Source organism: Vigna unguiculata, chromosome 9 (assembly GCF_004118075.2).
Source record: "Vigna unguiculata cultivar IT97K-499-35 chromosome 9, ASM411807v1, whole genome shotgun sequence".
In the NCBI taxonomy this organism is placed as follows: Eukaryota; Viridiplantae; Streptophyta; class Magnoliopsida; order Fabales; family Fabaceae; genus Vigna; species Vigna unguiculata.
In genome coordinates, this window is record NC_040287.1 from 30,369,485 (window position 1) to 30,439,978 (window position 70,494).

The window sequence follows — 70,494 nt, forward strand, 5'->3', positions numbered from 1 at the left end:
AAGTTGTTGTTCCAACATGATTCAAATGTGCCAAACAAGGTCATATAAAGCTTGACTGTCTAGTTTTCAAGTTGAAGCAAGAGCTGAATAAAAGAGTGAAGCCAACAAATATAAAAAGAAGAAAAAGGCTTATATACCCTGGGACAACAATGTCTTTAGCACCTCTAGTGATTCAAGTGAGAGCTTGGAAGAGGAGACAAATTTTAATGGATTAAAGCAACACACTATTATTTTTTGGAATTCAAGTATGAACTATTTTAATCGATTAGACAACTCATGTAATTGATTAAAATACTTAGAAAATATTTTTCTTTAAAAGTTATATTCTTTCTCATTTCAAAAGGTGAGTTTTTCAAATTAAAATCATAAGAGAGAGATATTAGAGAGTTTTCAAAGGGAACTTAATTGGGATTCACGTGTTCATCAAGATTTAAGTGTTTCAAAGGCTTCTTGCTTAACATAGGTCTGAACTGTAAAATCTTCACATTATGTGATATCTTTTCCATCTTTTTCTTTGATTTTCATTCATTATGTGTCATAATTCACCTGTTAAGGTGTATTGTGTGGTGATTGTGTATAACATCACCTAGATTTGTGGTTCTTGAAGTGTTTCTTTAAGATTTTGCTTAGATATTGGTCTTAGGATTATGTAGGTGCATTTGTAATTATGAAACTATTGATCTTAGTGAAACTTCTAACTAAGGTTGTTAGAGGAAAACTGGGTGTAGATTCATTTGAATCAAACCAGTATAAAAATCTTATGCCTTATTCTTTTTCTTGCTTTAAATTTCTTCTTTTTTCTTCTTTGTAATTCATTAGACGTTGACAATACATCTTATACTAATTTTGTTAATGGATTAAAAGAAGATCGATGTAAATTGTTTTGAAAAGTTAAAAGGGATCAAAATTTTGATACAATCATTTCAACACCCCCTCTTGGTTGAAAGGTAATAGCTATAACAATTTTAACACACACATGGATCACACTTATGTGTTACTAAATTATTTTTTAATTATAAATTCAACCATTTACGAAATTATTGAAATTCACCCTCCGTCATAAACAGAGAAAGTCATCCTTTTGTTTATAATATTCACCTTCAAATGGAGCACATATATTGAGAATTATTTCAATTTGTATCTTAATTATTTTTACAAATGAGAAAATTACACAAAATGAGGAAGGTGCCCACTTTCAATGCTCTTTTACTAAATTTTCTATGATCCCGTACAACAACACCTTCACTAATTTGAAAGAAAGAGTATGCATTGTTTTGGATCTTCTTGATACCTAATTAAGTTTGATAGTGTCGAGATATTAATTGATGTTTATGTAGCAAATGATATTTTATAAGTCTCAATTTCATTTAGATACTATGATTGAACTATATGCTACATTTTATATATTTATGAAAATTGTGATGCTTCTAAACTCACATAATGTAAGGTCTTCTAGCAGTCTTAACCTATCACTTTCATTTGAGCAGTATTTTACTTTAGAAGACTTATTCAACAACTTACCATAATGAAAATTATAAATTATTATAACCTTGCATACAAATGTTTTAACACCAAACACAATTAATTTTTCGATAAGCTATTTCATAAGATCACCAAAGACTTCAAAAACTATACACAAATCACAAAAATCAACTACCAATGTCCAATTAAAAATAATAGAATAACATTGTTCAAACCAAAGATTTGGATAAACCTACCCTTATGAATTTGTTTGTACCCTTATGAATTTGTTTGTGATTAACAATACAATAATACCTACATAAAACATTTGAGTAAATGTGCATTTATTTCATTTGAACTATTGTTTTATTCTTTCAATTTGATTTACTTTTCTTTTCATTTCATGTAGCTTTAACTTTCAAATAAGTAAATTTTCGATTACTTTTATATACACTAACGTACATATGTGTACGCATTTTTTAAATATATATGATATTATATTAATAGGTGATGATAATATAATATTATTAAGTTAATATATAATAAAATTATGTTTATTAAAAATAAAGTGAAATATATAATAAAAGATGAGAGAATAATTGTTGATAAATAAATAAAAAGTTTGTAAAAATAACAGTTAATTTTTAAAAATTTAATAAATAATTATATTTTAAAGGGTAAAATTGATATTTTAAAATGTGAACACAAAAGAGAGAATCTCTTTATATATTGTTATAAATGTTATAAATATTCAAATCTCTCCATATTTAAATTTAAATGTTTCATCATTAAATATTATTTAAATTTATGTGTTAGATAACTTTTTTACATCAATTAAATGCTTATTAATTATAAATATATTTTATTTTTTAAATTTAAATTCTTACATATTTAAAAATAATTTTTCTAAGTGTACTGTTTATTCCACGTCTCTAATAATAATTTCCAAATTTCATCAACGAAATTTATAAAGTAACTTATTTATTAATTACTTAAATTATTTAAAAATTTAAATATCTAATTTATTAAATTATATCAATCAATATAATAATAAAAATAATTATTCTAAATTAAATTTTACAACACCAGTTAATATTTATTTATTTTAAATAGATTATTTTATTATTTAAATATTTTTATTTAATTCATTATTAATTAAAAAAATCATATTACAAATTTTCTATCATTTATTTTAAGCTTTATTCCAACCAGTTTTCCCACAAGGAAAACACTGTTTAAGGTCGTAACTTGGTCCTTCGAAACTAAATATTAACAGTGGTTCTGTTTGAATAAATAAAAATTGGAGGTTGTTTTTGCAATATTTTAAAAGAAGTTTTGTAACAGAAGTTTCATTTTTCTTTAAGGTTTCACTGTCTCGTTAATTTTGTTGAAAAGGGTGATTTTGTGAAAAGTATCCTCTGATGTAAAAAAGAAAAAAAAAGTCTAAAAATAGAAAAATCTTGCTGTTTTTATCAATATTCAAATCAAGAACATCGTTGATCATGCAGTGAGTTTATGTAGCATGTGTTTTTATAGCATAACAATCATTAATGTTGAAACATTTATAAATTCGATGTAATTCGTAGACGGCTACGAAACTTTATTTTAGAACACTTTGTAACACTATATATGTACATGCCAATCACATTCAACAATTACTACTACTTCAATCAGTCATGCCTTCAACCACCCATTTCAATAATTTGTCTTATATGCACTTTTGGTTTTTGTTTTATTTTATTTTTAATTTTTGCATCTTTTTTATACTCTTGCCCTTCAATTTCTCAAAATTTTCTTTGATCGCGTTGTTTCTTCCCTTTTCTTCTAAGTTCCCTAAATTCCCAAGTTGTTTATTTATTTATTTTAACTCTATTTTATAATTACTTTATTTACGAGTTCTACAAGCATCTCTATCTATTACTTTTTAAAATTTTATAATTACTTAATTTTATAATTTTTTTTATCAGTCACACGCTTTGTTGTATTTTACTCTGTTGGTTCAATCGATTTCTTTTTTCAATTTCATTCGACTTGTTTGTATATAAAAATATTTTTTGTATGTAAAAATATTGGTCAAAATAAATAGTTAAAACTATTCTTATACACATAGTCGACTGAAAGTTATACGTAGCTTAAGAAAACAAAAATAATATTTTATTTTCATTGTTACATTATCCTATGTAAACTCCCATGTGAACTAAAATTGGAATTTATTCTTAAACTACCATTCATTGTCAACGCATGTATGGCATAATTTATTTGTGAGATGAGATTTCGTTTTTTGCGTGACCATAGATTAAAAAATAGAGATTCATCATTAGGAGAGTTGAAAATTAAATTTGAGATATATCCGTAAAATTTATTTTCCAATTAATCAATGGAAGACAGAGCAAAGACTCCTATTTTTTTTTTTAAATATTTAAAAGTTGAATTATTATCTTACAACCAATTTATATAGAATTAATCATATTAAAAATAACATAATAAGAGATTTAAAGTTGATGCAAATGATGTATATTCAAATATGACATAAAGCTCCTTTATAGCATATTTATGCCTACTTTCTACATGCACAAATAAGAGTGTTAAAGTTCATTTATATCATATTTAATTTTAAATATTTATATCAAATTTTGATCCTTAATTTTATATGATGTTAAGATGGTTCAAATCAAAAATCAATTCAGATTAACATCTATCATTAACAATTAATGAAAGAAAAAATGAATATGCGTGAAAAAAATATAAAGTTTAATAAAATTAAAGATTAAGATTCGAGGTAAGTAAACCGATTCTAACCCTATATATACAAATACCATTCTACTCACACAATATTTAAAAGTGTTAATATATTTGTTTTTCATTTTTTTCTCTTAATCCAATGTTTAAATATTATTCATTGATTCACCAAATTGATAAAAGAAATAAAAATAAGAAATAACATAAAGTTTGTTTGAATAATTTTTTTTCTAAACTCTTTTATGCAAAAAAAAGAAATAAATTTTGTCAATGCTATAATTAACTTAATTTGTAAAAAGTGTCTTATATATAATTTATTTATAAGTTAATTTTATTTTATGTTTATACATTTTTATTCTAAAATCCTTATAAATAAGTTATCAAGCTGGCTTGAAATATATATTTTTTCTATCTATATATTCATTTAATTTTTCATATATTTTTATTTTTCTACCCATAATCAAAACATAAGATTGGCTCATTTACAAAGTTTAAATTTCATTGTTGACACATAAACCTTCTACCTCTCATTTGTTGGTAAAATGTGCATCTTTAATATTGATGACTGAGATATTTTATTTCATTTTATGCGTGCAGTTTTTTAGTCAACCTTTCTTTTAGACATTGAAAGATGTGAAAATAAAGTTGTGTAGCTTACACTCACGAAGCATGCAAGAATCCTGAAAAATGAATTGATGCAAAAGTTACTTGTTACAGCGAGGAGTAGTTTTTAGACGTATATAACTATCAAAATTGATTTAGAAATAAAACTAGTTTACAAAATGAGTTTCTTTTCAATTACTAAAATAAAATGGTCATTATATTTTCACTAAAAATATAAAACCAAATACAATACATTGCATATCGATACATTATAAAAAAATAACAATTTATTTAGAGAAAAAATAATAGTAATTATATTAACTCAGTTAAACGTCATTTTTATACCTACATAAAAGGATTTTCTTTTCACATATTTTTTTTTAATTTTTTTTAAATAAAACTTTTTTAAATTAAAATAACTATTTTATCAATTTTATTTTCTTTAAATTTAATCATTTTTTACCCATTTTTTAATTATTGTCATCCAAATCAAGATTTTAGTTAACTTTATTTTTAGTTTTTCAAGCTTTATTTTTGTCTTTTGTAAATTTAATTTTTTTAATAATTTTAAGTATTAATTTCATGTTTATATTCATTTTTTATAATAAACATATATAGTAATATATATTCAATTATATTAAATATTAATGAAAGTTAAAAAAATTAAGACAATTAAAATTATTATATTAAAAATATTTTTTTTTGTATTATAAATAAAATGTCTCACTTTGTATTGAAGAAAATACTGTGTTTCTCCATTTATTTAAATTATATAACATGAATACCAATTATAGTCATCATGAATGATTCAAGATGTCATCATTTGCCAATATTTTGTTTTTCAAGTTTTTCTTAAAATTAAAATAACTATATCGTGTAATTTTTTAAAATATTCCTCAATCAAATATTTTGAAGTATAACATTGTATCTACTTGCTTTTAATAAGCTAGAAACTAATTTATACACTTATTAAAAACTAATTTTGTTGTTTATTAATAAAAGTATAGACTTTTTTTTTAAAAAAATTTGCTCAAAAACTAATTTTAATTTATAAAAAGAACTAATTTCAATATTTTTCTTATTTCTCTTACTTGTAACTAATTCAACGAACAAACTCACCTAAAATATCCTAAAACTATATAAATATTTATAAAAAAAATCTTTTCACAATAAGCAGATTATAAGTTTTTTACTTTTGTTGTTTAACAAAACTTTCATTTTGATTTTCTTAAGTGTTGATATCACTATCATTATATCGAGAAAACGTCAAAATCAAACTTAGAAAACCAATACCCTTTGCATTAAAAAGAATAAAAAGATTATTCTATCTTTTACATTAATATTACATTAGTAGCCACGGCTCTTCTTATTAATCCCTCTAATTATGTTTAATGGCATTAACATCATCTGGCATGAAAGATAAGTGTCTCATTAATTGATGTTTTGAATATCAAATCCGTGGCTTTGGTTTATGAGTATCCTGGCGGATGCATCAGACGCGTGGCGACATGTGTGACTGAATGGGCAGTTGTGGAAAATTAATGAAAAAAAAAAAACAAACAAAAAAATTGAGTCACGCTGTTCAATTTTTTCTTTGATGCATTCATCATCACCATCAAGACATCAAGTTGGGACGTTCTTCTCTGCTGCAAGGGTCTAAAAAGTCAGTGCAGTGAAAACGGACGATCCGAAGAATATTACCCTCTCACATCTCTCTATAACATTAATCGTCAGTAAGATAAACCTCTATCACCAATTTCTCTCTGTTTCTTTTCTGGGGTTTTAAGGTTGTTTTTTTGGTTGTGGTTGTTGTTGTGTCTCAATCTCCATGATCAGTTTGATCTTATGTCAATGAAGAATTTTTAGACAAAAACCCAGGTTTGTTTTCGTTCTGAATAAGGTTTTCTCGTTCTGGGTCTTTTCCTTTTTGTAAGGTTTTACTGGTTGATACAGATTCACGAAAAAACCTTAAAGCGGAGAAAAAGACAGCGACTTTTCATCTCTACGCAAGTGATTATGGCGGTTGCTGAGAATGTTGGGGCCAAAATCGGTTCTTCGAGTCAGAGTTTGGACAGCGGTGTAGTGTCTGCGGATTCGAGTGAGGTCGAGAAATCGAAAACTCGAAGCGATCAGAATCTGACCAACGGTGTGTTTACCCATCAACAGCATCCAGAGAGAGTTCCCAGCTCTATGACAGTTCCTAATGGAAATTACAGCTACAATACTCAGATGCACGGAAATGGGGTGAACAACGATGGGTATGGGATGAATGGGGTTATGAGTGGGGAGAATGGGGGTGACAGTTTCAAGCGTGACATGAGGGATTTGGAAGAGCTTTTATCAAAGCTGAACCCCATGGCCGAGGAATTTGTGCCCCCATCACTAACCAATACTCATGGCTTTTTAGCTGGACCTAATACTGGGTTTGGTTACACTAACAATTTTATGCTGCCTAATAACTTTGGCAGTGCTAATGGACAAATTAACAATAGAAGGGTATGAGTAAATTGTTTTTGATTTCAATTAGATTATGTTCTCTCCCTAGCATGAATGTTTTACCTTTTTTCTTAATACTATAACATGTGTTACAGAGGAAGAATGGCTATAATCCTGGGAAGCGAAGAGTGAATCATAAAATGGATATGGAGAAAAGAGAAGAGATGATTCGGAGGACCGTTTATGTGTCTGACATTGATCAACTGGTATAAATTTTATCTCTATTGTTGATTGTCTTGTTTCAGTTAGCTTACAATGTTTGCCACGTTTGTTAGTGCCAATCATTATTGTTTAGGGTTTTTTGTGTATTCTTTTGTTTCAGCTAGTTTGTAACGAGTATTCATGTTAGTGCCAATCACTATTGTTTGGCTGTTTTGTGGATTCTCCTATTTCAGCTAGCTTACAATGTTTGCAACATGTATTCATTTGAGCCGGTGTTGTGGATTGCTTGCAATGTTTGCCACGTGCATTCATGCTAATGATTGTTGTCTAGCTGCCTTGTGGATTCTCTTGTTTCAACTAGCTTGCGATGTTTGCTGCCTGTATTCGTGCAATTGATTATTTTCTCTGTTGGAATACACACAAATGATTGTGTTTCTGTTGGTGTCTAGGTTACTGAAGAGCAGCTGGCTGCTCTCTTTCTCAACTGTGGCCAGGTAGCATGGTTACAATTTATTTAGGACACGCCTTTTTCTTCCTAATTATGGGAGATCGTATTACTAAATTGATACCTTGTTGCTGGTTATAGGTTGTTGATTGCCGCGTATGTGGAGATCCTAATTCTATTCTTCGATTTGCCTTTATTGAGTTTACAGATGAAGGTAACATTTTTTCCAAATGTATGTTGCTTGTAAGCTGTGATTGTTATTGATATTTCACTGTATAACGTTGTTGTGTGCAAAGATGGAGCAAGGGCTGCCTTGAGCCTGTCTGGTACCATGCTTGGATATTACCCGCTGAGAGTGCTGCCTTCAAAAACTGCCATTGCACCTGTGAATCCAACATTTTTGCCTAGGGTAATATTTTTCTGTTCATGATGCCTATTACACATATTTGAAGATGTTTGGCCATAGTGAATTAGCATTGCTATTAACCTTCCTGATGGTGCTGTATTTCTCAGTCTGAAGATGAAAGGGAAATGTGCTCAAGAACAATTTATTGCACAAATATCGACAAGAAGGTACTTTTAGGATTTGACACATTTGTAGAATCTTGCTTGAAGGAACTACTTCGTCTTCTCTCATGTCTTATGCTGCATTTGAATCTCACTATTCTTAAAAAAAATTATTGTTTCTGCAGCTTACTCAAGCAGATGTCAAACACTTCTTTGAATCTATTTGTGGAGAGGTTTGTAGCTTTTAACGGAACTAGGATTATAGTATTTTTTGATGGCTAACTTTAAGTGCCATATGAGAAATTTTCCATTATTTTGGTGTATTCGTTTAGATTGAATACCGTTTGTTGTTGGTTAATGAGTATCTTGTAAAATATTTTCATTTATTCATGTAGGTTCAACGCTTGAGGCTTCTTGGGGATTACCATCATTCAACTCGAATTGCATTTGTTGAGTTTGCACTGGTAATTACTTTCTAACTTTTCAAATGTATTGTTTTCTTTTGAGTGAACTCTGGTTTACGGCTATTTTATGTATTGTCTATTGGAGTGCTACTCTTCTATTCCCACCCCCTCCCCAAAAAGGGAATCCATTATTACTGCCTGTGGGTAAATTTCTGTCAATAATTGTGATTCATATTTTCATAGTTATAGTAGCTGCACACTGCCTGCTGAAATAGCTCCAAAACAGTCTTTTTGAAGAAAAGAATCAACAGAAATGTGTGTAAAAGGAGTCGTGATGATCCTTCTAATTTTTTTTAGTAGTGTCAGTAAGCTAGATCTTTAGAATCACCCAAACATTTTTTTTAATGCTGGATAATATAGTAAAACATTACTATTTATAGTGTAAAATGAGAAACTAAAAATAAGATCGTAGAAGCGCTGAAATTGCCAATCTTATTGAGTGCTTGATTTGCATCTGCTACCTATATGTGCACATAAATGATGCAGATCTCAGAAGCTATATAAAACTGCTTCTACGTTAAATTAGATAATGATATATTTTGGTTTTTCATTGACATAAAATCACACACATTTAATGTTGTAGTGAGCTGCCATTTTGGTGGTGGGCCAAAACCAATTTGGAGAGAAGAGAAAACTATATCCATCTGAACACAATTCCTTGTTTGATGTCATCTCTCAGTATGTGTTCTATGATTGGTCTGTGGTTGATTTGTTCTTGTTGATGATGGCTGATGGAATGTGGTGGTTGGAATTTGTTTGTATCACAGTTGCAGTTTACCAATTATCTCCTTTGAAGTCAAAATTGGTTGTGGACTGCTGGGTGTGGTCCATACTAGTTTTTTTTTCTACATTTTTCCAAATGATATCTCCCCTTTTAACTAGTTTCTGATTGCTTGCTGACTGTGCCAAACAACATTATACTGGCTGTGGCTAATAGTTAACTGTAGGAGTTGTAGAAAACATGTCCCTTTCTCTTGAATCGTAAACTTTTGTTACTTTGTAATGTTTGACTAATGATAAATAAAAATTTCATTTATATTGGAGCTATAATTTTAACTTCACTTGTAGGTTTCAACTGACTTATGTATTTTTTATTGAAATTTAATTAAATCTTAGTAACGAACTAATGATTTTTAAGATTATTTTTCTTATCTGTTATCTTATATTTATATATATTTTTTATTATAAATGTGCATAATAGGTAGGACCTTATGATCTATATTGTAATCACATTTTAGGTGTTGTTCTCTCCCTTCTGATTCTAGTTAGGATCTTAATGTTGACAATTTTGGTTTGAATTCAAGCTACACTGTGATACCACAGAAAAGGAGGGAGAAAAGTCAGAAGACAAATTGAATTTATTTTTTTAAGACAAACTAAATATTAAATTACAACAATAATCATAGATGCAATTCATATAACACCTAAATCAATTGGCTTTTGTATAAAGAAAACATGTTGCATGCCTTTTTAGCATAACACTCTTTTATTTTCCTTTTTTATAATTTTTGAAAGGAAGAAAACTGAATTAGGAATCCATGAAATCGTTTTTGAAACATGTAGTGTGGTGAAAAAAAGGTTGCAATAGTGATTTTTTTTTTCATATAACTAGAGATGGTTGGTTGAATCTCATACTAGTAGGCCTTGTTTTGGCTCCCATTATATTATTAGAGGAAGGCTGCGCTGCTTTCTTTCATCCGTGAATAAGAGAATGATATTCACCTCTATCCATACATGAGTGTTAGGATTACTATAATATGGAGACCCCTGACAAAGTTCATTAGTTTCTAGCCAGTGTTAGGATTACTATAATATGGAGACCTGACAAAGTTCATTAGTATTAGTTTCTAGCCTATTGAGCTAGGCAATGTTACCTGGGCTTGTTGATTTTCATAGATCACATTCTGGTGGCTCAGTCATGCTATTGAGTTTGTCTTGTTTAAATTAAATAATCTAAAATTGATACATTTTAGATATGATGATAAATTCAATTAAACCTTGTCTTCAATTTTGATGTGCCCATCCTCAAACTTTCTGCTGTTTAACTTTGTTAATAGCATAGACTTTGTTAATAGCATAGACGTGTTTGCTTAATCTTTTTTGGATATGTTGTTTTTGATGTATTTATCTTTTTATCCATTTTCCATCCTTATTTCAACATCTATTGCAAGTTAAATGTTGTTTTGTTCTTTTTGCTGATTATTTTGTTAATGCAGAAGAGCTCTCAGACGACGATAAGATGCTACACTCGGTTGCCTTTGTAGTGTTTGGAATTTTGTTTCATCTTTGTCAGTTTCAATTTGTCTCTTTTTGTAACATGATGGTGTGGTCCCAGTAAAATTCTTGTATCTGTGATAAAATGTTCTACTCCCAATATTTATATGTTGTTGTAGAGGAAAGTATCTTGTCTCCAAATGTTTTGGCTAATATTTGCTTTTATTTGCCTCATTCTTGCAGGCTGAGAGTGCAATTGCTGCACTGAGCTGTAGTGGTGTTATTTTGGGTTCACTGCCTATAAGGTTAGACTAACATATCTTCCTTTCATTTCAACTGACCTATCCTTAAACCTACTACAACCTTCGTTAATGTTGCTTGAAACATGGTATGTTGAGCAGGGTAAGTCCGTCAAAGACACCTGTCCGTCCTCGCGCTCCCCGATCCTCCATCCACTGAATCGTCCTTTTGCATGTTTCTGGGGTTGCTGGTGCTCGGAGATATATTTACATATATACATACATAGAAACAGATATATTCTAAGGTACCTGTGGCGTTTTGTTGATACTTTTGTCCTTGATGAGACTTGCAGTATGGTATCTTTGTTTTCTGTTGGGATCGTGGATTATGTGTTTAGATGTAGAGTTGGGTGGCGTTTTGAGGATCTCTAAGGCTTAATTTATGATGGGTTGATCTTGCAAGGAGAAAATTTTATAGTTGGATTTTTCTAACATCTGGAATTTACTTCAAGAAACATCTTACAAAGCCTTTGTTTTAGTTAGGTTCTGTTTTTTGTTTTTGTTTGTTTGTTATCTTGCATGCACCAACCACCACTTCTACCTCAAAATTTTTTAGCCAATAATGAAAGATGTGTGAGAAGTGTGTTAGAGTATATTGCGAACACTAGTTTTGGCTGCTAGTGTTATGTGGTTGGTGGAAGCCACCTACTCAGTCTCCAAGTCATTTGGTTTCATAATATTGCCCAAACATGTTCCGATTTTTGCGCTACTTTTTGTTTCTACATTTTTCTGTTTTGGAGTGGAGTTCTCCTTTGCAACAACACACTGTCTTCTTATGCATTAAGGGAATTCATTTGTTCACTTCGTTTTGGTACAAACATTTGGCATGCCTGGTTAGAGTGAGTTATAAGTTTAAGACTCTTATTTTGCAAGATCCCTCCATTAGAGAACTTACATAGATTTTGTAAGATTCCTCTAAAATTATAGATTTAAGTAGGACTTTTTGTTATAAAATTTTAATAAATTATTTTTTTAATCTCAGAAGAAAGCGTATTGTTAAAATAAATGTATGTATTCATAATTATCCTTCTGTATTTGAAATTTATATAATTTAAATTTTACATTTACACAATTATAAATTATTATTTTAAAATTTCTTAAACTACAAAGTTAATTCTAATTCTTTAAATTTAATAAAATACTATTAAAGTTTATAAACTCTAAAATTAAACTAAGAGTTTTAAAAAAATGTTTTTTTTATCTTTTAATTTAATGCTTGGAGTTAAAAGCTATATTTTTTTTAATTTTTGAGAATATTATATTATCTTTTGTTTTCGACTTTAATAGTCTAAAATGAAAATTATCTCAACTTTTAGGGATCGGTTCTTCGACAATTAGTTTATTTATTTTAGGTAGATAATTATAAAACTAAATCTAAAGTACTTATTTCAAGTTTATCTTAAAAATAGATTTTAAGTTTTACCAGATTTATACTGTATACGGGCCTTAAAGTTTTGTGCGAGATGCTAACTATTTTAAGTAATACTAAAATATGCTTGATGCCGTATTGTACCTAGAAGAATATTTTAAAACACGTTTTATTACAAATTATATTTTGTTTCTGTTCCGTATATAGATAAATAATTTGTTATGGCAAATAAAAAATAAATGTAGGTAGATAGAGATTAATAGATTTTTGTATCCAATAACTACGATAGAGATTTAGAAGGGAATTCTTTTTTCTATTAATTTTAAGAATGTCTTCATATTTTTATTTATATATTAAATCTAGAATTGTTAATTTAAATAATTTATTTGATTAACTTAAAAATATTTTATATTTTGTACCATTATCTTGAGTTTTCAAAATAATGTAAGGTGTCCCTATACTTATTGTTTGAATGGTTTATTAACCATTAACAAGATTAAATTATTTTTTGTGAAAAAATAAAATTAATTGTCACTTGAGCATGAAATTTGAATTGTAATTTCCGACATTTATAAGAAAATTATTCACTAAAATATAATAAAAACTAATCTTATTTGTTCTAAAAAAAGTCATATAGGTTCCTTGTTTATGAAGGGTTGACTAAACAGTTCATCATTATAATGCATAAATATAAAGTTCACTCCGTGCAACCAATAAAATCATTATTAGTCAGATTAGTTAATTATCCCATCGTAAGTAATATGTCATGTCAAGCAGCTACGTGTTCCATACTAAAAACATTGGGTTTACTTTTGATTATATAAAGAATGTAGTAGATATATACTACCACTGAAATAAGTTATACTATAAATTTATTGATTTTTTATATGATTATTAAAATAATTGTTATAAAGTCAATATATTGATCTATTTGTTTTATGTCACAAATTATGAGATGTCATGTCTGAAAATTTGAGACTCAATCAAAACTAATGTAAAACAAAATATGGACGGAGTACTTGGTGTAAGATACTCTCAAGGATTAATGTAAAAAAATTTAAATTGAAGGGAATAGACAAAATTTTAGATGAAAAATTATATTTTATTCTAATATAAAAATTTACATTACTAGTAAATGTATTATTTATTCATGTGTAAAAATATATTTTAAATTAGTCCTTGAGTTACTGGTACATATATTATTTATTCAAATATGCATGTCTTTTGTGTATACAAGAGACTCTTTTTTTTTTTTTTTTCAATTTCAACTTATACATTAATGGACATGATTGAAATCAACATATATTTGTAATCACAAATTTCTGTACTTGATATTTAATCCCTACAATCATAAATTTAGTCAACATATTATCTTATGTATATGATTTCAACTTAATTCATATCATCTTTAAATATAAATTCTTCATCACTTTCTTGAGATTAAACAATAATATAAAACACATATTCATAAATAGTAGTCATGGTTTAAATAATCCAAATGAATTAAATATATAACAAGTTAAAATAAAGCGTTTTTGTTAAACAAAATTCAATCTATTGAGTGGATTAAATTAAGAGTTTATCTTAATTGTTTCTTTGAATAAATTAATTGAGCATATTCCAATGTGTTTATTCCTTGAGCAACTAATCTGATAGTGAAACTGACTATTAAGACAAAATCCGCTGAACGCCTCAAAATCTGTTGAGTGGATCAAGTTTTTTTGAAAATCAATTCATTTATAATCCTACACGTGAACAAATTAAGCATAATTAACAATTTTGCATAACCTTTCAAAATCAACCTTATATCTTAAACTAACCAATTTACTTATTCTAACAACTATAAAAAAAAATGTAATACATAGAAAGTCTGGTATTCATGGTAAAACCAATATATTTAATTTGTCCATGCTAAACCCCTATTCCAATGTAAACCTAATAATAACTTGAAATTCAATAAAAACAAATCAATTACGTCAACAACGATTGTTCTTATATTTAAACAAACAAATTAATTATAGTGTAAGGTAATTTCTCTGTGTGAGAGTCACTTATGACCTAAATATTTGTCATAAGAAGCTACAAAATTCCTAAGAATCTAACTAAACAATAAAAAATTGTAATCGCATATTAAATAACATAAGAGAAATATTTTTGTCAATTAACAAAACCATTAAATATGTCCGGTATTAGCATAAAAATTAATTAATTAATTAATTAAAGCTATATTTACTTCAAGTTACAAATTATTTGCATAGTGTGATCTTGAACTTACCTACCATTGAAGTCGGAATTTGACTTCAAAAGAGAATTGGAGTTAAATTTTGAAAGAGGAAGAAAAATGATGGAGAAGGAAAACTTTGCAAAAGAAGAAAAGAAAGAAAAAGTGAAGAAAGAAAAGAAACTAACAAAGGAAAAGAAAAAAAGTCAAAGACCCGTTAGGCCTTAAACAACATGATATTATTAGGTTGTACATTATTAAATTAGGACCAATGAAAAAGAAGAGAACATGGTAAAAATATTATTCAAAGAATTTACAATAATTATATTAATCTTACTTGAAACATGACAAGAAATATAATTAAAATATCCGCAAAATGCATTCGTGTTCAAACTCAATTTTTGTTGTCTTTTAACTACACTTTTTTTTATCCATTTTGTTTTTTATGATTACACGACACGGTTGACCATTGATCGAAGAGATTTGTGTTATGATTTTGTTTCTGTGAGCGGAAAAAAAATGGAAGCACACCTTGATTGAACAAGTGATTCATAATTGAAGGTTCTTGAATTCAAGATTACCACCTCCTAAGGTTTAGGTCTTTGACTCTCTCATGGTTGAACGTGGAAAAACTAAACTTTCCTTTTATTCCGTTTCAAACTCGACCAAACACGCCACATTGTAAGTTACAACAACAAAAGCTTAATAATGATATAAGTTAATAAGAATAAAAGAGAGAGAGGGGTAACAGAGGAAAAAGAAAGACATTGGAGTGTTTCTGCGAATCCCATTCCTGTGTGACAGTGATTGCGAAGATGTGTGAGGCAATGATAATTTGGAAGAATCGTAGGTAACAACGTTTTCTCTTACCAACAAAATGCTGCTGTCGCACTCACCTTCCTCGCATCTCAATGCATATCTGCGTCTCAACAAAATTAAATTTTGCATTGTGATGGAGATCTCACATCAAATATTTAAGAACTTCGAGTATATCAAAACTACAAAATTGCACAAGACAACTAAAGAATCCCGAAATAAAATAAAAATATTTTATTGTTACATAAATAAAATATTATAGAATTCTTAAATATAAAAATGAAAATAAATTATTTATGTAGTTATCATTATTTTGTAATCATAATATTTTTTTAGTTGTTGATGAAGCATCTAATTTTTTAACTTATAAAAAAAGTTAAAATTCTATTTGTTCTATTCAAACATAATATCAAAATTACAATCTTATTTTTATAAGACCTTGAATTAAAGGTCATATGATATGATAGGTTCAAAATTTTCTTATCTAATTTGAAAATATAATTAATTGTCAATAACAATTTATACTTTTGATATTAATTAGTTGATGAAGTAATGTGAACAAATGAGTATACATTATCTTACCTTTTTTTGTTGTATGTTGTTTCAACTGTAATGATAGTAGATTACATAGAAGTAGATTACTCACGATAAACATATCCATAAATAATATATATATATATATATATATATATAACATTTGAAATGTTTAATGATATAATAAATATAATGTAACTTAATAGAACCTATATGAGTCAACTAAAAACATGGAAAATTATATCTCCAATATGATATAAATGGATTAAAATTTAAGTAATGTAAAATAATCATTTATATTAATATTAATGAGAATACACATGTGCGTTATTTTTTTATGATAATAAAAATAATTATTTTTATTTTAATATAAATATAAATAATTTTTACAATTTAATGATAAATAGTTTTTATTTATTTTGTAAGTAATTTTAAAATTAAAAATTTATTTAAATAAAAACAAATATGAACATAGATAGACTGATTCAAAGTTATTTCCCCAAACACAGTGGAGGTTCTTTAATTAAGCACAGCCAAAATTCATGTTTCTTTTTGTTCACTGTGTTAATATTTAATGATTTATATATAAGCTTGATTACTTACTTCTAACATTATCTTTTCTTTCTGTTTTCTTCAATCTACCAAACTTTAAAAGACTATCATAGTCACAACGTCAATCGCGTGTTTCTTTATCCATATAAATTTAAATTAGTATTCTTAAAAATAATCCATTAGTTAAAGTTCAAACAAAAGAGTAACTGGGATACTGGAAAAAAAAATATTGTTTAAGATAATCCCTGAGTTAAGCAAAATTAGTGCTAATCGTTTCATTAAAACATCTATTATTCCACAGGTTGTTTTTATTTCATTATTATCATTAAAATTCTTTATTTATCCGATAATATGATCCGAGGCATTAATTATACACACCAGAGTTTCAAAATATATTATTTAATTAGATGGTTTAATCTTCTATTCTCTTAAAAAACTACAATATGATGAAATATTACTTTTTCCCATCTTATTAAATATTTTTCTCTTTCCAAATCAAAAAACATGTGATTTGATTTATGTTTTTTTTTCATCATAAAATATTATATTCGTTGGTTTTATTTTACATTTCTGATCGCTTCGTAAACATAACATACAAATAAACAAAAAGAACGTTTTTATGCTATCATTTTGTCTGATGCTAATCACTAACTTTAATAAGGATGTGGATGTCTACGCAGTTTAGTCACCGGTGAATGATTTTTATGATGATTAGACTAATTTCACCTCCGTAATTAATAATTAATTAATTATTATATAACTCGCGAGTCATGACATTAACATCATAGTACTTTTATACCATTCTCTCCTTTTCTCAAATTCAATTCCAAACGTGTAGAATTGGAAGAAAACAAAACTAAATGATATTTTAACCAAAAGAACATATTTGCTTTTGTGCTTATTATAAATTTTAAAATTAAATTAGAACCTTCTCTTAATTAAAAAGTAGGCCTTGTACTGTTGAAAGTAGAAAGTAAAGAAAGACTTGTAGAGTTTTAAATCATTAACTAAGGACTAATATTAAAAATATTATTTTTGTTTTCTCAATTCCAAAAATTGAGTTCAATTCACTTTTAATCTTCTAAATTTTTAAAAATATATTGTACCGTTTAAATATGATTTAAACATTTCTTACATTTTAACTGATATGATTTTATTTTCTGAAACTAAAATCGGTTTTACAAAACATGCATTTTATTTAGATTTTTTAATGAATAAAGACGTTTTTTATTTTATAAATTTTAAACTACAATAATTTTCATTCAAATGATTAAAACCGTCTTTTTTTTTGTTACTTTCAAATTATCAAATAAAAAAATAACTAAATTTATCTCTAAAAACATACTACCACAAATAAACAAATAAAAAATATCGTTTTTTAGTAGCTTATGCTAAAATCTGACACTGTGATTAACTGATTTATATCATTATGGATTTGTCGTCTAAGATTTAAATCGATACATGTTTAGTGTTTTGTAAGGATTAATCTCGTGTTAAAATAAACAAAAAATATTGAAGAACTAATAATTGTTCATATTGATGATAATCCTGAAGAAAATATTTATTCTATTTAATTTTGCAGATTAAATATGTTGACATAATATGATTTTAAAATGATGGATGGGTGTTTAGTTTTTATAAAAAATAAAAAAGAAATGTTAGAAAGTAAGTAATTCATCATATTTAAAAAATTTATGAAGGATGATAAAAAAATGGACTCTATTAATTTTACTATTTCGAAAAGCTCCCTAGTAAAACAGTTCATTGCACAAAACAACACACATGCTTGTATATATCTAACGCAAACTGTTTCAATAGAAATAGATGACTAAGCTTGATTATTACATTTTTATTACTATATTTTGGAAAATTTATTTTCTATTTAATATTTCTATAAAATATTATCATAAAAATTATTTAAATAAAATATAGCAAAAAAGGTCATGTTTATACTGTTAATCTCATTAATTATCAACTCCTCTTATGTAAGAAATAACTGACAGAAGAAGCACCTTAACTTTTAGTGAAGAGATGAAGATAAGAAAAAAGAAAACTATAAATATGATAAATGATTTATCAAAGAAAAATGATACTCATAAATTGATAATGTTATATGTTGAATATCATACCAAATAGTAAATTAAAATTAAAATTTATAAGAAAAAGTGTTTACTAAACCATATATTGAAAAAACAATTAATATTAATGTGGTCCAGAAATAATTTACTGGAGAATTGGATCCGACTTTCGAGTAGTATTTATAATGTTATGACATATATATCAGTATTGTATTGTGATAATGTGATATGTATCGATAATCAAAATGCAATAAATTTGACAGTTCCACGTGTATTTGTTTGGTCCACTTACTTTGATATAACAAATGTATTTGCTAGGATGACATCACTTCAAGTTAATCCTTTAATACTTAAATTTTTTATTTTACTAAATAAAAAGGATTTTTTTTAATTTTATTATTCTTAATTTTCGGCATTTGTTCTTATTTTTTTATTAATTACATTTTTTCGATTTTTACTACTGAATTTGAATGCACACTTAAAATGTATCAAAATGTTCAGAATTTAATAACTTTTCCATTACTTCTTTTCCTTTTCAATGCCATTATCTAATAATTTTTATAATTTTTTGTTATTATAAAAAAAAAGAAGTAAACATACATACACTACTACATCCATATGTTTCTACTAGTTTTTAATAGTTTGGTTTCTTCTTTCTTTGAACATATTTTATCTCTTCTTGTTAAAGTCAATAATACTATAAATTTGTCCATGAATAATCCACACTTTCATTACAAAGTTATAAATAAAATGTAATGTCACACTAAATATTGATTAATAGAATTTAATAGTTAAAATATTATTTGTATCCTTAGTGTTTTAAAATTATCAATTTAGTCCGTTTATGTTTGTAACATTACCCAATTAAATCTTTTCCACAGATTATGGTGGATGCTACAATACTTTAATTGTCCATTAGAATCTCAAGTTAACATAATGATAATGATAATATACACATATACAACTAATGTGAATTTTATCTGATATGTTTTTTTGTTATTTTTTTATTTAAAAGTGTTAGGATTTTATCATTTGGACTTTGTTTATGTAAATGAAAAATAAAATTGTTTCGAAATTAAGAACTAGAATTTCTCTATTAAAATGTCAAAAGCCAAAATATAAGATTGTATAGGAACATCTCCTTACGAACAACTAATTTAAAAATATTATCCACTAGTAAGGCACTCTTAAAGATTTTTGTTTGTTAATGTGGAATAAATATCGTTTTATACACTGTAGTAAAAATGGACAATAATTTCTAAAAAATGTTTTAAGGATATTGATATTTTCTTATATGATTTGAAGTTATTTACAAATGTCTACATGTCAAATACAAGATTGAAGCTCAAAACGGTATTATTTCATTAAATGTCAAATAGTCAAACCTCTTATAAGACACACTCATCACATTTTTAGGTTATCATTTTTTAAGGTTGTGGAAAGATAATTAAATTAGGTAATACTATAAACATAAAAAAACTATATTGCATAAAAAACTATGTTATGGACCGTAAAGGTAGCTCTTTTTGCACAATTTTTGGCTTGGAGGTTAATCATGAATAAGATCTTAGGAGAAGAGTAGTACAATTAATTGATGTTTCTTGTGTATTCCGTGGGCTAGAAGAAGAGACTAAAACACACTTATTTCTCACTTGCAATATAACAAAAAAAGATTTAGAACACATGTAACAGGTGGGTGGAAGTGAGAATCGTGGATCATAATCAACTTAAAACTTATTTCCAACAATTGATTTAATGACCCTTAATAGTAAATAAAATAGGTTATGGAAGGGTGTATTTGTTTCTAGTGACAAATCTTGACCAATAACTTTAGGTGGCCAAAATAATATACTCAAAATTAATAATTTTAAAATTGTATTTGATATGGGTTCCATTTTAAATACGTTATACTAATTTGATCCTTTTCATTCATGGGAGATTCTCATATTTGGGAATGTTTTTTTATCATGCTTGAAATAATTAACATCAAACTCCTCACCTCTAACTTAACTTTTCTAATTAAATTTTTAGTATCATGCTTGATGGAAGAAAGTTGAATCTACTTATTTTCATCTTCATCTCCCTTTTTATTACTTTTAAAGACATAAATTTATTCTTTTATTCTACATCAATATACATGATTTTTAAAAAATTAAAATTTAAAAAAAAATTATCATAATCTAATTGAAAATTTGGAGAAATAATTAGTTAAAAACTTTAATAATCAAATCATAATTTAAAACTACTTATGAAAAAACACAAGAAATATATTATTTTTTCTTCTATATTCATAAAAAATGAATATACAAGGATTCATAAAATAAGAAAAAAAGTGCTAACTATTAAACTAATATTTCACTATTAAGTGAGACAAAGAGAAATATTTTTTTTTTCAAAAATAGAAGAAAACATATGAGAAATGAAAGCAAAAATAGTGAGTTTATGTCTAATTTTTTTTTAAAAAAGTGAAAGTGGTTAATGAGTACAATAAATGAAAAACTCAAAAAACAAGAAAAATAAAATAAAAAATACATATTAATAAATATTTTATTCTTTATTATATTTAATTTTATGTTTTATTATTTATTAACATTAGATTTTATGTTTTATAAAAGAAATAAAAATATACTTAATTTAATTTTCATCAATGGTGTATATGATTTAAAATTTTTAACAAACTTTAAAAAATTTTAAGATGTAAAATCTAATATTTAAAAAAAAAAAAAAGTGAGGGGCTATAACCTCCTTCTGTCACACTAAAAATGTGGGTTGGGGGGAGGGGTTGTGAGGAGGGACATGCCTATCAAGAAGCAAGAATTGTTAAGACAATCTAACTATGTAAGACTTTTAGTCTGACACTTGTTCTGTTTGTGTAATGGGGAGAGGGGCATGCCTATCAGGAAGCAAGAATTGTTAAGACAATCTAACTATGTAAGATTTTTAGTCTGGCACTTGTTCTGTTTGTGTAATGGGGGAGGGACATGCCTATCAGGAAGTAAGAATTGTGAGTCAGATGTTTTGTCCCTTGACAATCTAACTATGTCATACTTTTAGTCTGACACTTGTTCTGTCTGTGTAGAAAATCAAGGAGGAATTTCAGATGCAGAACAAAGATGTAGCAGTGAATGGATATGGAGAACTAAACAACATATTACAAATTTGTTACAGTTGATGCTTGATTACAAACCCAAACTTTGTAGTCACTTTATATATGATTACTAAAGAGAGAGTTAACTTAATTTTGTTAAGTTTAACTATATAATGTTTACAATAGATAAATGCTTTTGTAATAAAATAACACAACCCAAAAAATTATGTAATTATATATATATATATTATTCTTTATTGATGAAAAAACAAAAACATAAAACTATCTTTCTTTAAATTTTTTCAAATGTGTGAGTAAAAAAACGAATATTTGATTTTAAAACATATTTAATAAAAAAATAAAAATCAACAAAAAATACTACAAAATAATTATTTAATAACATATTTATTTATGATATTGAAACTATATTTGTCTTTGTCATTAAAGAATTCTTTTGTTTTGGTTTTATTTTTAACATTTTTGTTTTCTATGGTTGTCTTTGAATTCAATCCCGTGACAATTAAAATTAGGAAATATCATCTAAAAAATATGTTCAATTCAAAATACACCAATATAGAAAAATAATTGTACACATATATACATCTAAATTATATTATAATAACATGTGAAAATAAACGTTTCCAATAAGTGGATGTGTATCCATTTTTATTTTATAATTATAAAAAAAAACTAATTATTCTTATTACTTTTAAATTAAAATGCTATTAAATATATAAAAAATTTATATTTAAAAAAATAACTATAAAGAAAAGTAAATATAACATTTAAAAGATAAAATAATTAATAAATTAATTTACATTAAAAAAGATAAAATAAAAAATGAGATGTATATACCAAAAATCTGTTACGGAGTAGTTACGAAAAATAATCATCACTATAATTAGGTGTATATATAACTGCTGAAAACACATACTTATATGTTCACTAACAAAAAATAATAAAATTATAATTATAAAAATAAACATAAATAATTTTAGAAAATAATTAAACAAAAAAGTTAAATTTAAAAAAAGCTACTTAAAAGATAAATTGAAAAATTAATAACACCAAAATTAAGGTGTAAATGTAGAAATTGTTTTATTGTATCATTTCAATTTTAACTTAATTTGTGGCTTTTTAAATAAACTGAATATATAAATAATAAGATAATTATATTTTTATTTGACCAAACTATAGATTATAACTGAAAAAAATAATTATTTTTTCTTATATTATAGCTACCCAACAAATTGTTAATGTAACTATTCACATTTAAGTTATGAAAATTAAAATAATTCATAATTAAAATTGAAATATATTCCTCTAACAAATCTAATAGTTATTTTATTTTTATACTTAAAAAACTCCCCTACCTATTATTTCAATGTGTAAAAAAAGAAAAGAAAAAGAAGAAGCAAGATGGTATAGGCATAGATTATGACTTGAAATTTTGTACCTTTTCTAAATTTCATCATCTTAATTTTTTCTTAAACAAAAGTGAGTGATTAATTAGATGGTGTTTAAATTGTCAAATCCACTTTATGCCTAGTTTTTGTTGGATTTATCATGTATCCTTGGGGAGGCATTGCATGATGTTCTACTAATATTTATTACGATATATGATATGATATATATCATGTATGACATGTATGAATGGGCAGTTATGGAAATTAACGAAAATTTGGGTCCATTTTTCTTATTTGTTTGATACGTTCATCATCATCAACATCATCATCAAATTGGGACGTTCTTCCCAGGAAGGTCCAAAAAGTCAGTGCAGCGAAAACGGACGATCCGAAGAATACCCTTTTCACCTCTCCTCACAATAATCACCATCTTCCTCTTCTTCACTGAAACAGTAAGATAAACCTCTTTTTCTTTCACTAATTTCTAGCTTTTTTGTTACATGTATCACAACATAAATTCATAATTGTTCTCTTGTGGGGTTTTGGAGTAGTTGTACCTGACGATCTTCTCACTTTGATCTTATATCCATGGAATTTTTTTAGAGAGAACTCGGTATGCTTTCTTAATCAAACATGTATTTTGTTGGGTCAATTGTTCTTGTTTTCTTATACTAATCTATTTTCACAGATTCCCAGAATAATCTGATTGCATAAGAACAAAAAAGACAGCACCTTTATACCTCTACACAAGTGATTATGGCCGTTCCTGAGAATGTCGGGGCCAAAATCGGTTCTTCCAGTCAAAATTTGGACAACAGTGTAGTGTCATCGGACTCGGGCGAGGTTGAACAATCGAAACCCCGAAGCGGGTCCATCAACGGCGATCAGAAGCTGAACAACGGCGTGTTCAACCACCAAGATAGAGTTCCTAGCACTATGTCAGTGCCCAATGGCAATTATAACTACAAGACTCAAATGGGTCAGATGCATGCAAATGGGGTGAGCAATGATGGATATGGGATGGATGAGGAGAATGGGGGTGAGAGTTTCAAGCGGGACATGAGGGATTTGGAAGAGCTTTTGTCAAAGTTGAATCCCATGGCTGAGGAATTTGTGCCCCATTCACTAACCAATACTCTTGGCTACCTGCCTGGACCTGGTGCCGGTACCGGTACCGGGTTTGGTTACCCTAATAATTTTATTCTGCTCAATGGTTATGGTAATGCTAACGGGCAAACTAACAGAAGGGTATGAATGAATTGCCTTGATTTTCATGGTTATTCTATTGCTGATTTTCATCACAATGTTTTCACTCTTCTTATTATGATGCTTATGTGTTTCAGAGGAAGAATGGTTATAATAATGGAAAGCGGAGAGTGAATCATAAAATGGATATGGAGAAAAGAGAGGAGATGATTAAGAGGACTGTTTATGTGTCTGACATTGATCAGCTGGTACTCAATTTAGCCTTTATGTGGATTCTTTGGTTTAGTTCAATGCAATGGTTGCCACGTGGCTTCACTAGAGGACTTAATTGTGTTTTGTTGTAATGTAGGTCACTGAAGAGCAATTGGCAGCACTGTTTCTTAACTGTGGCCAGGTAGAAACGGTTACAGCTTGTTTTCAATTGGTGTTTTTCTTCTAGATAATCCTTGACCATGTTATTGATTGAATGAACTCGACTCCTGGCTATAGGTTGTTGATTGCCGTGTTTGCGGAGATCCTAATTCTATTCTTCGGTTTGCCTTCATCGAGTTTACAGATGAAGGTAACATGAGCGTCAAATGTTGGCAGTTCATAAGCTGTGACTATTATTGACATTTCATTATATTAATAGTGTTGTGCCTGCAGAAGGTGCAAGAGCTGCTTTGAGCCTATCGGGAACCATGCTCGGGTATTACCCTTTGCGAGTTCTGCCTTCAAAAACTGCTATTGCACCTGTTAACCCGACATTTTTGCCCAGGGTAATATTTCTTTGTTGAGATGCCTATTCCATTTATAAGATGATTGAGTAGAGTTGCTGATAATGCATTGTGCTGCTATATTTCTCAGTCTGAAGATGAAAGGGAGATGTGTTCAAGAACAATTTATTGCACAAATATTGACAAGAAGGTAGTTTAGGATTTAACCTTTTCTTACTTGTAATCTTGCTGGAGGAAATGCTTGGTGTTTTTTCACGTATCTTTTGCCACAATTATTACTCAATTCTTAAAATTTCCGTTTTTGTTACCCCTGCAGCTTACTCAAGCCGATGTCAAACACTTCTTTGAATCTATTTGTGGAGAGGTTTGTAGCTTTTCATGGAACTAGGCTTGTTATGTTTATTGCTGGTTGAATTGTAAACATCATATGACCATACGAGACTTTCCAATGTTTTTTGGTGAATTCATCGGGGTTAAATGTTTTAGTTTCTGTTATTGGTTAAATTTAATCGTCTTGTAAAATGTTTTCCTTCATTTTGGTGTGTTATCCAGGTTCAACGGTTGAGGCTCCTTGGGGATTACCATCATTCAACTCGAATTGCTTTTGTTGAGTTCACTCTGGTAATTACTCATTAACTCCCAACCTTGTATCTTTATCTAACTCAACTCTAGTTTATTTAGCTATTTCTGTGTTTTTTATCCTTTTCTGTTATAATCCTTAGATTGAGTGCTGCTATTGGCTTTGCGGTTATCATTTGCAATAATGTTGCCCCTTGCTCTTCCTTAAGCATCATCAATGTGCTTTTGTAGATATAACTTCTCATTACTTACAAAAACTGTCTTTCTCCGTGTAAGTAGAATAATCAGAAGAGAAGAGATTAATCAATCTTGCCAATGATATCTTTTGCTGGAGGTTTTTAACCTTTATGTCTCTGGTGTTTGATAACAAAAGACATGTTTATCTCCGTGTTTATACGAAATACTGTCTGGAAATTGATTCAATCTGTCAATATACATTAACAAGTCCTTGTCTAACTACTTGTGTGATTCATGTGAGTGCATTCTTGTTAATAAATATTTTCAAGTAACAACTCCTCATTTCTGTCTAAAACTGTCGTTTTTCCCTGTAAGGAGAATTACCAAGAGAAATAAATCTTGCTGACGACAGCTTTGACTGGAAACTCTTCCATGTTAGGTGTTTGATGGCAAATGGCATGTTTATTTCCTTGTTTATTGGAATATTTTGGATGGAAATTAAAGGGAAACCAATCTGTTAATGTACAGCACCAAAGCCTTGTCTCACTACTGGGGTGATCTTGTGGGTGTGCACATGTCAATAAATGCGTTTGTAGTAATAACTCTTCATTACTTACTAAAACTGTATTTTTTTTTCATTTACGGAGAATGAGCCAAAGAGAAGAGAGAAATAAATCTTGCTGACGATAGCTTTTGCTGGAGTTTTTAACCTTTCTGTCTCACTTGTTTGATAGCAAAGAACATCTTTATTTCCTTGTTTTTAGGAAATATTGTTTGGAAATTATAGCATAGCCAACTTGTCGATGTATACAACACAAATCGTTGTCTTTCTTCTTGTGATTCCGTGGGTGCACTCGTGTCAGTAAATGCATGTAGTAACACTGGTGATTACTGTCTGAAACCATTTTTTTCCGTGTAAGGAGAATAATAAAAAGAGAAGAGAGATTACTTACTAAAACCATCTTTCTCCATGTAAGGAGAATGATCAAAAAGAGGAGAGAAATGAACATTACCGATGTTAGCTATTACTGGAGTTTTAAAATCTTTCCCTCTGAGCTGTTCAATTGCAATGGGTATACCCGTCCCATCCCAGGCAAGATCTTGATTTCACCACCGTGGCTGTGCCTATTTGTTTGCAATGATAACTTCAAATGGCTTCAGGCTGTGAGTTCTCTTTGAAAATGTTCAAACTTACTTTTATCATTATCCATGGAGAGGAAGCTAGAGAAGTCATGGTGCATTACTCACTTTTATGCAACTATGGAATGCGCACTGGAATCATCATTATAATATACACAGGCTCGGTTCCCGACATAGTAAATTAGTTGTTCGTCTCTGTAATTACCTATTTTGAGAAGCTATTTGTTGGTGGAAAGTCCACTCCTTTGATATTGCATGCATTGAACATAGCTAGTGCGCTAAGGTGTATTTAGAGCAACAAGGGGTTGGCAAATTGATGTGTATGGAAAGGTTCTAAGACGCAGTTGATAGTCTTTGATCCTGTACTTTAGTGTGCTTTTCTCCTGTAGAAGTCCAAATGTATAAATACAGTTTTTAGATGCTCGATTACTTATTTCAATTGACACATTTATGATGCTCAATGATCTTTTGTTAAGAGATACATATCTGTGGAAGTTTTTTCAACTGTAGCTGGTTAAGGATATTGCAAGACATGTGGTCCATGAAAGGGTTGTAGTCTTTATTAGGCTTGCTAATTTGATTTTAGGAATATGATGGTGACTTCTAGTTCAACCCATGTTGCTTTGTCTTTCATTATAGTCCATGCATCTCCTATGAAACATCTGTGCAGTTGTTTTTATTCTGAACTGGTGAGGTTCTGAACTTCACTCCCCTGTGTGTCTGTGAAATTTTAATCTTTAAAGAATGACATGTTATGCTTACAAATATTTTCTTTTGCCACATTGTTTCAGGCTGAGAGTGCAATTGCTGCGCTAAGCTGTAGTGGTGTGATTCTTGGTTCATTGCCCATAAGGTTGGATTAATACATTGCGCTTTGATTTCCTCTTCAATTTCAAGCGTTCTTACGGGTGGTGTGTTATGCAGGGTAAGTCCATCGAAGACACCAGTTCGATCGCGTGCTCCTCGTCCTTCCATGCACTGAATCAACTTTCCATGTTTCTGGGGTCGAGAGCTGCTCTGAGATATATTTACATATATACATACATAGAAACAGATATGTTCTAAGGAACATATGGTATTTAGTATGGTTATCTTTGCTTCTTCCTTCCCCTTGGGATTATGGCTTCTTTGTTTTAGCTTGTAGAGTCGGGTCGTACTTGGAGGATCTTGATGGCTTATTATGATGCATCATCCTGTGATGTCTTGACCTTGCAAGGAGAGAATTTTATTGTCGGATGTTTCTCACTTCTGGAATTTATTTCAAGAAACATGTTACAAAGCCTTCGTTAGTGATGAGGGTGTTTTTATCATGGATATTTCTTTCATCGTTCTCGTATGCCATATGAACTATGTGTGGCTCATTCTCTATTAGTCTTACGTGTAGTTTAACACCTACCTCTTCTCTTTTATTATTCTCTTTGTCATCTTCTGCTTCCCAAACTTATTCTTCTCTCACCAACCCTCCGTTTTCCACACATCTTTATTGTTTTTTTAATGCTTCCCACTTTCAGATTTTCAACTTGGAGGAATGGTCCCAATTTCGACGACAAGTGCTATCAATCTTAATATATTTTTTATTGTTCTTCTACATTTTCAAAATTATAATAAAGTACCCAAATTTATTAATATAATCAAAGTCGTAAAACTATGATTTTTAAAGATGCTGATTATTGTGTTCAAAATAGTAGGTTAGAAGATGTATTATTAGGTATTTAATAGATTTATATTCCCAATAATTTCCAACATCAAAGTCCCTCTTATCAAAGTAAGAGTTATTCATATAGTTTTCACAAGTTAGAGTGTGGTCTTGTTCGATTCAAAATTTTATTAGGATATTTTTGAATATTCGAATATGATTCTATTGAGATTGAGAAATGTATAAGATTCGGATAATTGACATATAGTTTATAATATATATTTTATAGTATTAGTATTAAAATATTTTAAAAATTATATTTAAAAAGAATTGATATTTGCTCATTTGAGTTCGAGTTTTTAAACAGGAACAATAAATATTCGTTAACAATAAAAAGCTAACAATCACAAATTCTTTTCCAGAGATTTAAAAACCTTTTTTTTTTTTATGGTTTTGATAAATGAGATTCCCCCCACCTTTATTAGATAAAGCTTTATTACTTCTCTATCTAGCTACAATCTACATTTTAATATATTTATTCCAAATAAAACCCTTGAACACTGAATGTATTTTTTTATTCTTTTTGTCTTTTGATGATTTTCTTTTTGTTCAACCCTACCAAAAACGAGTTTACTTAACTTTTAAAGTTGCTAAAATATATATCACAATAAAAGCAAAGTAATTAAAAAATATATAAATTAAGCTCTTCTCTTAGTAACAGGAAGCCAGAAACAAGAAGAGAAGTATATATAAAATGGAATTGGAAAGAATATTATTTATTGAATTCTACATTTATTATTAAAAAGAATAAATGATGAGGCATTTTTTGAGCCTCATCATTCTCTTTTTTTTAAATGTAAAGAAAAACTTTTTGTGTGAATTAGTTTTATTAGAAAACAAATAGTAAAATAATTTGTATTCATTCACTTTTTTTTTTTAGTTTTTTCTTAATAATCCAAACAAATTCTGTTTCTATCAATTTATGTTAAAGATAACTGAATATACCAAGTTATATTTATTTTAAATATGATATATATATATATATATATATATATATATATATATATATTACTTTGTCGGACTTAAGTTGTTGAATTAAATATATTTTAATATAAAAGGAGAATTCAGTGTAATATTTACATATTTTTAAAGAGAAAAGGTAAATTATTTAACCTTTTCTAGTCGATGAACAATAAATTTGGTTTATTAATTTCTTAAACATTTTATCTTACGAAAATAGAGTATGTTTAAAATGAGAAGGAATAACGAAAGGACGATTTTATCGGTAAGTTTTATAAGGATATATCTAAATTATTTATTACTATTTTTAACAAAAATGTCCTTAATTAATCAAAACTATTTCTAATAAATAAACAATTAATGTCAAATTAATTTCTTGAGTTTTCTATTTAATATGAGAATAAATGTAGAATCTTTATATAGAAATTACATATTCTTTATTGGATTATTTGGTGTTGTCTTCTACTAAATATTAAAACAAAAATAATGATATTTTGATTCACTTTAACTCACTATTCTAATTACCCTTAGTTCGTCACATCACACCACTAAACAAATAAAAGTAGAAAATAAATAATTGAAGGGTGATTGAAATGGTAAGTTAAAAGTGAGTAAGAAAAAATGAATCAAAATATCATTATCCTAAAATAAATACATTGATGTCAGTATGATAATTTTTTGTAATTAATTTAAATTATCAGAATCAATGTTCATCATTGCATTTTAAAGACACAACAGAGTGACAAAAAAAAAACTAGTAGAGAATTCAAATTCAAATTGGATTGGGCTTTCTTTTCGGCTTTTTTTATTGCTGAAATCGCCTTTATGATAATGTAATCTCCTTCAATTATCCTCTAAACAAATCCAATATCATTAAGACATATTTGGTTGTTATGGACAATGACGGATCTTGATCAAAAAATTTGGAGAGACCAAAATAATATACTCAAATTTTATATATTTAATTATTATTACTAATATAACAAAAGTATATATAATTTAGTATTGGAATCCTGATATGTTTTTCCTTAAAAAAATTACAGTTTTAAAATTGTATTTGATATGAAACTCTTTTTAAATAATTTTTTCTAATTTCATCTCTTTTCCTGAATATTCTCATATTTGAGAACGTTTTTTTATAATAAGTTCCAAAGAATTATTATGAAACATTCCGCCTATGATTCAAAAGAATTAATATGAAACTTTCCACTTATAATTATTTGAATCTTAATAAATGGTTTTCTAATTCAACAATTAAATTTCTACTATCATCCTTGAAAATAGGTGAAAAAAGTAAATTTATATTATTTTCACCTTCAATGATATCTTTCCTTTTATCACTTAAAAAAAAGAATCTATTATTTTACTTTTTCATCAATATACCTGTTTAAAAAAATTAAGACTAAAAAATAATTTATCAAAATCTAATAAAAAATTAAGAGACATAATTACTAAAAAAAAATGTGATAATCAAGTTACATTTAATAAATGATTATGAAAAAACATATTGTACATAACTTCTCTTTTTATATTCATAAAAAAATATACAAAAAACCTCATAAGAAAAAAAAACTATATATAAAACTAATATTTTCCTATCAAGAGAAAAGAGAAAGTTACTTTTTTTTTTTATCTTGGAAGAGAACGGATGAAAATTGAGAGTGATAGAATGAATTTATGTTTAACTTTCTATTTCTTTTTTAAAACGTAAAACAAGAAATGCAAAAGTAATAAATAAATACAATACATGAGAAACTTAAAATGAGAAAGAACAAAAATCATCTCAATAAATTTTATTATTCTTTATTATGTTTAATTTTTAATTTTATTATTCATTAATGTTAAATATTATATTTTATAAAAAAAATCAATCTAAATTTCTTTTTAAATATTTTAAAAAAAATTTAAAAAGTTTTGGGGCCATGGCCCCCTGGGACCTTCAAAGGTCTGCCACTGGTTATGGACATTTAAAAATATCTAATATCTTGGGAGATTTAAAAAGTTTTGACAGTTATTATATTTTTATATATTCTAATATAATTAAATAAGATAATTATTTAAAAATATAAAATAAAATGTCTAAAGATATATTTGCAACAAATTATCTTTTATCATAAACATTATTGAATTATCAAAATCCTTTTGTGGAAAAAGATAGAGAAAACTACAAGGTCAAATTTTTGTTGCCTATTCCTCTTCTTGGCTAAGCCAATTTTTCATGATTTTCTTGCCTTGTTCATGCAATGCTTGATTTCATTTCTTGTAGCTTAGCTAATCCATGAGCTTAAACCTAGCTTCAATTGCATCAAAATAACTCGGAATATCCAAAGAACATTTATGCAACTTGTACTATATATAAACGAGATTAATTCAACTTATATACTTGAGGACATTTTGAATTGTGTCGTATGTGGCTGTTGTCATCTCGGACAACACCATATCATGTCAGCAAGGACATGATAGTCAAAACCAAAGAAGATTAATTGTAATTGGTAGAGGTTAGGAGTTAACATGTATTAGCAACCCATTGAGCACTTAATCAAGATAACTATGTAGGTGATCCGAGCCCAACTAGGTAGTTATGTTATGTGTTAATTATTACAACATTTATTACCATCTGACGTACACCCCTGACTTGAGCGTTGAAGTGTCTTTTGAAGACACACCTCTCTCTCGGCTTGGGACAATATTTGGGCTAAAGAGCATCTTAGCTTGTAGATTAAGGGTGAAAAAGAAGAACATGTGGAGTCTTTATAGTGTGTTTTCAATCCTATAAGAATATTTGGTGCCCACTGTGGGGCCGAGATGCACTATGTGAAGAAAACCTATGGTATCTATTAGAAGACAGATGACAAGTTCAAGAGAAATTGGTAATAGCTCTAGTGAAATGGCCTTGCTAATGGAGATGCAAAGGGACTTTGCTGAATTTAAGAAGAAGAGTGTTGGGGACTTGATGTAAAAATGTTACTTTTAAGTTAAATTGGGAAGAATTTTTGAAATTGTCTTAGTTATGATGTATAAGGTATCATTTGTGTTGCTTAAGTGAGTGTATTGTTTGATACTCTTGCTTAACGAACTCTAGATTACTTCAGCAAAAGTACTATTTGAGTTGTGTAAATGAATGTGTCATCTAATACTCCCGCTCTCATTGACATTTGGGTCATTTAAATGAATGTATTGCTTGAGTCATCCAAGTGAGTATAACATTTGATACTCTCGCTCAAGCGAAATTTTGTTCTGTAAAGCGAAGGTATCATATAACATCTTAACTCAAGTGAAAGTACAATAGAAAACCACCTTGTTCTCATATGTTCTTTCATTCAAGTGAATTTCCTTAATTATTTGACTATGAGAGTTGTGTGTGCAAACTATGTTGAATTGTATGCTTAATTGATTTATTATCTTATTTAAAATAAATTGTTATATATATATATACCATTATATAAAGAAGATTCAACTTTTGGTGTCCACATTTTCTTTTCAAAGTTTACTTTTCAATAACTACCTTTTTAAATTCAATTAAATTATTCATAATAAAAAAATATTTTCAATTTTATTTTTTAATAACTATTTTTTTAATTCAAATAATTATTTATAATAAAAAAATATTTATAAAGTAAAAATTATACAATTAATTATTTTAATAATATTTTTAATAAAAATTATTTTAAAGCTTGATAAATTTTTGTTACAATAAAAAGAGTGGACACACGCGCTGAGAATGACATATCTATGCAAAACATGTGAAATTGAAGTCAATAGTTTAAGATGATATGTGAACCATTGTTGAACTTTTGTGTATTCAGTATTAGAATCTATGATACAAATCTTCGACTTCGTTGATGATATAAGTCATATAGACCAAGACATGAGGTGGTGAGAAGTTGAAGGAGAGTTTTTTGCACATTAGACATCATGGGTTCTGATTTTGGATGCCTTAAACTTTTCCTTTACCCGTGGAGTTAAAGTATGCAATGTTTATACGAAAAATGTATTATTCTTTAATAAGACCTGATTAATACTTATCTTTTGGAAGACATCAATAAATACTTTTATTTGTGAATATCCTTGTTATATGGAACCATGTTGATTATATATATATATATATATATATATATATATATATATATATATATATATATATATATATATTTGATGAATCGATGGATTGAGTTGGATTATAAATTTTATTATTCAGATTAAACGAGGTAGAGTTGTTTAAGTATGATACTTTTTTAGATATCTTACCTTTGTACTTGTTGCTTGTGCGGTGACTTGCTATGAATGTACTATGTATATGAGCATATTTAGGAATAGATCCTAGAGTTGTATTTGGAAATGACTAGTGGATTATTTTTTTGAATATTTATCAATCAAGTATATAATAATGTCTTCCCTTAATGGGGTAAGACGATACCTTTCAAGCATAAGTAAGATGTGTTGATAAGAACTGACAAATCACGAACAAAAGGTACTTCCTGAGGTGTGTAAAATCACTGCCCTTAAGGACTTATCCGCGATGTGTTGCGCAAGCCCCCCAGGATACAATAGGAACTTCTCGGATCTTCCGAGGATCTCAGAACTAGCAAGCAAGTACTCTCGAAAGAGTATTTAACCCAGATAAAAGAAGAGAGAAAAATGAGAGAGAATAGAGTTTGAAGAATGAAGGAGAAGATTGAGAGATTGTGTGTTTTGGAGAGCACAAAAACCACCTATTTATAGGTGTGAGTGATGAATGGTGAAGGCTGAAAAATTATAGCATTTATGGAGAAAAATGAATGCATGGCAACGGTAAAAAGAATATCCTTGCAACGTACAAAAAAACAGCCAAACTTTCAAGTTGAAAATCTAAACGGATGCACCTCACTCATAAATCTTGAAACTGTAGCATTTATATCTATGGCATGCAACGTTCAGATTCTTTTGCAATAAAAGGATTATTCTATAACAATCCCCCACATATTGCAAAAGATAAGAAAAGAAAGATTGAAAGAAGAAAATTCTGGGTCTCATAGGACGTAAATGCATTGGAGCTGGTATAGCAAGCTATATGAACCAGTCCTAGACAAATAAACTTAACACACAGTGTAATTGGTATAGCAAGCTATATGAACCAAAGACACTTGATGTGTGTTAGTGGTTTATCAATCACAATACACCCCCACAATCCTTGCTGTTAACGCTGTGTTGCGCTTACTAGGCCATGCGCGTGCCCGGTGTTCATGAGTGCTTTAGAGATCATGCCAAGATCTCATACAAGCGGCCCCACTTGACACTCATATAGGTGATTTCATCAAGTGTATGCTGCAAATCATACACCACCCGTAAGGGATATGAAAATCATTAAAACTTTGTTTAAACTAAAATTTTTATACCACAACAAATTTTAATTTACAAAGTTTAACCTCTCAATAACGCAGTCTTTAGCACTTTCACATACATCATATGAATGGACATAATTGACAAAAATCAATTTAGTGCTATCAGAACTAATAAGTGACTTGTTTTTACCCATATGAACCTTATTCATAGGATCTCCAATCACAAAGGTTGGGTTACCATCACTTGTTTGTTTGCAAGTGGCTTAAGTCCCATTCCCCTCGATGTTTCTAAAATCATATTTCTTCCCAGGGGTTTTGTCAGGGGATCTGCTAGATTCCGTTCTGACTTCACATAATCAATAGAAATAGTTCCACTCTTTAGCAGCTGCTTGACCAGATTATGTCTCAATTGTATATGTCTATTCTTTCCATTATAGTTTTTGTTTTTAGCTATAGCTATTGCCGATTGGCAATCACAATGTATAGATACAGATGGGGTTGGTTTCATTCCTAAAGGAATGTTTGCTAAGAAGTTTTTCAACCATTCAGCCTCACTACCAGCCATCTCGAGAGCAACAAACTCAGATTCCATTGTTGATCTTGCAATAATTGTTTGCCTGGCTGATCTCCATGTAATCGCACCACCCCCAAGTGTGAATACATAACCACTAGTGAATTTTGTCTCATCTAAATCAGAGATCCAGTTAGCATCACTGTACCCTTCTAGTACAGCGGGAAATCCACTATATTCAATGGCATAATCCATTGAACCTCTTAAGTATCTCATAAGCCTTCCAAGTGCATCCCAATGGTCTTGATTAGGACATTGAGTGTATCTACTCAGTCTACCTACTGCATAAGCAATATCAGGTCTTGAAAAGCTCATTAAGTGCAGTAAGCTCCCAATTATCTGGGCATACTGAGGTTGAGAAATAGATTCTCCTCTATTTTTCATTAATTTAGAGTTAGCATCATAAGGGGTACTCACAGATTTAAAGTCATAATATCCAAACTTCCTAAGAAGTTTCTCAATGTATTGTTCCTGGGATAGTAATATACTATCTCCCTTCCTTATGATTCTAACACCTAAAATCACATTGGCTTCACCCATGTCTTTCATTTCAAACTTAGATCCTAGAAACAATTTAGTTCTAGAGACTATATCAATGCATGTACCAAAAATTAACATGTCATCCACATACAAACATATAATGACACATTCACCATTTTCAGATTTAGAGTACACACATTTATCAGCATCATTAGGTGAAAACCCATCACAAAGTAACACATTATCTAGTTTTTCATGCCACTGTTTTGGTGCTTGTTTTAACCCATACAAAGATTTTAAAAGTTTGCACACCTTATTTTCTTGACCAGGGATAACACACCCTTCGGGTTGAGTCATATAAATTTCCTCCTCTAATTCCCCATTCAGAAAAGCAGTCTTAACATCCATCTGATGTACCACTAGCTTATGGGTAGCTGCTAGAGCTAACAAAACTCGAATAGAGGAAATCCTAGTCACAGGGGCAAAGGTATCAAAGTAATCTATGTTGGGTTTCTGAGTAAAACCTTTCGCTACCAACCTTGCCTTATATTTATCTATGGATCCATCAGGGTGATACTTTTTCTTAAAGATCCACTTACAACCAATGGGTTTTGCTCCTTTAGGCAAATCTACTAAGGTCCAAGTATTATTTTTCTCAATTGATTCAATTTCAGTCTTAATAGCCTTATCCCATTGTTTTGCATCAAGAGCACTAGTAGCCTCTAAAAAACTTGTTGGATCATTTTCAACTAGATAAGTATAAAAGTCATCTCCAAAAGAAGTTTCTTTCCTTTGCCTTTTACTTTTTCTTAAACCCTCACTCATGGCATCACTATAAGTATCTATAGGTTGTTCAGATGTATCACTAACCTTTAATGGAAATATATGTTCAAAAAACTCAACATTTTTTGTCTCCACAATAGTATTATGTTCAATCACATCACTTTTAAGAACAAGAAACCTATAGGCAGCACTATGTTCAGCATAACCCAAGAACATACAATCAGAGGTTTTAGAGCCTATTTTCCTTTTCTTGGGATCAGGTAACATTACTTTAGCTAGGCACCCCCACACTCTCAGATATTTAAGATTAGGTTGATACCCTCTCCATAACTCATAGGGAGTTTTACCTGTTTTCTTATGGGGTATCCTATTTTGTAAAAAACATGCAGTAAGAAGGGCTTCTCCCCAAAGGTTATCTGGTGCTTTAGAACTAATAAGCATGGCATTCATCATTTCCTTAAGAGTTCTATTTTTCCTCTCAGCTACTCCATTAGACTCAGGTGAATATGGTGGGGTTACTTCATGGATAATACCTTCTTTCACACAAAAGTCATTAAATAAAACATATTCACCACCTCTATCTGATCTAATCCTCTTAATTTTCTTATTCAATTGATTTTCTACTTCTGCTTTATAAGTTAAAAGCACATCAAAGGCTTCATCCTTACGTTTGATTAAGTACACTTTGGTGTATCTAGAATAATCATCTATAAAGGTTACAAAATAATTTTTACCACCTCTAGACATAGTTTGTTTTAAATCAGCTAGATTAGTATGAATTAATCCTAACAATTCTGTTTGACGTTCTACGGGATAACATGTTTTCTTAGTTATTTTGGATTCTACACATACATCACATTTACCACTTTGTTTATCATGCATATTAATTAATCCTAGTCGTTGCAATTTCATAACATACGAGGAATTCACATGTCCTAATCTAGCATGCCACATATCATATGAGTCAACGATATAAGCAGAAGAACATGATTCATTTATAATTTCTGAAATATTGAGTACAAAGAGACCTTGATCACAATATCCCTTCCCCACAAAAACATTATTTTTTGTCATTACAATCTTGTCAGATTCGAATGACACTTTAACCCCCACTTTTCCCAGTAGTGCTACAGAGATTAGATTAACTCTGATAGAGGGCACATGTAGCACATCACTCAAGGCCAGAGTCTTCCCAGATGTGAGTTTTAGAAGAACCTTTCCTTTTCCAATGACTGGAGTTGTCCTGGAATCACCAAGATAAACATGTTCTTCTCCATCCCCTACACTAGTGTAGGAGGTAAAAGCACTCCTGTTTGCACAGATGTGCCTGGTAGCACCAGAGTCTACCACCCACTTGCTCACATTGGTAATCAGATTTACTTGAGAAACGACCGCAACTATAGTATCATCTTCCCCTTGGGCTATATTTGCCCTAGGAGGATTGTCGTTTCTTGCTCTGCGCCTGCACTGAGGTGCATGATGGCCTGGCTTCCCACATACGAAGCAATTACCCTTTTTCTTAAAGATGGGGTTAGATCCATTGGGACAGGAATTTCGAAGGTTATTTTTCCTTTTGTGATCAGGTTTGTTCTCGTACCTTTTTAAAGCAGGTTTGTCTTCTACCACATTTGCCTTTGCGGATAAAGCTTTGGCCCTTGCAGTAGCACTCTCCTTCCTGTTGGTGTCTTCTATTATGATGTGTGTAATGAGCTCTTGAAGCGTCATTTGCTTGTGTCTATGTTTCAGCTGTTGTTTATAGTCAGTCCAAGATGACGGTAATTTCTCGATCAAAAGTTCTGAAACAAACTCATCAGGCAGGAGTATGTTCTCTGCTTTGATATCTTCAAGTAACTTATGATATTCGTTGATTTGAGTCTTTATGTCTTTTTCTTCGATCATCTCCCAACGGTAGTAATTCCCTATGACGAACCTTTGTCAGACGACGTCCTCAGCAGTATATTTGAGAATCAATGAATCCCAAATTTCTTTCGCTTCCTTATATGAGCAATACACATCGAACAAATCATTAGACAAGGCGCTAAGTAAGGTGTGTCGGCATACCTTGTTTGCATAAGTCCAATCTTCAACTTGTTTAGCACTCGATTCATCAGGTTTTGAAGTTGAAAGAGCCATAGCTACTCCATACATGTCTAGAAGAGTAGACACACGTTCTTGCCAGCGTCGAAAGTTCTGCCCAGAGAATACCTCAATTTTTGATACATCCGGAAATGGTTTCGCAAAAACGGTCGGAGTTCCGGAACTAGTTTGATTCTCCAAAGTAGTAGAGTTGTTGTTGTCAGCCATAAGTCCTTAAGATTGTTGATAAGAACTGACAAATCACGAACAAAAGGTACTTCCTGAGGCGTGTAAAATCACTGCCCTTAAGGACTTATCCGCGATGTGTTGCGCAAGCCCCCCAGGATACAACAGGAACTTCTCGGATCTTCCGAGGATCTCAGAACTAGCAAGCAAGTACTCTTGAAAGAGTATTTAACCCAGATAAAAGAAGAGAGAAAAATGAGAGAGAATAGAGTTTGAAGAATGAAGGAGAAGATTGAGAGATTGTGTGTTTTGGAGAGCACCAAAACCACCTATTTATAGGTGTGAGTGATGAATGGTGAAGGCTGAAAAATTATAGCATTTATGGAGAAAAATGAATGCATGGCAACGGTAAAAAGAATATCCTTGCAACGTACAAAAAAACAGCCAAACTTTCAAGTTGAAAATCTAAACGGATGCACCTCACTCATAAATCTTGAAACTGTAGCATTTATATCTATGGCATGCAACGTTCAGATTCTTTTGCAATAAAAGGATTATTCTATAACAAGATGATTCTTCATCATATTAAACACCTTTTACCATAACGTTTATAAAATAGACCAAAGTGGTGCCAATTTAAGTCGTATGTTTGAAAAGTATGAGAATTGAGCCAAATGGTCTTTGTAAATTACCCAACAAAAAACTAATCTAATAACAATGGAAAATTTCAGTGTCCATGTATTAATTATATGAATGGGTAAGTACAAAGAGTAGGCATTATACAACATCATCTTATTTGTGTGTTCTTGAAGAATTACACAACATGAACTTGATCCAATGAAGTGATTGATATTCTAGAAGTATCTCACACTGAGGAGGAAGATGTCGCTATGGAAGTTCAAAATAAAGGAAATGTTTCATGAAGTGGATCAAAAGAGTTTTTGCAAAACATATAATCCTGTTTATGATAAATGATGAGTGATTTAGAGACACATTTGTATTTGGAGGTATAAGATTCAGGCAATTGTCACTTGTTTTATGTTTCATGAGTTTAACGACAAAATATAAGTAAATTGATACAAATTTCACTTATTTACCTAAACTTTTGAAGGATATGCTACCAAAAGATAACACCATGTCAAATTGTATGTATTAGGCAAAAAATATACTTGGTCTCATTGGTTTGTTGTAATGATTTCACATTATACATAAAAAAGTTTGACTATTTGCATAAATGTCAACGTGATGGAGTATCACACTACAAAGTGAAAGATGACAACAAATGTTAAAAAAATGAATTGAAGAGTCATCTAGCAAAGGTTTTATTATATCTTCCATCAATTCCAAAGTTGAAGTGATTACTTTCGAGTAAACATAATTAAAGAAAAGTACATGGTATGCAAATGGAAAAAAAATTGTGGACAACCTCAACATCGTACTGATTCTCCTTAGTGGAAGAAAATAGTCTCATTTTCTTCGAATTATGCAAGATAAGAAACCTTAGGTTTGAGCTAACTACATATGGAATGAATATGTTTGGTAACTTCAACACACAATTCATGGCTAGTTTTGTTGGTCATTTAAAATCTTCCACTTTAGTTGAAGGTCAAATATCTTATACTATCTACGATGATTACAAGTCCCAAATAACCTATAAATGACATAGATGTTTATCTAAGTCCTTTTATAGATGACTTATGGTTTTTTGTGGGAGAAGAAGTCAAAGTATTTCATGAGTATCAATGAGATACTTTTAAGTTAGTTGTTTAAAATCTCATATTATCATCACATATTAATAGAAAAACTTTTTTCAATGGATATATGTGACACATGAATATTATAATGTCATTATTCATCTCTATTTTTTCTTTAATGATATATGTGCAAAGATAATTGATAAGAAATCATTAGATTTTTAAGAAGAACAAACTATAATCACGTTGAGATTGAAACTTCTTTTTCCTACTTCATTTTTTATATTATTATTCGTTTAATTTTTCATATGATTAGAGATAAAATCGTGTAACATTATTTACTTAAGATAAATGAATCAATCTAGTTCATATAAAATTCTTTGATTGATTGACTTTGTAAAAATTCCTTACAGATATATTCCAGCTAAATTCATAAAAGAATCATTTTTTAACTTCTTAAAAACGAATCATTGTGCACAATTATTCTCCTTCCAATCTCCTTAGTTACAATTAGAAGTGTGAAAAAATGTTGACTAACAGTTTTCCGTCGCTGTTGTGAAAATGGATAACAAACAAGTTACGAAAGCTACAGAGACACTCATAATTTGCTTTACTTTATATAGCAAATTACCTACTCAACACGGCCCACCCATACTTTCTGGATAAGTTTAAACTTTTTGCTAAACTTTGCTTTCAACTTGAATAAATTAACTCTAAAGTCTATTCATTTTTTTGGTAACTTTTCTTTACACGACAAAATAACATCAAGAAGAAAACAGCATAAAAAAATTTAAATAGGTGTATCATGTCATGATTTTCAAAATCCCATTTAAAGCTGTGTCTTTCAACAAAATCCCCCTACCCTAAAATCTGCATAAAATAATTCTATTTACTGACGTATGATTAGATTATTCTATGTAATTATAAATTAATAACGTCACGATACTTTACTAGTGTAGTACACCAAATTTGAGTGTATGATACATTTGTTGAACTTTCAGGATACATTCTCAATCTTTAAGAACGGAAACAATGACTCATCTTACTCTTGCAAATTTGGATAGGCTAACACCACATAGGAATGCAAAGTATATGTGTAAGTGTAAGAATAATGAAATAACAAAAAACCTTTTTTTTTTTTCTAACTATAAAGTAGTAGGAATCCCATGTTAAAAAGGAAAAGTAAGGGAAAAAAAAAACAAATAAAGGAAAACTAAAGAATCATGTACACACCAGAATGCTGAAAAGTAAAAATTTCTGAAGACAATGAACAAAACCAGGACTATTTCATTACTGTCTGGTCTCTAAGATCATCGGGCATGTACTTAGAGCATCCTGGTTTGTTGAGCAGTGTCATTTTTTCTTTTTTACTTTCTCTATTCTAGTCTATTGAGGGAATCTCCTCATCATAGCTTTAAGTAGTTGAAGATGTCTGTTCTTGAGGGGATTCTACCACTCCTGTGGCAGGTACTGTTCCAGTGACTAATCCTGTTCAATACACAACAACCTCAAAGTTAGTCAAGATTAAGAAAACTTCAGCCAAAACAAAAAAAATTGTTGCATTGTTTAGAGTTCAGATACTGAACCAGTGGTGGGAATTGAGGGAGAAGCTGCAACAGGTTCTGAAAAACCAACAACTGTGACATCCTGAGGAGACGTGTCTGGTATGACCTTTTTCACATAGGTTGTTGGAATAATCTGTCTGCCAAGGCCATAAAAGGGTTGGCAATACGCTGGATACCAGCGGAGGGGAAACTGCTGTCCACCATATGCTTGATTGTAGTTCTGTATAGAACAAAGAATTCAGATTCAAAATTCTGAGAATAGTGAACACAGCTTAATCGCTCACATGAATTGCAATGATAGTGAATAATTTAGGTGACCTATAGCTTTCTAAGAATTCAAAGTTGGTTGAAAAGAAAAGCCACTTTATGAGAAAACTAACCATTTCATACAAATCTTGTGGGTGAGTAAAACCAGGATACCTGAATGTTGGAGCAAAATGATCACTTAGAATGACGATAAATTTGTCAAGTATAAAAACAACTCACTCTCACACGTTTGAATCGCAAACCTGTAGGTTGGATAGGGAAACGGGTAGTGAGGTATGTGTTGATTGTAATAAGTGGAGGTGCCTTGCAATGGGACTGGTGCCATATTCCATGAAGGGCTACTGAATTTTTGTCTTCCTGAAACATTTGAAAGCGTGAAACTATGAGGATGGTTTGCATGCAAGGGATATTGATCAAATTTGCATAATCATTACGAAGGAAATTTAGAAGTAAAACAAGAAAAAGTGAAAGACCTAACCTGTTGTGGATGGATCAAATTTCTGGGCACCAAGGGCTGCAAGGTTACAATTAGCTCTCCTTCCATCAATCACAGGATAGGGATTGAGACAAGCCCTTGCTGCAGAATTCGGGTCCCTGAAGGTGACCTAAGAAACAAAAGGCAAAAGATTTTATTAGAGTGGAAGGAATCAAGAGGAAAAACAAGAAGTTCAGAAAGAAAAGATAAGTGGGTTTTACAAAGCCGTATCCTTTTGATCTTCCGGTGACTCTATCGGTGATGACAACCGCCTCTAAGATCTCCCCAAACTGATCAAAATAGCGTTTGAGAGAGTCTCTTTTGGTCTCCCAGGCCAATCCTCCGACAAAGATCTTAGTATATGTTGTGTCGCCAACTTGTTTTCCAAGGTTTGGACTCATCATCTTGTTTTGCCTTGGCTGTGACATCCGAGTTGAATTCACTAAACCCTGAAACGAAGGCTTAAAGACAGTGTAATAAGCAAAGAAACGGACAGGATCCCAGAAACGAGATTAGAAACAGGATCAAAAAGTCAGAGTAGCCGTTTGTTTGGTTGTTTAGCATGAACAGTGAACAATCAATCAAATCAATGCTCGAGAAAATCTTCCACCAACTGCTGCTCTAGTGATTCTCGTTTATTATGGAGAAAAAAATCCTTGATTTTCATACACAAACGTTTCCTCAGATTCCACGACGAAGATTCCCTTAACAAGAAAGTTAATGAACAGTTGAAATATAGGAAATAAAAACAGAGAGAAACAGGGAAACAAGGAAAGAAAAGAAAAAAGGAAATTACTCAACAAAATCCAATTATTTATTTGCGCAATATTTTTATTCATGTTATGATATATAATAGAAGAGTAACTTAGAAAGTAGGCAAAATTACCATAAAACAAATAGTACTGTAAATATTTTGTATGTGACAAAATTTGAAAATCCAATGGCAATTCGTATTTTTTTTATTATTAAATGGAGTGAATAAAGGGTGGTAGTGTACCGTTTGATATGTTTGCCCATATCAAAACTTTCCAAACTTATTAAGTGTCCGAAGATACGTGCCTTGCTGTATTCAACTTTATATCTTTCATCTTTTATTTAATCAAATTTATTCGTTTTCCATATTATAATAATTTGGAATATGAAATTATGATGCTTTACGCGTGGAATAATGTGTAGAAGCCATATGGGGCGTTTGGACCACGCAGAAAAAGAGAAAATCCATTGACTCACCACTCTAACTCCAACCATCTTCATATTCCTGCCATTTCCATTTATGCAAAACACAAGCATCAATTTTATCTCATTTCCATTTATGGTATATAGTATAAACAATATGCTATTTACCTTTTTTATCCATTTGAGTTGAGAGAGGTAAATTTTATTCTACCACTCTACTCCACAATTAGGTACTTTTAATATGAGAAAAAAAGTTGTCACCCCTTTAGGGTTAAACTTAGCCACTTAGGGTACCCTCTCCAGTTTGAAAAAGTAGTGTTTTTGTAAAGTTGCATTCACATGATGATGAGGCATTCTTGATTGGATTAAAGAAAAGCATGTGAAAATGATTTTGATGGGTTATAGCCAACCACATTCCTTCAATCAAATTATATTTTAATGCAATTGGTTTCAGCATCCAAGGGCTCTTCAGCTTCTATTTCAAGTGACAGTGCCAGCAACAAAGAGAAACTCTATTTGGTATATGGTATCAGATATATAAAACAATACACAATTTGCCTATGATTTTACTGCTAAATATGCATAAATGATTCTAGGGTTTGTTTATTCAATTTTGGGAATACTGGTGAAGCAATAAGATGTTGATAGAAACTGACCAGTGTAAAAGAGACAAATTAGATTCACAGCCACCTAGGCCTAAGAGAAAGAGTCTCTAAGACTTCTTGTTCAACTTCATTATAGATTTTGGTATATTATTTTTTTTCTACATATTGTTATTGAAAAAAAGTTATTGCATTTAATAATAATAATTTCAATTAAAATCAATTTTAACAACAGTCAACTAATTGTATGCAATTAATTATTGAAACAATTTAATTTTCGATTCCGTTTCAAACTCACATTTAATGTCGGTACAAATGCCGTTATAATCTCGATGTTACTTCAGTGAAATAATGTTGTTGACAGAAAAAAAAAAAAACAAAGACACAAGTCGACCAAAAAAGTTAGTTTGTAACAAATTATATAATAAATTTATATACATCTAAATTAAAAATTATGTATATTTTGTTTACATAATTCATTCCATTCATTGTTTTTTGAATAAACGTTCTTAGTTATAAGACGTCGAAATTGTCCACATTAGCTGAAAACATTATTGACAGCAAGAACAATTTTAAGAAATAAATCAATATGAGACATTTTTCTTTCATAAATTAAATTAAGCACTTTTTATGACTGGTTTAACATGTGCCTGAATTGTCATAAACTTTTTCGTTTCAAATTATTTTATTTTAAAAAGTTTAAATTTTTGATATTTAACTTTTTATATTGAAATTATTAATTTACATATTTCAGAAACTTATTTTTACTTTATTAAAATAATTTAAAAATGCTTATGTTTACATTGAAATTTGCTTTAGAACCAAGGCACTTTACTTAAACAATATCTGAAAGTGACTAATTGCTTTAATTTAATCTTCTTTAAAAAGCACCGATAAAAAAATATTGAAAATATGATAAATATATTTCTTAATTACTATTCCTTGAATTCAATTTTTTTAATTAATTATTTTAATATTTTACTTTGATATTTTAATATATATAACCGTCCGAAACATAAATCAAAAGTATATTTTATAGTTATCCCACTTAAACATTTGAGCGATCCTAATCAGGTTTTTTAGTAGGAAAACATACATAAAATATACCTATGTAGTTCCAGTTTTTAATACGTAACTTTTTCAAAATAATGCTCTAGGTCCAAATACAAAGATATACATACATAATATGTCCATTTACATGAAATTATGCTTCAACAATTCAAACTAGATTAGAATCTGCTTTCCTATGGCCTATCCTCTCCACCACTTGTATCATCTGTTCATATCATCACAACCATCATTGTAAAAGAAAACAAACAACATATCACAAAGAAGAATAAACTAATAATAACTTTGAGTATACATGAGTATACATTACATAAAACAAACTCTTTGCATATAAATGAAATCAAATAAAAATCTACCAATCTCATCTAACCATCAAATTTGCATACGTTACAAAAAGAAACACATCTATAAATAAGTATGACCTAAACTTAGATATTGCCCGGATTTATGCATTGACCCATACTCTAGAAACCTTGCATTTGTCATATAAAATGAAATTTTCAAGTGTTACATCCATAGTGGTAAGGATAGGGTAAATTCTATACGGCTTAATAGAAACATGATCCTTGACCCCAGAACCAGCTATAGGAACCTCCTTCACTCTTCACCACCTAGACTTCATTCTTTATATGAGTACGTGAGTCTAGTAAAATTAAGGATGATTGCAAAATGAGTGTCCCTAGTCTATGCATAACCTAGACTAACTTGCCATACCCTTCCTACTTAGAAAGGATATTACCATACAATAAGTCACAACATTTAAACAATACATCTCACCCCTTTTTTCTTGTGATGACCTCATTTTCAATATTCAATTTCCCATAGTTTCCTTCATATATGAGGCACCTTAAAATTTTATAGTCTAGCTCAGCAAATAGCCCTTGGAGGTGTACTCGCTTAGTGACTGGGGTGTCTTGTCCAACGAATCCAACATTGGAACAAAATTTAGAATAATTCGCTTAGTGATATCAAACTTGCCTAGCGAATCTCATTTCCTTTAACTCTCTGCCAAACTCAATCTTGGCTTTCGCTCAGCGAGGGTCTACTAGCTTAGCGAGAATCTACTAGCTAAGTGAGAGTCTACTAGCTAAGCGATAGTCTACTAGCTCAACGAGAATCTACTAGCTCATTGAGAGTCTACTTGCTCAACGAGAGTCTACTAGCTAAGCGATAGTCTAGTAGCTCAACGAGAATCTACTAGCTCATTGAGAGTCTACTTGCTCAACGAGAGTCTACTAGCTCATCGAGTAGTCCTCCCCTAACTCTCTACCAACCTCAATTTTAGTATTCACCTAACAATGAAAGAGACTGCTCAACGAGTCTACATAATATATAGACCTCAAAATTTTGCATTTTGAACCACCAACCAATCTCGTAGTTCATCTCATACATCAAACAAATCACATATACACCTAATTCTCGAATTCAACTCAAATATCCAACTAAATTTAAGTCATTTGCAATTTATATCATAGAAACCCTAAGTTTTGATGAAACATGACTCATTGACTTTCATCCAAACCTTCATCAAATTTCATCAACTAACAAAACAATTAAACATACTATTGTGGTGTTAAATGCACGATTAGAAATTAAAACAAAAATAAACATTCAATAGTTAGAATGAGATTTCCTTACCCGAGACAAAGAAAATCATTTTCCTCACATTGATGCTCTCTTGATCTCTATATCCACATCCAATCAAGACCTTAATTAGAGTTTTAAGCATGACACCATGGTCATAGAACAATAAAGATTCATTAAGAACAATCCTGAGTCACATGCAGTGTCCTAAAGCACATATACAACTCAAGAGCTAAAATGTCAAAAGGAACAAAATGAAAACGTTTTAATAGATGATTTCGTAAAGCGCATATTCAATGAAATGAAGATTGGAATCAGAATTGAAGACAAATAATAAGAGAACATATAGAGTAAAAGTTTGAAGAAATAATGATTTTATATAAATGAATTTTCTTTATGATAAATCTATTTATTTTTTGAATTTTTTGAATTTTTTATTATTAAAATATTAGAATGTTTTATTTTATTTTATTTTTTAAAATCACTGCTCAAAATTTTTTTCTGAGTTCTCACGTTATCTCTCATGATTTAAAGTTTCTATTTCTTAATTTCTAATTTTGAATTTGATACCCCTATAATCAAATTATAAAATCAAATTATAAGTTCAAATAATAAAAAAAATATAAAGAAAAAACTGGTCACCAACTAGTCAAAACTAAATAAAAGGATACGTCGGAAAATAGTTTAAACTGTTTTTAAAAGAAAGTATACTCTTAAATTTATTAAAAAAATAAAGTCTCGTACCACACGTAAGTTGTTCTAACTTAATTACTTGTTATAAATTTTTTATCCCGTAAAACGTGTAATAGGATATTCTAATTTCAGTTTAATTTCATTCAAAAAAAATTATGTTAGTTTATTTACTTACAATATTTAATTTAAAATAAGGTTTAATTATTAGTGAGTCAACTAAATCAATAAACGTTAGGTTATTAAAATAATATTTTAATTAAAATAAAATAATAAATATTTTTTATTATTTTAATAGTATTTTACATTAAACATAAAATCTCAAATAAATAAAATAACGAATAACATAATAGTTACATTATCCATTTAAAAAAAAATTAAACAGTAAAAATTTAATTCAAAAAGTATAAAAATTAAGTACTCAATAAATAAAATAATAATAAAAAATTAATTAAAAATACATAAATTATATATAAAAAAATTAATTAAATCTTGAATTTTGTTTTTTGTTAAAAATTACGCTACCTAATCAAATTAACCATAGGTTTGCATGGTCTTGGATGGTCCAGCCCATGAACTGGACTCAACTAAGGATCCAATGAGTTTTGCTATTCTCATCTTATGTTTACTTTCTTAAATCCACTCTCAAGCAAGTGTTGAAAACATATTTTCATTGTGAAACCCAATAATATTTATGAGATATCTTTGGAATATTCACAAAAAATATTTTTATTATCTACGCGATCAAGATTTTTATATATCTTTATATAGATAGAATATATTTCTTTATACATCTTATAAGGTTTTGTCATATAATGCAATAAAAATGTGATTTTAGTTCATCCAATCGAAATTGTCGAGCTATACGATTTTATAAGATTTGTCGATATACATAAAGTAATTTTGTCTATTTAATTTTTGGATGAACTTAGTGAACCTATTAAGTACTACTAATGAGAGAAGGAAAAAAAATGTAAGCATTTGTTTAAAATTCGGATAATATAAGAAAGTTAAACATTATAATAAATATCTATAAACTTACTATTTTAAAGTTTTTAGTTTAAAATGATATTAATTTTTTGTACGATTGAATTCAAATTTTATTGATATTATTATACTTTTTGTATGAATACTCTTGTCGATAGACTCATGACTGATAAGTCGAATTCCGGATATAACACACAAACATAGAAAGAAGGGAAAAGAAAAAAGAAGTAATTAACATCCGATGTGGTTTGTCTCTAAAGCATAAAAGGTTTTAATTGGCTTCCTCATTTTGTCTTGTTCTATTCATGTGGTATGGTTGGACGCCATCTGATTTTGTCCCCAACCACCCATTGCATTAGAACACAACTTGCTGAAGAAGAGTGTATGTAATGATAGATGGAAGAGAAAAACAAACACATAGGAGAAAGAAGCGTGTGGAAATTTTGGTTCTATAAAGGGCACACAAACTCATGGTAAAATGGACGATCATGATCTTCGAAAGCAACTCAAGATTATTTTATTTGGAAATGGTGTATGAATTTCGCAAGCAATGAATGACCTTACTATGCATTATAGAGTGTGGACCATGATCCTCATTCTAATGGATGGCTCTGGAAGAAGGACTACACCAAAAGAAGGCAACACCAGATACTTCTTTCAACAAACGTTTAAGGACCAAATACTTCAGATTTTATGTCACTTTCTTTTCAACTTGGCCATTGTATAAGTAAAAAAATAATAACATTTTCACGATTTTTGATAAGGTGAATGATGCGTGGAGCGATAAAATTAGATGTGGAGTCAAGAATTTTAATTCAAAATAAGTGAGATCAACGATATATAAAGAGAAACATATACAAAGTTATTTTCAAAATTTTAAGTTAAAAATTACATGATATATCTATAATATGGGTTCACTGATGTTGGAAAAAAATTCGAGAATCACCTTATTAATAGAAAAATAAAATAAATACAAAGAAACACATAAACAACAAACCACCCTTTGACTCAAGTATATCCACATTTTTCAAAGCAATAATTTAACTTAACCCTTACAACGCTCTTGTTACAAAGTATAAGAAATAAGAATAGTCAAATATAAGTTTGAAGTGTCTTTGACCCGGGACAAGAAACATCATGAACTTAGAGTCCATTATATAGTCACTAACATTCACTTTTTTAATTGTCTTAGACAATATAAAATTTTTCAAGACATGTTATTTTCATCGACCAAACAACTAATAATTCATGGCCTGATGAATCCGCAACTTTCCGATTTTCTATCATCTCTTCCTAATATATCTACTCGTATCTCACATAATAGTTTTAGAAATAAAGATATCATTTACCATAACATTTATTTAAGATTGTGTAAAATATATGTTCAAAATTACATATAAAAATATTAATTAAAAAATAGAAAGTGCATAGTCAATAATTTGACAAAATGAGTAAAAGTAAAAGATTGAAACTGATAAAAAATACAAAAGTAAAAGAAAGTAATAAAATACCTCAGTAAATTGTTGAAACAGAATAAAATGTTGCAGAAGAAAAAGACAAAATGCTTGAATATAAATTATTAAAATGAGGTGATAAGTGAGTGTTTATAAGTTGTAATATTTATTTATAGAGTCTAAATTTTAACTAACTTTCATAATTTTTTTTTTTATCGCTAACTTTCATAATCTTAAATATTGATACTATACTATGCTATAATCTCGATAAAAAGTAATAACAATGATCTTGATATTTTAATATCTCTTACTTATATTAATAATTAAAGGTCATTGAAATAATATTAATGCTAACAAAGAGATATTATTTCCATAAATCTAAATAATGCACAAGGATGATAAAGACTCTGCTATTTATCTTTTAACCGAAATGGAAGATGGTAGTAGACACCAAAATGTGTTTTTAACTTAAATCAACCCAACTTCTATTTTATTTAGTCAAATTTTTAAGCAATGTAACACAAAAATAAAATATTTATTTTTTTCCAAAAAATAGTTTTTATTTGTGAATAGTTACTCCTTTCATCCGGAAATAATGTTCTTTCTTTATGAAATTTAATCCAAATTCATTTTCAATTTCAACGACCAAATAATTCCTTTTTTTGTCACAAAAAGTTCCTTGTTTACAATATACAATTTCCTTTTTCTCACATCTCAATTTCAAACAACTTTAATTATAATTTTGATAATAACATTTTTGCTTTCCATTATATATTTCAAATGACTTTAAGCCACAATCGAAATCGAAATTAGTAGTGTAGATTTTAACTTCGATCAATTTTTTGTTTTAATTCTAAGTTTTAATAAAATCCTACATTTTGTTGGAAGTCCACATTAAGTAGAGATAAATGATTTAATAATATATAAATAGGTGCAAACTTTATCTTACAAACTGATTTTATAGAATTGAGTTAGGTTTAAAATCCATTTCTTCACATGCTATCAAAGTCATAGTACTTAAAAGCTTATCCTATCAATATTTGATATTCGTTCGGCCTATTGTCACCTGCTATCGTATCATCCATTAATGTCTAGTCCCGAACTCAAGATGTATATACATCGACGTTAAAGTTCAATTATTAAGGTAATTTATTTTATATATTTATTGCACTACAATGAGAGTGAATTGACTTAGTTTATTGTTTATAATAGTGAAATCAAAGTGTTCACCTAATTCTTCAAATATTATGAAATATTATTATAAAGATAGTGGTTAAAAATTAAAGTATTAATGTATATAACTTGACAAACAAATAAATTAAACATTCAAATTATTCAAATATTATTGAGCAACATTATAGTATTTAAAAATATTAATTTGTGAACAAATATAATTAGAAGTAGAAAATAATTATAATTAAAAAATTAAAATTGTAAAAATAAATTAATAGTGTTTTCAATCCGGCTCGAACCCGTTTAACCTGTGGATTAAGTGAGTCAGGTTTAGTTCAATCCACTTTTGAAAAAAATAAAATTTTCTCAACCTAACCTAGTTCAAACCCATAGTGAGCTAGGTTGGCTCACAAGTTGAAACTCGTTTTGACATCTCTACCGTCAAATGATCTATCTTATGTGGTTCTAAGATGAATGATGGTTTGTAAATTACTAATATTAAGTTGGAGAATAAAGCATAACTACTACATTTAGCTTGGGAGTTTGCTTATGAAAAAATGACTTGGGCTAAACTCATGCATATTCGATTTTTTAAGTTTAAGTATAGGAAATATATGTTCTTCAGATTATCATCAATTTAGTATGGAATTAAGGGTGCATATGGTATTCTTCTTGAAAATACATTTTGGATACTAGGTAAAGGTGATTATATTAATCTTTGGAATGATTGTTGGTGTTTTGACACTTGCATATCAAAATTGGCTAAAATTTCTTATTTTGATATAGTAAATAGTAAACGTTATACCTTGTTTGTTTAACTTGAACAAATACTCATGGAAACTTTTTTTCTTTTGTTGCCTAATTTATGCAACTTTTTTTAATGATTATGAGGATGTGGATGTGCATAATTATATTATGGATGATACTGTTGTACTTCTATAAAAATTGCAAAAAGGTACTTTTAACATCACTGTTTCTTAATTCACTTTATATTTCTTTTTTAGTTTTTAAATCATTTGGTTGTTTTGAAGAAAAAGTTTAAATTTCATTTAACATAATTTCACACTGTAATAGGAATGCTTGCCGTATGGTTTGATTCAATTTTCATATTAAAAATATATCCAAATCAAGTATAAAAAATATGTGTGCAGTTAGAAAGAAAGAAAAAAATTCAAATTGGAACTTTTTATTTTTAATTCTAGTTTTTTTATGTTGTTAAAATATTTATTCTTTCTTTTCACCTTTAAATTAATATATAATAATAATAATAAAATGTTATTCAAAATTTGATAAATATATTAAATAATAAACTAATAAATTATAAGATTAAATACTTAATAACATTAAAAGCTAAAATCATATATTTTTGTAGTTCAACACTAATAAGTATCAAATAAAAAATCAAGTTAAACAATATAAAAATACAACATGCCAATATGACAAATTTTGTCAAATCATAAAAAAAATGTAAAAACAAATTATATCAATTGTGTGATGAATTCTCAAATTTTCATATAATTGCAACTTGTGGGGAAATAAACATCATCATTTAAACTTTAATTGTACTCATATTTTCTCTAGTAATATATAATGTGGTGACTTAAACTAGAACAAATTTTTTATATAGCGTGTTAATATCTTTTGGTTGTATTATATATTTTTTTCAAAATTTATAATTTGACTAAAATGTATTCTCATTTAAATTATATATAATTTCATGTTAATATAATTTTTTTTTCATATTTTTTAAATATGTTGTTATTGATATTCAATTATAACAAAAATTTAACATGAAGAAATGAAATTATCATTTAACCGTTATTACATTAAATTCCACATTTAGTATAAAATTATGTCCTTAAAATTTGGTCTCCAGCATTTCCTTTTATATTATTGTAAAGGATGTTAAACTAAACTAAAAATAAATATATGACTTAAAATGAATTAGGGGAATGAGTTGTTTTTGTTAATCCCATAGTTATTGCGTTTAATTCTTATCTGAAAAAAAATGGACTTTAACTTTGATGGGGTTAGGTCTGTTTGATGTGCAAATGAGGGAAAAACATTTTAAAAGAATGGAGTTAGTCAGTTGGAAAACAACAACTTAGAAAAGTAATAATAATAAAAGGGACTTTGTGGATTTAGAAGATCTTTGTCTCATCTTTTCAGCCACTCTGACAATGACGTTATTAAATCGGCTCACACCACCTACGACCACTTAAAGCAACTCTCTTTGTTTATTGGCTATTGTCTCACCTACTAGTAAATGCATACTTAGCAACTCAACAAAAACTATGTCTCTATGTACATATCGATTCTTCCTATACACTATCATTTTATCGCTCATCAATACATCAATACATCAATACATGTATTTAAATTTAATTCAATGTCACAAAATTAACTTGTAAAGTGATAATAGATGCAATAAACAATAAATTTTTCAATAGAAGCGATGTAATAGATTTAACAAATTTCTTTAAGATAGACTCAAACTCATGACTTTGATACTATATTAAGAAGTCAATTTTAAGTTTAATTTAACCTTGTCAAATTAGTTTGTAAGGTGAGGTTTATACTCACTTATATACTATAACTCACATTATCTTTAGTCGAAGTAAAATCTCCAACCACCAACACCATTTTTATTATTTTTACAATTACTTATTTCTCTCATTCATAATGGCTAGTAAATATCTTCCATTCCTCTGTACTACCTAATAAAGTTAGTAAAATCTTTCATTCCTTTTCAAAAGGCCAAATTGTGCGGGGAAACTTATCACCAAACTTCAAAGAGAAATTTTGTAGGGATGGAGACATGAGAGAAGGAAGATTTCATGGGTGAAGTTGGAAAATATATGTAAAACTAAAGAAGATGGTGGTCTAAAAGTAAAGGACTTGGAAATGTTTAACATAACTTTATTAGTAAAATGGAAATAGAGACTTGGAAATGATGAACCTGAATTTTGATATCTAAATATGACTCATGGAAAGCATCAGATGAGTCAAGAAATCTTAATTATGACTCATTGTGGTGGAGAGATATTAGAAGATTATGTGGGGAAGGCCAAAAAGGAAATTGGTTTGATCATAACATAAGGTGAAACTTAGGAACAAGTAATAAAATCAAATTTTGGGAAGATAGATGGTTATGTGAGTTCCGCTTAAAAGAAAAGTTGCCTAGGCTATATATGAATTCAATTATAAAGGAAGAAAAATTAGGAGATGCTAGATTTTGGAATGGTGACCGATGGACATGGAACCTACCATGGAGGAGAGAATGGTTTTAATGGGAGAGGAATATGGTGACTCTTTTCATGTATGAGATTGAAGGGAGAACTTTGAATAGAGATAAAGAAGATGAATGGACATGGAATGATGGAGAAACACAAAATTATATGGTAAAATCTGCATATAAGAAGTTAAATAGTAGAATTAGAGATAAAAAAACATATTTATACTATATCTTTTGGAAAATAAAAGTCTTACCAACATCCAAACTCTTCTCTTGGAGCGTGAGTAATAATAAGATTTTCACACGAGACAACTTACAACATATGAGTGTAGAGTTGGGTAATAGAATACACATCATGTGTCAATCTTGTAGTGAAATAGTTTTACATTTATTCTTTACTTGTAGGTTAACTACACACATGGAATTTGTGTGATTTTTGGAGAGGACATCTTTTTGGGTATCATAATAGTGCAAAAATACATTTTCTTGAATTTAAACATCTTTGTTTAAATAAGAAATTTGATATAGTGTGGAAATGTATATGGATGACAATAGTTTGGAGCATTTGGATTCATAGGAACAACATTATTTTCAGAAATGTAGTATTGAGGGAGTTTTTTTCAGTTGCACAAATTAGAGTTTAGGCATATATTTCTAATCAATATTCATAAGCTAGTTTCTCATATTTTGATTGGTGTATATGCCCAATCACATGTTTAAAATCATTGTGGATTTAATCACATAAAAAGAAACGGTTTTAGCCATGCTGGTCTCTTCGATTTATCCTTCATTGTATAATACATGTTTGTGTTGCTTTTATCTATGTGGGAGGTGGTCGTTGCCCTTCTCTTTTGGTGTAGACTCATTATTTGAATGAGTCTTTAACCCTTCATGGCACCATTTTTGTGAACTTGACGGACCTAAGTTTCAACAACCATGAGTAAAATGATGCCTATGGAATAGCTCATATGTTCAGTGCTACTCTAAATGCCTGGCTTTTGAAAATCATGGAGATATTAAACGATGAAAGCAAGGAAAGTGAGAGCCACTGTAATCAGGAGGAATTTAACAAGTCGTGGAAAGTTAATTTCAAAATAATTAATAAAGAGATTGTACAAGACAATCTAAAAGAAAGTTTATATAATTACAACTTTAGATGTGAGGAACACTTTTGTTATTTGTTCAACTATATGTTGTTTTGGTTGGTATTGTGGTTGTTAGGAATTCTTTTTGAGTCTGTTTTTTGCGAGAGATTTTGATTTTTATATTTTGTTTTAAATTTGTAAGAGAAAATACTTATGAGGTGGCTATCTTTGTTTTTTTCTCTTTATTTTATTTTATTTTTTTATGTTTTTTTATAAGGGTTGGACAACCTATTGTCTTCTTTCAATTTATTTGTTATTGCCGATTAAGAAAAATTAGTAGCGAATAAATCAACTATAATAGGCACTAAAATGCATCGGTATTTTCATTTAGTGGTTAGATAGAGAAGTAAATTCTCAATTGTATACTGATGGAAAGTAAAATATGAATTTGAATAATTAAGCTTCAGACAATACAAGGTGCCTTTCTAAAAGTTCGCTTCTTTATCTCTTTGGACAAGATAAATAAAGCACTTCTTGGACACCGAAGCAACCTCATCTTTCTGAGCATGGAACTATCTCACCCAAAGCGTGTGAGAAAAAATGTGTTAAGCAAGATTATTGGCAAAGATATAATAACCATATATTGTTTATTACATATATACCACCCCACATATATACATACATACCAGCTACTTTTACACAGACTCTGTAAGAGAAACAGCCAAATAGCAGTTAGCAGTTGGCAGAGGTTAACTAATTTATATTTTTCTAGAGACAAATACAAACAAAGCCATTAATCGAAGTACACCCAACCTTAAACTTTTGTTCCTTATAGTACCCGAACCATACATATATAAACTGCATTTGTTGCGTCACCGCCCCTGCATGACTAACTCACAGAATTAATATAATCTCTCTTTATTCAACCATCCAATCTCTGCTTTCCTTCCTACCGAAAGCCAAAGGAAGAATGAGGTTCTTTTGTTGCATCCCCTTGTTCTGTTGTGCCTCTCATTTCTATCAGTATCAAACAATTAAGAGAAAATTCAGCAATTTTTGCTTTTAAAATTGTCTTGGACGTCACCTTAAACCATGAACTGATGCAATTTTAGAGAAAAGTAAACAAACATAACTATACATGTCGTTGGAAGTATCACAACAGCGTAAATCAACTGATAGAGTTTGAATCTTTAAATCTGCTATTGTGTTAAAGAAAGGGTCTAACCATGTGGTTCAAAAGTAAGATTTTTTTTTCTTGCACTTGAATATAAAAGGAACAAAAATACCACTGAACCTTATATCTAGTTGTAGTAGATTTTTTTCTTCCCCACCTAACTGGGGCATGGTAGTTTGGTCCCAAAGCTAAGCCAAGCTTCTGCATGCCCACCCAATCAAATGAGGCCACTTGCATGATTTTTCAAGTGCATAGACTGTTATGGCACAACCATATACTATGCAAAATCATATAGGAGTATAAATGCTGCATCAGTTGGGTTCTGGAGGGATGAAAAAAAAATAGTTAAATGAGCAATGCAATATTCTGCTACTTTCCCACTAAACCGACCTATGGTGCATGCGTGTTGACAAATCTTTCATTTTGCATTCTCTACACAAAACATATTTTACTTACTCATACTTTCTCGCCCTAATCCACAAGTTTCTTTCTCAACGGAAAGTCACCTTTCTACTCCACTCCACACGAAACAAACCCCTCCATTTTTTTAAGGATCCTACCTCACTATATATCTCACATGCTTTCCTTTCATTTTCTCACTCAAACTGCCTCTCCCTTCACCTGCTCTCTCTCTCACATACACATATTCACAGTTCCATGCAGTTATCTTTATAGCTTTCTCTAACAACTTCGCTTTTGGTCTTCAACCACCTGATTTATACACCCTTTACAATAAAATGGGCAATTGTGTTGTTCTCTATAAACCCAGTTCAGGGTTTTGCATCATGCCAAAAAAGGTTAAGATTGTCAGGGTAGCTAAACCAGATGGGAAGATACTAGAGTTTGGCCCCCCAATTCATGTCAAAGATATCTTGACAAACTATCCAGCTTATGGTGTTGGAGTTTCAAAGAAAATCACAGAACCTCTTTCACCTGATCATGAATTGAAGTCGGGGAGATTGTACTACTTGCTTCCTTCTTTGCGTTCCCCGTCAAATCTTGCATCTTTAAGGAACTCTGAGACAGATGGTGGGATAAAGAGGATCAAAGTTATCATAACGAAGCAGCAACTTGAGCGGTTGGTGAACAAACAGATCTCCGTAGAGGATATTCTATCAGAGGTTCAAACGGTTGGTGTTAAGTTTCTGAACAATCGGAAGTCCAAATTGGACTCTATTCCCGAAGAGAATGAGTAACATACAACATAGAAATCCTATCTATTTCTCTTAATTTTCTGGCTGTTTCACCTTTCATTTCCTTTCTTCCCTCGTTATAGTACCTTCTTTGGCCGTTGTTGTAATGCTTTATGCTTAACTCTTTCTTTTTTTAAGGAAGTTTGGTTGTAAAAACTGATAGAAATATGTAAAGGCAGACAGAGAACCTAGCATAGAAAAATATTTACGGGCAGTTTCTGAATTTTGCATTCCCTTTTTCTTTTGTACAGGTTTCTCATTAAGTTTTTGTCACGGATTAAGTAATTAAACTCCTAATTAAGATATACACATGCTAAGGATTAGTTTCTTTTCACATCTTTTTATGGCTCATAACCAATTTGATGTTCCAAAGACATGATTTAGCAAAACAGATTTTTCATCTTATGAATTAGTAAGAGGAGGAAACTGACATTTGCTAGAAAATTTTGCAACAGCAATTTATTTCAACTTTTTTACACACTTAATACCACATATTTTACCCGTATATGATGGGTATGTATGGTAAATTACAGCGTCGCAAAGCACAAAGCATAAGCATCTCAATGAACTTCCACATCAATAACCTTGCGTTCAACCTTGATCTTGGGAATGGTGATATAAAGCACGCCATTTTTCAACTCTGCCTTAACCTTGTCCTTCTCGCAGTTATCTGGAAGCTTCAGACGGGTGTTATAGGAACTATAGCTCCTGCTGGACCAAGAGTCATCACCACCTTGTTCTTGTTCACTCTTGTGACCACCATTTATGACAAGCACATCGTCCTCCACCGATACCTTAACATTTTCCTTAGAAAGACCTGGCATGTCAAACCTCATTCTGATCTCGTGTTCTTCATCTTTGATGTCCCAAGGGGCACGCATCTCACCTCCTCCCACGTTTCTTCCGGGGAAAGTCATGGTATCTTCGAAAATTCGGTCCATTGAATCCAAAATCTGGCGCATACTCCTCATGGGTGACCACGGGTCCAAGAGACCTGCAATAGACCACACTACATGTCAGTGTACATGTTTAACTATGTTGGAAGCAAGTTCAGGTAAACGTAGCTACCATCACTTTTCCTCACTCAAAGACACGTATCGTATTATAAACTCACAATGGATCACTTAAATATCAAACATTGAAATGTTGTTTTCATATGAGTTTGCTTAGATTTTAGGTATCTGTAGAAATTGACTTAACTAGGATTTTCTTGACTTTTTCTATAGTTATTTATTTCTCTTCGTTATGCTTGTCACGGTTTGTGGGTAATTGTGGATAGTACATTTGTGCGAATAAGAATGGTAATCTTACCAAAAGGGGAAATGTCGAGGGCAGTTCTACGTGGCTTTCTCTCAACCGCAGTAGTTTGGTCGCCCTTGTTAACGTGTTGCACTTCCACAGAGTGGTCTTTGTTATCACCAGAAGCCTGAACCCTCATTCTTTGTAGCCTAGGAAACTCTTTCCTCGACGGAAAAGAGGCCATGCAAGGTGTAACAACATTGTTCTTGGGTTTAACAGAGTACCCTGTTTTTGGTGACAGTAGAAGTGATGAAGTTGACAGTGTTTGAGCCATTGGGATTGACGAAAGAAAAGACAATGTGGGATTGATTAACGATGATCGATTGGTGTTGTTGATGAGTGTGAGATGTGGAATTGTTGAATATATAGAGAGGGGATGTGAAAGGTGGAGAAGGGTCTTGAGAGTTTGAGAGAGAGTGTGAAAGTTCTGGACCCAACACTTGGACAACCTCGCTATGTTTGTTTTTATCTCACTACTACCACCTTCGGGAATGGTCTTCAAAATTTATTTCACCTCATAAAATTTGTAATGGTTTTGTTTTGTTGATTTATTTTTTGGGAATTGACAAAAAAATATTAAGTTAACTAGTAGGAGAATACTGAGAAATACTTAAAGTGTTTGATAAATTTTCAGAATCTATTCCTTTCTTTCCTCTTCTACTGGTCAAACAGTTGCTTCAAAACTTTAAAACTCGTATGGAGCTTATTTTTTCAGTCAAAATAAAAATTACAATTTTCTTTTACCTTGTATTTATATATGAAGAAAGATTTATAAGAAACCTGGAAAACAATAAAAGAAAAAAAAATGAAAAACATATCCTTTTGTTTTGTTCCTTTTCTTCTTCTTTCTTTTAATTATAATTTTTTTGTCTAAAAAATAAAACAAAAAAACAAAAGGTATAGTAATGAAGAAAAACCCTATCTGCTTTTGTGCATCTTTTTCTTACATAAGAGTGGCTGAGAGTATAAGAGTGGCTCTCTGGGCCAAGCGTTATTGGGTTTCACTCAGCCTCCAAGGAAAGCCCACCTATTTTCTTATATGCCAAAACATTTTTTTATTATTTTTTAATAATTATCTAATGTAATTGGATGTGGTATTTGATAACAATAGATGAATAACAAATTTTTATTTTACAGTGATTCTGAAAAAATCACTCCTGAAGAAAATAAATCTTTCTTTTTGTTTATTTATCTTACTTTTGCTTGATGTCAATGTAACATAAGTCATTAGCTTAATTCCTAATACAAAATAAATATTAAAGCTGTTTCGCTTCATGATTACTTTCTTATGCATTCGTTTATACGATTATTATTAATATATTAAAACATTTCGTATGTTGTTAAAATACTCCTTGTGTCAAAAAAGATAGAACACTCCTTCCATCTCATGTTATTTTGTATATTAAAATAATGTACACTTTAAAAAAATATTAATTATACCAATTGCAATAGCAAAATATTTCTCTTTGACAAATTTACAATAGGTATTTTTTATTGATAATTATTTGAGTTTTTAGGACAAAGAATATTACTAGAAAAAGTTAGAAAGAAGCGAATATTATATAATACATGAACTTTTACAACGATGTAACGAGAAGAAAGAAAAAAACACAAATTAAATCCAAAACTTTCCGACAGTATTAAATAACTCTACATACATATTAAATTTAATTTTTTAAAACGTAATGTCGGTTTTATCTAAACGCGAGTAAATATAGGCCACTATAAAATATTTTTCTTACCGTGAGTGTACCTACCTTCAATTTACAAACATCACAATATTGACCTTATCAAGTTATAAAAGTGTAATGAAAATAGACTCGCGTGTTAATAATGTAGTTCAACATTTGACACTACGAATAGCTAATCTAGATACGTCGGAAAATTATATATTTCTTGGATTACGATAACTTAACAAATTCTTTTTGACAAAATTTGATAAAATGTTTTTTAATTTATACCAAATATTTTTTTTTCTCTTTCTAAATTACATCAAGCTTTTTCTTTTATTCATTAGTCAAAATTTTGTCAATTATTAAAAAATAATTTGATATTTTTTTAATTTCATTGAAAAGTTACCTAATATTTCGTTGGATATCGATTTATTCTTTCAAAATTGTTATGTACATCAAACATTAGATGTGACTAAGGATGGCAACGGGGCGGAGCGGGGACGGGTTTCGCTATCCCATACCCATTCCTACAAAAAAAATTCATCACCATCCTCATACCCAACCCAACGGGTATTAAACTTTTGTCCCATCCCCATCCCCACCGGGTAACGGGTATAATCTCGTACCCATACCCGTACCCGTGTTCTAACAACTTCAATATTAATTAATTTTTATAAGAGAAAAAAATTACGATAAAGAAAACATAATATTATCAAATATTCAATATTAGGAGGATGATTGTTTCTTCCATATCAAATACTTTGAAATAAATTATAATTGTCTACATGTTATATTTGAATACCAAATAAAATTTCATGAGAACCAAAACATTTATTAAATTTGCAAACTACAACATTAATGAAACTTAGTTGATAAAATTAAAAAATATTTCAAAAAAATATAAAAGGAAAACAAATATTTAAATTAAAATATATTTTAAATGTTTGTTTCGTTCAATTTTTTAAATTCTAATGAATCTCTTTTTTATACACTAATAAAAGTTATAATACATCATTTGATCAAAATGACACCAAGAACAAATAATAAACACAATAATAAATTTTTGACATAGATTTTGTATCTTTTAAACTTCAATATATGTTGGATAGTGACAAAAAAATATTCATAACAATTACATTAAATTTTTATATTGTAGTAAATAAAAGTTATTTATACAATTAAAGTGAAAAAAAATTACAATATGATTAATAATGAGTTATAAAATAAAAAAAATTAGATAGAATATATCAAAATATTATTCTAAATGATGAAAATAAACAATAAATAAAAATATTAAAAAACTAACAAATGTGTGTTTTAGAAATAATTTGAGAGACTATCGAAAGAAATCGCACAAAGGAAATCAAATGTATAATTAAGGTATGATAAGATGAAAAATATCTTAGAGAACAAATTATTAAATTATGTTTGAAGTGATTAAAATTAAATAGAAATATCATTAGTGCCCAAAATATTTGTCACTAAATTACAAATAAATTAGTAATTAAATTGGTCACTAAATCAAGTACCGATTCAATCATTGAATCGGTCACTAATATTTAATCACTGATTCAGACAATAAATCAACTATTACCACCAATGATGAAAAATAGTGATTGATATGGGTTAATGACTAAATCAGTCAATATTTCATGTTTTTCTTGTAGTGAATTATCATATATTATTCCTAAATATCATTATATATATATATATATATATAATTTTAACCACTTCAAACATAATTTAAAGTAAAAAAAGTACAGTATGATTAATAATGAGTTATAAAATAAAAAATAATTAGATAGAATATATTGAAATATTATTCTACACGATGAAAATAAACAATAAATAAAAATATTAAAAAAACTAACAAATGTGTGTTTTAGAAATAATTTGAGAGACTATCGAAAGAAATCACACAAAGGAAATTAAACGTATAATTAAGGTATGATAAGATGAAAAATACCTTAGAGAACAAATTATTAAATTATGTTTGAAGTGGTTAAAATTAAATAGAAATATCATTAGTGCCCAAAAAATTTGTCACTAAATTACAAATAAATTAGTAATTAAATTGGTCACTAAATCAAGTACCGATTCAATAACTAATTTAATCACTTATTCAGTCAATAAATCAACTACTACCACCAATGACGGAAAATAGTGATTCATATGGGTTATTGACTAAATCGGTCACTATTTCATGTTTTTTTTGTAGTGAATTATCATATATTATTCCCAAATATCATTATATATATATATATATATATATATATATATATAATTTTAACCACTTCAAACATAATTTAAAATGAAAAAATTATAGTATGATTAATAATGAGTTATAAAATAAAAAATAATTAGATAGAATATATTGAAATATTATTCTACATGATGAAAATAAACAATAAATAAAAATATTAAAAAATTAACAAATGTGTGTTTTAGAAATAATTTGAGAGACTATCGAAAGAAATCGCACAAAGAAAATCAAATGTATAATTAAGGTATGATAAGATGAAAAATACCTTAGAGAACTAAGAAAACTTTTCAAATATCAACATATATACTCAATAGTTGAAAAATAACGAAAATTATTTTAATGAAACAAAAGAGTTCTTCAAATTAAACAAAAATTAATAATAATAAGTAAATAATTTTTTTATATTACCTTAAATTGATAGTATAAACATTCTCATGTGAAAGGAAAATATATAATAAATAAAAATATTAAAAAATAATAGAAATATTCAAATGTGAGGCATAAAAAATTTTTAATTAACATAAATCATTTTAACATAATTACATAAAAGTTATGATAAGATAAAAAATATATTAGATATGCGAATGAGTTTCATAACAAACCAAATAATTAAAAGAAATAAAAAATAGAAAGTATATATATATATATATATATATATATATATATATATATAGTTACTTAATTAATTATGAATATTTTAATAATTTAAATGGAGATGGAGATATGGCGGGGACGGGTATTATGGCAGGGATACGTACATCCCCATACCCATCCCCATACCCAATTGAAAAAGTCGGTGATTCCCCATACCCATACCCATACCCAGTCAATGCGGGGATTCCCCGTCAAAACGGGGACGGGTTCAGGCAATACCCATGGGGACGGGTTTATTTGCCATCTCTAGATGTGACAGACAATTTTTTTTACGAATAATAAAAAATATGAATCCAAAAAAGGTTCGGGTTGTCCCAATTCTTATAAAACAAATAAAAGAAAAATAAAAGAAAAGAGAATACTAGTAAATATAATAACAGACAAAAGAAAGGATAAAGGTTCACACTCAACGAAAAATTAGCAACCACAAACTTAATTAGAATGAACTCCTTGACAAAATAACAAGGACTTTTACATAAAAACTTCTACAGTATTGACCTTCAAAACTAGAACCTTAAGAACATGATTGTTGGCATCTGCGTCCTAAATGTGAGTATATTCCTTTCCTTCAAAAGGTGGCATAAAATAATTCTTTCCACTTTCAAAGACGAATCTGCAATAGCAATCTTGAAAACGCTGAAAAAAGATGTTGTTTTGTATCAACTCTTATATGTTAAACAAATGACGAAACTGAGAGCATTTTCTTGTTCTGCTTATTTAAAGAATGAATAAACATGTGATTGGACATAGACACCAGTCAAAATAGACATTTAGTTGTTGAATACTTATTTTCTGATTTATGCCCAAACTTTAGTTTGTGCTAATATAAAAACTTCCTCAACGTCTACTTTAGCATTTTTAAAAATGACCTTATTTTTATGATTCCAAATGTCCCAAACAATAACCAGTCACTTGTATCGCTATACCTCATTACATTTATTGCTAAGTTCAATAAGTTCAAACGATTAAAATGTTTTCTTGCACTATTATGGTAAACAGATATGTGACTTACAACTTGACGATGAACTGTTTTTCTATGAACCAAAGGAGATGATACAGTGAAGTGATGCAAGGAAAAATTGGTTTATATATTTTAGGCTTAAATACCTTTTTGGTCCTCATTTTCATAGTGTTTGTTGCGGATGGTCCTCATTTTCACAGAATGTTTAAAATGGTCCTCATTTTTACCGAATGTTTAGAATGGTCCTCATTTTCGCAATTCGTGTTTTATTTGGTCCTTTTCTGTAACGCCGTTTAAATCATTAACGGAGCATTGTACATGTGGTACGGTTTGTATTAGGGTGGGTTACATGTACTGTACAAGTGGCTTAATTAGATATTTGGGGATAAATAAGTGAGCTAGGGCTTAATTACACACAATAACAGTACGAATAATACAATAACAACTCAAGTGAACCCTATTACTAATTGCAGCCTCTTCTCAGCAACCTTCAATGACTTCTCCAAATCATTAATCTGCCTCATTTGTGTCATGATGATGACATCCTTTTCATCAACACCACCATTTGGAAAAGTTGCAGCCCACATTATTGGAACCACCACTCTGTAAATCAATAAACCAAAAATTAAAACCAATTTATTATTAACACAAAAATAAAAATAGATTGTACCCAAAATTTTCTACCAATATTCTTTGGAGTTCTTGCCATCCTCAAAGCAGCCATCTCTCTGCAACTACAAATCGGGGTTAATTCGTTTCTCGTTGAACCACCAATAGTGCACGAAGTGATACAACACGGTTGCCTCCAACGATTACAACCAGAGGTAAAGGAAGAAGATTGAGACCGTAACATACCTATATAATGGGATTGCAGGAAGAAGAAGATTGCAGCAATACCAATTGGGAATGAAGGAACAAAATTGTCAAAACTCACCAACTGCCCAAACATTCCCTACCAAAACCCTAGCTCACTTATTTATCCCCAAATATCTAATTAAGCCACATGTACAATACACGTAATACACCCTAATACAAATCGTGCCACATGTACAATACTCCGTTAATGATTTAAACGGCGTTACAGAAAAGGACCAAATAAAACACGAATTGCGGCGAAAATGAGGACCATTCTAAACATTCTGTAAAAATGAGGACCATTTTAACCATTCTGTGAAAATGAGGACCATTCACAACAAACACTACGAAAATGAGTACCAAAAAGGTATTTAAGCCTATATTTTAATAGCTTAAACATTGTTTGTAGTTTTCCTAATATAAATGCTTTATGGTTTACTTTTATATTATTAAAAGAAATGCTTTTAATCCTATACAATTTCATCTAACAATTTTAGGTTACGTCATTATTCACCAATGACCTTACAAGTTCACATTGAAGAACTTACCCTATCTTAAATATAATAGGACAAAAACAATATATTTTAAAATAAAAGGAACCAATAAATGTTTAATTCTACAAGGATTACAAATATTATTAAAATTATAAATAAATAAAATTTTGTAAAAATCTAAATCAGAAAATAAATATATTATAAGTGTCAACACCTAATTTGGTCTGGGTGAATAAATTTATTTTCGAAAAAAATAAAAAAAAGGTTTTTTAGTTAATGAAAAATAAAAAAATGTGAAACAAAATTTTCTTCAAAAATATTTTCAAACATCAACTTTAAAAAAAAAGAAAAAAGAGAAAAAAAAGGAATAAAGAGAGAAGAACCCAATTTGTTATTAATTATTGTACTCCTTCCCATGAGCCCAACAACTCAACCTGCTTTTTACCCTTGTTCCTAGAAGAGAAATTAGTGATATGATTCTAATAATTAGAAGAAATATTTCTTTAAATGGTTATAATCAATACTACTAATTGGGATTGATTTTGTGCTCTGATTTGTTAATGGTTAGAATCAATATTACTAATTGGGATTGATTTTGTGCTCTGATTTACTATAATTTGGATTCTCATGATGTGTTGCTATCATGACCGATTCCTTCCTTATATTGTTCTTTACAATTAAGACTGAGATTGCATTGATATCGTAAGGTGTGAGTATAAATACGCACTCTGTCATACCGAAAAAAGAAAAATTCTCTACACTACTCTAATTCTTTCCCATCACCACTCCCACATACACACCTCTTTTTAATCTCTCTTTAAAAAAAACATATTGAAGGAGGTAGAAAAAAGAAAAAAAAAAACATTTTCTACACTCTCTTTCTCTCATTACCACCCACATAGACAAACACCTCTCATCTTTATCTCTCTAGAAAAAAAAACAAAAAAAATATTAGAAAAGGAGGCAAAGAATAAGAAAAAGAGAAAAGGTGAGGAGATATTGAACATTTTTTAAGGTACGCAACTGCTAGTTCATTATTTTTTCTTTTGATTTATTTTTATCAATTTTTTATTATTCTTTTTAAATCATTAATTTTTTTCCCATTTTTTTGGTGTCTGTTCGATCGCTCGCGTTGCATGACAACTAATTTAGACTTTTGTTTTTTTCTAAAAATATATACAGATGATCTAAAAATAAAATATAACTTTCTTTGTTTACTCTTTTATATCTATTTGGTTGCTCACGTCGTAATGACATCCACAATTACTCTAAAATAAGTTTAAAAAAAATATTAAAAATTTATAAATGATTAAAAAAATAAAAAATAAAAGATTAGAAAAAAAAATTTATTTGAAGTGTCTATCCGGCCGCTCGCGTCGCATGACACTAATTTTAAAATAATACTAAAACTTAAATAAAAAGATTTTCAAAATTATAAAACAAATTAAATCAATTTCAAATAATTTTCCAAATAGATTTTTCAAAAAGAACTACGTAACCCTGTTTTTACAAATTTTATTTTTTTGGTTCGTCGTCCCGTCGCGATTTTGGTTGCGACAGATGGCGACTCCACTGAGGATGCTAGAGAGTCAGACCATTTATTTGGATGTGCAAAATTGATGTGATTTTTCTTCATATTTTTTCTTTCTTATTTTTTTTTGTATGTGTTTTTTTTATATTTAGAATAATTGTATGTGTATATTCTTCTTTATTTTTGTATTTGGAATAATTGCCAAGTGTGGGTTTAGGTATACATTGTGTTCTCCCTTCACACATACACACATTTTATTCATTACATGAGTGGGGCCCTATACTCGGGTCTGAGTTGCTTAGAATTAGAGGGGATTGTGTAGCAGTGTCACAGTGAATGTACTTCCCAAGTGGTCATTGTGAGAACCCCGGCTAGATTTTGTTTGCTTCATTGGTACTCCCACTTCTTGTTGTTTACCAACTGTCGTGGGAAATACCATGAAGTGGGTCATAGCTCTAGTGACCTTGATATTTAGGTATTAGGGAACTATCCTTGTGAGCACATATATTTTCCTTAGAACTTTAAGCATCAAACCGATGTTAAATAAAGGTACTAAAGGGAGACTATTGGTGTCCTTTACCCTCACATTTCCTTGTATATAATAATAAATGCATCACAATCACACCATTATTAGCTATAAACATATATTTCATTAGCATATCATGTGAATAAGTGCCCCTGTGAGGCACAACAAACATGCATTGCATTCCATTTTGTGGTCATTCATGATATGTTATCCAAAGATTCAAACACATAGCATGCATCAACATAAATTTAAAAAAAAAAAACAAAAAACTTTGCACTACAATAAGTTCAAATTGTTTCTCACTTTTCTTATCACCAAATTCTTGGAATCTTTCTTATGAAAAATGGAAAAAATAATAAAACATTTTTTGGTCAAATCAGTGGATTGAATAAAGAAATAAAATTTTGTTTGTTATCATGTCTTTTGAAGCATCATATAGTCTTGCATACATGAAATTGCTCAAATTTATTTTCCTATCCATCTCTCTTCCATCATAAACCTTATTTTCATTTCCATGGAGAATCATCATAAAGGGGACACATACCTTAAAATGATTTCAAGAAACTCTCTGAACAAAAAAAAAATACAAAGGAAAGAAAAGTTCGCTAGACTAACAACTTTGAAGGACAGTCTAGGCAAAAAATAAGACAAAAAAAGTGAGAAAAGAGAACCAAACAAGGGACATCATGTAAGATGAAATCAATTATTTTCTTGTGAATTAATTTTTTTTTAGAAAAAACAATCATGTTTTGAAATGATGTGTGGCCATGTTTCTTTATCCAAAAAAAAAAACAAAAGTAATTATCCTTTGCTACCCAGTTTGAGCCTTCCAAAAAATTTCTTTCAAATTACCATAAACAAGGATCACCCTCCCACTGAGGATTGACATAATGTTTGCATTTGTTTCATCCAACTTGTAGTTCACCAATACAAAAATATCAACAAAAAAAGAAAGAAAGGACATGGTTATATAGAAAAAAAAAAGCAAAAGTTTAAAGAATGAGAATAAAATGTCAAAATATAGAAAGAAAAAAAAGGTTAACGAAATGAAGTCAAACAAATTCTGAATGAAACATTATTCAAAGATCCTTGTTGAAACAATCCTCACATCACTTGTTTGGGCCTTTACTATCATTTACTTCCATACCCCTAGCCTTGGCCACAATACAAGCCTAATAAAGTCCACACAGATCAAAGATTGATTATTATCTTTCGAAGGTTTTATTTAGAGGAAAATTTTGATTTGCTAACAGGTTTGTTCTAAAAAAAATTATAAAAAAAAAGAGATTAAAAAAGTGTGTTCAAAGATTTTCTTTTAAACACTGGGGCAGTTTATATTTGGTTGACATGTTTTCAAAACTACAAAATTAGCATGCACAATCAGGCAATTAAGCTAAACTTCGGTTGTCCCCTTTCAATTCATTCTTCATGAAATTCCATTTTTGCTCATACAGTATCCTCCACTCTAAGC

General features: G+C 29.4%; 5 protein-coding genes across 7 annotated transcripts; 3 read left to right on the top strand and 2 right to left on the bottom strand.

The window, feature by feature from the left end:
• Positions 1-6,286: 6,286 nt before the first annotated feature.
• LOC114163793 (polyadenylate-binding protein-interacting protein 12-like) lies at positions 6,287-11,872 on the top strand. The gene is made up of 11 exons (XM_028048117.1): positions 6,287-6,681; positions 6,757-7,299; positions 7,395-7,505; positions 7,911-7,955; positions 8,048-8,120; positions 8,203-8,315; positions 8,420-8,479; positions 8,599-8,646; positions 8,809-8,877; positions 11,335-11,396; positions 11,493-11,872. Exons 2-11 carry the CDS (start codon positions 6,820-6,822, stop codon positions 11,548-11,550), a joined length of 1,119 nt encoding a protein of 372 aa, XP_027903918.1. The 5' UTR covers positions 6,287-6,681; positions 6,757-6,819; the 3' UTR covers positions 11,551-11,872.
• Positions 11,873-23,684: 11,812 nt separating this feature from the next.
• On the top strand, positions 23,685-28,684 carry LOC114163792 (polyadenylate-binding protein-interacting protein 12-like). 3 transcript variants are annotated; one of them, XM_028048114.1, is made up of 12 exons: positions 23,685-23,906; positions 24,006-24,067; positions 24,143-24,702; positions 24,798-24,908; positions 25,010-25,054; positions 25,150-25,222; positions 25,306-25,418; positions 25,507-25,566; positions 25,693-25,740; positions 25,929-25,997; positions 28,064-28,125; positions 28,197-28,684. In XM_028048114.1, the coding sequence occupies exons 3-12, from the start codon at positions 24,211-24,213 to the stop codon at positions 28,252-28,254; spliced, it is 1,131 nt and encodes a 376-aa protein (XP_027903915.1). In that variant the 5' UTR covers positions 23,685-23,906; positions 24,006-24,067; positions 24,143-24,210; the 3' UTR covers positions 28,255-28,684. The 3 variants fall into 3 exon arrangements, with proteins under 3 accessions (XP_027903915.1, XP_027903916.1, XP_027903917.1); XM_028048115.1 differs by having other exon boundaries at positions 23,721-23,906; positions 24,058-24,067; XM_028048116.1 differs by lacking the exon at positions 24,006-24,067 and having other exon boundaries at positions 23,722-23,906.
• Positions 28,685-42,024: 13,340 nt separating this feature from the next.
• LOC114196002 (RNA-binding protein 38-like) lies at positions 42,025-44,153 on the bottom strand. The gene is made up of 6 exons (XM_028086474.1): positions 43,568-44,153; positions 43,350-43,476; positions 43,114-43,228; positions 42,985-43,024; positions 42,626-42,824; positions 42,025-42,527 (listed from the first exon to the last, which is right to left on the bottom strand). Exons 1-6 carry the CDS (start codon positions 43,772-43,774, stop codon positions 42,454-42,456), a joined length of 762 nt encoding a protein of 253 aa, XP_027942275.1. The 5' UTR covers positions 43,775-44,153; the 3' UTR covers positions 42,025-42,453.
• A 13,916-nt stretch (positions 44,154-58,069) lies between these two features.
• Positions 58,070-58,990, top strand: LOC114162404. Its single transcript, XM_028046274.1, has one exon. The coding sequence runs from the start codon at positions 58,312-58,314 to the stop codon at positions 58,768-58,770; it is 459 nt and encodes a 152-aa protein (XP_027902075.1). The 5' UTR covers positions 58,070-58,311; the 3' UTR covers positions 58,771-58,990.
• Positions 58,991-59,176: 186 nt separating this feature from the next.
• LOC114162405 (small heat shock protein, chloroplastic) lies at positions 59,177-60,486 on the bottom strand. Its single transcript, XM_028046275.1, has 2 exons — positions 60,079-60,486; positions 59,177-59,761 (listed from the first exon to the last, which is right to left on the bottom strand). The coding sequence occupies exons 1-2, from the start codon at positions 60,338-60,340 to the stop codon at positions 59,328-59,330; spliced, it is 696 nt and encodes a 231-aa protein (XP_027902076.1). The 5' UTR covers positions 60,341-60,486; the 3' UTR covers positions 59,177-59,327.
• Between the last annotated feature and the right edge of the window lie 10,008 nt (positions 60,487-70,494).

Excerpts from the sequence above, each read along its gene's own strand:
- LOC114163793 (XM_028048117.1), top strand. The coding sequence starts at position 6,820 with ATGGCGGTTGCTGAGAATGTTGGGGCCAAAATCGGTTCTTCGAGTCAG. Across the intron at positions 8,878-11,334 it reads CATTTGTTGAGTTTGCACTG|GCTGAGAGTGCAATTGCTGC; the intron begins GTAATTACTTTC and ends TCATTCTTGCAG. Across the intron at positions 11,397-11,492 it reads TTGGGTTCACTGCCTATAAG|GGTAAGTCCGTCAAAGACAC; the intron begins GTTAGACTAACA and ends TATGTTGAGCAG.
- LOC114163792 (XM_028048114.1), top strand. The coding sequence starts at position 24,211 with ATGGCCGTTCCTGAGAATGTCGGGGCCAAAATCGGTTCTTCCAGTCAA. Across the intron at positions 25,223-25,305 it reads CATCGAGTTTACAGATGAAG|AAGGTGCAAGAGCTGCTTTG; the intron begins GTAACATGAGCG and ends TTGTGCCTGCAG. Across the intron at positions 25,998-28,063 it reads CTTTTGTTGAGTTCACTCTG|GCTGAGAGTGCAATTGCTGC; the intron begins GTAATTACTCAT and ends ACATTGTTTCAG.
- LOC114196002 (XM_028086474.1), bottom strand. The coding sequence starts at position 43,774 with ATGTCACAGCCAAGGCAAAACAAGATGATGAGTCCAAACCTTGGAAAA. Across the intron at positions 43,229-43,349 it reads ATTTGATCCATCCACAACAG|GAAGACAAAAATTCAGTAGC; the intron begins GTTAGGTCTTTC and ends CAAATGTTTCAG. Across the intron at positions 42,825-42,984 it reads CACAAGATTTGTATGAAATG|AACTACAATCAAGCATATGG; the intron begins GTTAGTTTTCTC and ends TGTTCTATACAG.
- LOC114162404 (XM_028046274.1), top strand. The coding sequence starts at position 58,312 with ATGGGCAATTGTGTTGTTCTCTATAAACCCAGTTCAGGGTTTTGCATC.
- LOC114162405 (XM_028046275.1), bottom strand. The coding sequence starts at position 60,340 with ATGGCTCAAACACTGTCAACTTCATCACTTCTACTGTCACCAAAAACA. Across the intron at positions 59,762-60,078 it reads CCTCGACATTTCCCCTTTTG|GTCTCTTGGACCCGTGGTCA; the intron begins GTAAGATTACCA and ends GGTCTATTGCAG.